This window comes from Nilaparvata lugens, chromosome 5, assembly GCF_014356525.2.
Source record: "Nilaparvata lugens isolate BPH chromosome 5, ASM1435652v1, whole genome shotgun sequence".
NCBI classification, from domain to species: Eukaryota; Metazoa; Arthropoda; class Insecta; order Hemiptera; family Delphacidae; genus Nilaparvata; species Nilaparvata lugens.
In genome coordinates, this window is record NC_052508.1 from 20,511,802 (window position 1) to 20,581,763 (window position 69,962).

The 69,962-nt window shown below is 33.8% G+C and overlaps 3 protein-coding genes across 6 annotated transcripts; 2 read left to right on the plus strand and 1 right to left on the minus strand.

Moving 5' to 3' along the window:
- The first annotated feature begins 4,375 nt into the window (after positions 1-4,375).
- On the plus strand, positions 4,376-44,964 carry LOC111043257 (RNA-binding protein 42). The gene is made up of 6 exons (XM_022328163.2): positions 4,376-4,633; positions 8,858-9,078; positions 10,677-11,016; positions 12,442-12,791; positions 15,433-15,627; positions 44,741-44,964. Exons 1-6 carry the CDS (start codon positions 4,581-4,583, stop codon positions 44,863-44,865), a joined length of 1,284 nt encoding a protein of 427 aa, XP_022183855.1. The 5' UTR covers positions 4,376-4,580; the 3' UTR covers positions 44,866-44,964.
- Positions 20,675-42,722, minus strand: LOC111043258. Of its 3 annotated transcripts, none has more exons than XM_039427894.1 (2): positions 42,662-42,722; positions 20,675-22,627 (listed from the first exon to the last, which is right to left on the minus strand). In XM_039427894.1, the coding sequence occupies exon 2, from the start codon at positions 22,497-22,499 to the stop codon at positions 21,912-21,914; it is 588 nt and encodes a 195-aa protein (XP_039283828.1). In that variant the 5' UTR covers positions 22,500-22,627; positions 42,662-42,722; the 3' UTR covers positions 20,675-21,911. The 3 variants fall into 3 exon arrangements, with proteins under 3 accessions (XP_039283828.1, XP_039283826.1, XP_039283827.1); XM_039427892.1 differs by lacking the exon at positions 42,662-42,722 and adding an exon at positions 29,882-30,061; XM_039427893.1 differs by lacking the exon at positions 42,662-42,722 and adding an exon at positions 26,748-27,054.
- Positions 44,965-45,349: 385 nt separating the features above from the next.
- On the plus strand, positions 45,350-60,688 carry LOC111043268. 2 transcript variants are annotated; one of them, XM_039427896.1, is made up of 10 exons: positions 45,350-45,897; positions 47,992-48,056; positions 48,625-52,961; positions 53,409-53,582; positions 54,279-54,406; positions 55,389-55,562; positions 57,952-58,091; positions 58,609-58,732; positions 59,285-59,367; positions 60,304-60,688. In XM_039427896.1, exons 2-10 carry the CDS (start codon positions 48,006-48,008, stop codon positions 60,361-60,363), a joined length of 5,271 nt encoding a protein of 1,756 aa, XP_039283830.1. In that variant the 5' UTR covers positions 45,350-45,897; positions 47,992-48,005; the 3' UTR covers positions 60,364-60,688. The 2 variants fall into 2 exon arrangements, with proteins under 2 accessions (XP_039283830.1, XP_039283831.1); XM_039427897.1 differs by lacking the exon at positions 48,625-52,961 and having other exon boundaries at positions 45,377-45,897.
- The last annotated feature ends 9,274 nt before the right edge of the window (positions 60,689-69,962 follow it).

Here is a 69,962-nt window from a genome sequence, read left to right on the forward strand (position 1 = left end):
ATCTATAGTCTTTAAAGACATTGTAAATATCTCGTCAGAAATATATGTGCAACGTTATATGATGGAAGCCGAATTTACCAACAGTATATGACAATTAAGTTTGCCTTTTCATCATCCTTGATTCATCTCCTACCTCGGGGACACCTGAATACCTTACCTGGGAGTTGTAAGCTTAATAATATAAATATTACATTAGGTACTCTGCAGATTTTCGGTGAGTTGTTCTTTTATATATTCATTGCATGTACTTGTTTCTGTAGAGATATCACTTGTTTCTTTTCTATTCAATACAGTCCACTTTACATCAAAATTATTGATTACAAATTTAAAATCAATATAAATTTCTTAAAGTTGAACCTAAGAGTTTACAAAACGATTTTTTGGATTGAATGCCAAGAACTAGCCTGCTGTAATGAACTGTGAAAAATGGAAGGATTTGATAAATGTAAAAAGTGAAGTGATTGGTAAAATGGTTCTGACGATGTAATCCAAAGATTGGCAGTAATTGGATACGAATCTCTTATTTGATGCAATAAATGGGCTATAGCTCCTGGTAAACCTTGTAATTTATATTATTTATTATAAAATTGTATTACTGTACTGTTGACTTTTTAAATCCTCATCGGAGTACTTCATTAAAAGCTACTAAAGTAACTTGATAGTTAATAGAGTTTCAAATTGTATATTTCTCTTCTGAGCAAACGACATATTGCTCAAAATAGTTTATCAATGTAAGTCACATGGAAAAAATTATTTTCTTTCCATCGAACAAACGAAGTTATGATATTTGACTCTTTATAATTATAATTTATTGAATAATATTTTCGGTGAAACATTCATATTTGACTCTCTGGATTCAGCATTCAACATAGAAAGCATTTTGTAATGTATAGAATCATGACAAATAAATTAATAGAGAAATTAAATAGAATTTCATTTAATTAATAATTTTTATCGTTTTTTTCTGAATGGATATATGCTACATTTCAACTTTAGATTTGGGGAGATTGTATCGCTTTTACAAATGAAAATTACGTGACATTCTAATCATCAAGTTATTTCAAGTTAGAAACTATTTGTTGATTTTTTCATTGTTCAACTAATTCTAATTTCTACCCTGATTACTTGAAAACTAGAAAATGAAAATTATCATTACTACCATCCAAATATTGATTGTAATGATAATTTGAAGGGAAAATATGCAGCATTGTTTCCAAAGAAAAATATATTAATCTAGGATTGTGAAATAATCCTGTGATGAATGATTCACTGGTGAGCATGATGGGTATACAATGTATTTGTATGAGCACCAAAATTTCACAGTAAAATGTGTTAAATCGTCAGCAACAGCAACTAAAAAGGTGTTTTAATCTTTAATTTATTAGAAAGTAGATGAATCATCATTTCTCAAACTTCTTGACATTGTTGCTGTTACTAAAAGTCAACCAATAGGCCTATACAGCCTTTTGAATAGCTTTTCATCTCAAATGTCTTATACTACGGTACCGTACCTAAAGTTCAGCTCTATACAGTACAGATGTTTCAAATGAATGTTAATATTTTAAAGTTATAGGCTATATTGTCTTAAAACACTTCATTCACATGGGCTTCTTTTTAAATTAATAAAAACAATGTAAAAATCTTGGAGCCCCTTTATTTTACCCTTTATTTTTTTAAGAACATTAAAATAGTTCAACAACTAATAAAGTTGAACAACAATAATAGTTCAACAACTATAGTAGTTGAACAACTATAGTAGAACAACTAACTTCAACTAAGTTGAACAACTATAGTAGTTCAACAACTATTAGTTTTGGTAATCACACCATCGTCAGGTTATAAAATAGAATTTATTTATTTCATAAATAAAATTTATTTATTTTATTTCATAATCTGACGATGGTGTGATCACCAAAAATAGTTGTTGAACTATTTTAATTTTTTTTTTTAAATAAAGGGTACTTTATAAAATCAAAGTTTTGCTATTTACAATTCCAAACGCGATTTTGATTTTGAGGATTGCTAATTCCATCGACGCCGTGGAGGACCATGAACTTATATGTATGATCTGGATGAAAAGAGCAGAGTTTTTATAATTGATTTTTATATCATGTTTTTATAATTATGTTGTTTGATTTTCAAAAAAATCTGGTGTAGCGCACTCATACAACTTTCCTTATCACCTGACGCTAGTGTTCACGCGCATCTCAAGACTACTATTCAAAGATCTGGAGCAGCAGGTGACAGGACAATGACGCTGGAGACACACGAGGTCTGCTATCTCTTCATAGTGAATAATTTAATAGAATCAACAGTTGCCAACAGTTAGCAGCAATTGAATAATCACATTTTCTTGAATTTCGTGCTCATTTTCCTTTTAGGTGGAAATGTTATTGAACAGTAATTGTAGAGATTTTCATGCCCAATTTTTCCAATTGATTTTTTTTTGTTTGAATTGTATCTGAAGCCTGATAATTGGAAATCTAATATCAAACTTTGCATAGACGTGGCGGAGCTTCTAAAATTTTTACAGATATGTGTTTTGTGCCAGTTGATAGAGCTTATCAATGACGACTATTTTTGGTATCAATTTAAAAGAAATCGTTGGAGCCGTTTTTGAGAAAATCGCGAAAACCCCTGTTTTTGGCATCATTTTCGCCATTTCAGCCGCCATCTTGAAATGCATTTGATCGAAAGTGTTTGTGTCGGATCCTTATAGTGTAAGGACCTCAAGTTCCAAAGTTCAAGTCATTACGTTGATTGAGAGATGGGATATCGTGTACACAGACATACATACACTCATGCACACACACACACACACACACATACACTTACAGACCAATACCCAAAAACCATATTTTTGGACTCAGGGGACCTTGAAACGTGTAGAAATTTATAAATTGGGGGACCTTAATTTTTTTTGGATAGCAATACTTTCCTTACCTATGGTAATATGGCAAGGAAAGTAAAAACCACTTTTTTGGACTCAGGGGGCCTTGAAACGTATAGGAAATTAAAAATTGGGCTACCTTAATTTTTTTTTGAAAACAATACTTTCCTTAACCTATGGTAATAGGGCAAGGAAAGTAAAAATATCAAGATGCCACATACACTTACAGACCAATACCCAAAAACCATATTTTTGGACTCAGGGGACCTTGAAACGTATAGAAATTTATAAATTGGGAAACCTTAATTTTTTTTGGATAGCAATACTTTCCTTACCTATGGTAATATGGCAAGGAAAGTAAAAACCACTTTTGCTGCTCATATTCAGAGGGTAATTTGCGCTGAACGCCCTTTTTACTTTACCTTTAGGCAGTCAAAAATTCAGACTACTGTATTTTTTTCTGTAATTACTGTATTGATTTTTCTTCATATTCACTATTACACCTCTGCCAACACATGATGGAGTTCTCCTTCTGAAAATTATGATGTTTACACCAGATGTACGGCAAGAAGTAAATCTTCACATACCGGTATTGAAACTTTAGTCACATTCGTCTTGAATAACATTGGAGGTAAGTATATTCATAATACATTATATTATAGAGGCTCCTGTAGAGTGTGTTGATTCAAGGCTATCGTTAGAGATTTTCAACGGTTATCATTGATTTGATGCGCTCTATATCCCTTTGCGCTCTCCTGTCCAGTGTCACTGGACATGCCCAATTCACTTTGGCTATTATGTAGGCTCAAAGTTTTTCAGTGCCTGTACTTTGCTCAGCTCTCCTGTCCAGGGGCTGATCAGGCTGGCCTTTAAATTTTTCGGGGATCAAGCCTCGCCCCATCTCAGGAAGTACTAGATCCACCAGCCACGGGTTGCTGGTTCTCATGGTAAAGGGAAAAGCCTCCAACCAGCGGGAAGGGAACATAACACATAAGGTGTGACTCCATCCCTGGGATGTAGTCTGGCCTTTGGGTGTATGGTCAGGTGAAAGCTCCAAACTATATTGGAGGTCATCTGGACTCACCGTCTCTTGGAGTAACTGGGCCTGAGCATAGTGAAGCCTCTGGGGCAGTTTCGGGGTTTTACGTCACACTATCTGCTACTCTGTGTTTCACAGTACAATAATACAACCCATAACCAATCATACAGAGTACCAGGTAACGCTCAACTAGGTTCAACTATCGTAGAATGAATAGGAGTTTTCTCAAAGTAAAAGGAGAGGTGGTCAGTTTTTTGCTTTTAAGTATCAATAAGTTAATATTATTCAAAATGTCAGATAAATCACAGTCTTCATCCTCAGTAATATTGTCACCACAAATAAAGCCATTTTCAAAGAACTGATTGGATAAAAATGTTACCTGCACAAGCGCATCACGGTGATGAGTTTTACTGCTCAGTGGCTCAGCGCTATGGCTAGATTGTGAACTACAATACATGTACAAACTAACCTCAAAATTCAAGACAACCAAGAACGAAAAACAAGATCCAACGTTCTATTCATATTGAAAGCAGATTGTCATTTACAGCTTTTTCTATTATATTTTTGAATTTTATTTGTGATTTAAGATTCAGCGTATCTGCTAGTTTGACTTTTGTGAAAACGAGTTGAGATTTTCCTAAACCTTTGAAAATGGCTTCTATCAACGATGAAAAGTTAAGAATAATGGAAGATGAAATGAACAGGTAAATACAATTATATTTACCATTAAATATTTAGTTGGTTATTTAGTAATTCTACTTATTCAAATTTGTATAAATAATATCTAATTGCTGACTAATGAGAAAGATATAAACATTTTCAACCTAACCTCAATCTTTCATTGCTCAATATAATTGAGCTTTTGAATAAGAATAGGACTAATACACATTTAATAAAGTTAGTTAAGTAATTGTTGATAGGAAGAGGTAATTGCTATCTTCAAATTACCCCCACACATTGACTTATAGTCTTGTATGGGGAATTCCTGTTATTTGTGTATTGTAGCTTAAACATTGTAAATAATTAAAAAATATCGGGGTACCGAGCTTTGCTTGCTATTTATTTATTGATAAACGGAACACAATTCTTCAAAATGATTAGGCAATGACTAATATGGAAAACCCAAAACTGTTTCTTCCCCGAATTTTGATTTATACACTATAATTAGTCCAAAAGTAGATTATGTTCCATACACTTGTATTCAGGTCTAATTTCCAGTCCAAACATTTAAAAAAAGAAAATTTCCAATTTAGATTGTTTACAAACCAAATTGAATAACAAAATAACACTCACTAATCACTTGGAACTGTAAAATAATGATTAACTTTGAAAATTCTGATATACTTTAATTTAGAATGATATACCATGTTATTTTCAGTTATTTTACCTTTCAAACCCTTAAGGTTTCTTCATCTTTCAGGTCGTGTTTATATTTTACAGCTGGCTATACGTCAGTTTATAAATTTCGGGAATGAGATATTTTGATTTTCCACAGACGCACTCGCTCACTCACTTCCATTACCCTTAGACGACGAAAGTCGTCTATGGATAGAGCTGTTTTTGTTAAAGCTGTTTTTCCAAGTATGAATTATCCTTTTAATGTCCTTCAGCAAGTTTTCCCTGGGATGAGACCTAGTGCAATCGAATTTTTATATCATAAACTTACTAAGTTCAAGTTCCAAATTTCATGAGATCCGTTGGAAATAAATAACCATATAAAACCATATAAGTAACCAATAAATATATTCAGATACTGTTCGCTTAATATAATAGGATAGTATTTAACCTTCCGGCAGTCGCGCCCTACTCAATCACAGAAGCAGTCGCGTGTTGCAATTTTTTAACGTCCAATTTTCCAAGTGTTATATACTCTCGTTACTGTCAAAACATAATAATTGATTGTATAATTACTATTCCCATCTCATTGGATTATTTTACGCCTATAAACATTCGGATGATTACTATTTCGTAGCCCAATAAGGTACACCAAGAAAAGTCATCAGTTACTGGTTCGTTTACAGTCCCCGTATACAGTTTTTCCTCATAATATTTATGCACTGTCGCGACTAAATGGCACCTAAAGACTGAACCATTGCTCCGTTGATACTGCAACTCAGTGGAGTGATGGGGAGAAAGTTTTGGAATGCATAGGTGACTCATTCACTGACACCACCCCATTCAATAGTTTTTGCAGCAAAAAACTGACACTTGTGTACTTTTTACAACAGCGCGACTGCCGAAAAATGAACATAAGTTTTATGACTCATTATCACTAAGGGTACGTGCATACAAATGCAGTATAAACTGAATCAATGTTAGCTTATATAATTATATTGATATTTTTCCATATCATTCTAAGGCCGCTGGAGTTCCAAACACCTGGCCGCTCTCTGTGTGCTGTGTATTAGCTCCCTAGATGCAGCCACGTAGCCTTCATTACTTGAAGCTGGATTTCAAGTCTTTTATATAACTTACCTATCCGAAAATGGAGAAGAAATGTTCATAAAACCTTGAATCAAATGAGCATCAATAATTTATAAATTAATATACTCACCTTAGGTTACATATCGATGGTTAAAGGCTCACACAGAAAGCTAAGGAAGTTTGTTTCAAATTTTTGGTTAAAATTATATTACTAATGGGAAAACCAAAGAGAATTTAGGATTCCGGTTATTCAAGTCTTATTGTAGATTTTTTCATCAGGGCTACTCTTGAATATAAATAAAAATTGATAATGGCACTTAGACAAAACATGTTGTGACTTAATAGTTTTGAAACTGGAACTTAGATTTTTATTTTTATTTTCTATTCAGGTCTTTATATTTTATTTTAAATACAAGTAGGCTATTTGTATTTTATGACCAGTTTCATCTTGTTTTTCATCATTCAATGGAACCAAATCAGCAAAGAAAAGTCTTGTTCTATTGGCCTGTAATTTAATAGTTGTATTGGCCGTACCGTTTTGCCATTTAATCTGAGTCTTTAGCCCCTTGACAACTGTATTTCAATATAAAACTTGATGATACAATGTTGAACCTTTGAATGTGTATTCAACCAATGCACGAGTAATCCGTCTATTACATTCATACCGCAAATCCTCTCCTACTATCAGCGTAGCTGATAATATTGTATATTGTGTTCAAACAAAGGTGGATTTCATGTGGTGCAGAATATAGTACGGTACTAACCTATTTACCAGCTGCAATTAACTTAGTCTCAAACAAGTATCAAATCTCCACTATAATATTCTACGTTAATAATTATTTCTAAAAATAGGCATAGACCTATTTATTCTTCTCATTGGGCGGTGTGAATAAAAACGAGTACGACTAGTATTTACTTACAAGTAGAGTAGACAACTGAATTTACAAGAAAGGCAAGTAAATACTTGTAGCGCCACACAGACTACTACGCATCATTTCCTGTTGTGACTTGTTCTGTTTTCGCCGCTAAACGCCGATTGCACGTGAGTGCAATCTACAGCACCAATGACAGTCAGAATACGAAATTTTGAAGCCCAATCTGCTTTGACCTGATCCTTATCTTCAATAGTGCGTGGAAATTTAATCCAATCTTCAGACTTCGACACTATTTTATCCAATACACTTGAAAATGTTCTGCTGACGGTACTTCTTTCAACTCCATGTCGTTGGCAACACCATTTTGGAATCCTGGATCACTAAGGTATCTCAGAAAAATTTCCATCTTTTTCCTTGCAGTTAATCCTCCACCCCTTGCATCAGTGTTTTCATCAAGAAAGTGCGAAGTGAGAAAATCTACGTTTTCGCTCTCAAACCATAATAGTCCCTTAGATAGATCGGGACTTATATCACGCCGGTCTCTATAACGTTTCACACCATGCAGGTTCATAAATGCAGCCATCTCTCATGTACAAGTACGACTGCAAGTCTGGGGTCGGGTTGACTTGCGAATGGATGAGTATCTACTTGCTACAGAAGTATTTACTTGCGTTTATTCACACCAAAATTGGCATTTTCGATGGTTTACTAGCCTCTCAAGTATTTACTCGCGAGTAAGAGTAAATACTTGTTTTAATCACTTCAATTTTGGTGTTTACTTGTCATTCAAGTATTTACTTGTCCTACTCGTTTTTATTCAAACCGCCCATTATATGATTGTGGCTTGGTGCATAAAGTACCAATGTCAATTTTTTTCAGAAATGAGTTTAATACTCTAATATATCACCAATTTCGATTATTTTCAGTTCCAGAAGTGCCATTGTCCTATCTCAAAGCAATAAAAAGTTATACAATTTATACTACCAATGTCATGATAGTCTACCAATTGCCAATGTCAATTTGTCTACCAATCTCAGAGTGCGAAAACTACCAATAAAGACATATGTTTTTAGATTGTCATACTCCGTGCCAGAACTACCAATGTCGACTTCTGCACTTCTAGCACTCGCATTTTCGTATCGAAATGCTGTAGTTCGAAGATACAAGGTGATATTTCAAGCTGATTTCTGAGAATGTTGATATTTTGACATAGGTAGTTCTTGCACCAAGTTATTGCATCAATACAATGATTTAACATATCAGCAGTATTCAGTTGTTAGCTATTCAATATATTGTAATATTTTAAGGATTTTCAATTCTCCGGAGCACATTTAACTGACTGTGTATCAGTATGCAGATATTGGTTAAATGGATAAATATCAGCTGATTGTTTAAAACCCATCTACCATAAATGATAAATGCAACCATATCTACTAGTAAACTTTGTTTAGCGTTAAACGTAGTGTTAGCATATTATATGGCTCTTAATCTTATGTAACTGTTTTGCTCATTGTATATTCATCGTTCTCACCGGCTTCTATAATAATTCATTCAAAATTCTAGCATTACGGTTAAAGGTTAAAGTAAATTATTTAGTATTGTTTGTAATAAAATATGATTGATTTTTAGGTTCGAGGAGGAGATCGGTCTTCCAAATGCTCCGCTAGGCTCTGAGCCATGCCAGGTGATCGGCACGGGAACATATGACCAAGTTCAGAGGCAACTGGACATGGATGGCCCCCTGCCTCCACCTCACATCATACCTCCCCCTCCTCCGCCACCTCCCATGTTCATTCCTCAGCAGGTGCGCATGGGTCCCCCCGGCCCTCCTATGCCTGGAATGGGACCTCGTAAGTTGCCATTCATCATTATTATCTATATAATACTTAGATTTCCACTTTTTTGCTGAATGGAACTTGAATGAAGATGATACTGTACAACTGACGACGTTAGATCAGACACATGTTGGAACTGATCTGGAATTTTGGTGTTTGGTCTTTTATGTTTTGTCATTCACAACTAATCATTCCATTTACAGACAAACTACCATTAGATTAACGAATATGAAACCTTAGATGGTGGAGGTGACGCCATTTATCTACTTGGCTATTGTGCATAATTATATTTCATACTACCGTCTGCTTCCACAGACCATGGCTCCACTACTCACCAAGGGACTGACCAGTTTAACTCATTCGGTATTTTAACAATCAGAGACTCACTTGTAAAACTTTAAATAACATGATAAATGTAGATAATGGGGTGATCCTCAGCCCACACCTTATCTATCATTAAGTGGATGACACTTCTTCAATTAGACAATTTCATCGCAAACTTGACAAGACATTTATTACTTATTCAAATCACAACATGCTTTATATGTGAATAACTTAAGTGACCTTCTCGGAAATAACTTGAGTAATTGTAAATTTCAACATGAACAGTCCAAACCAACTAACGGTTAAAGTCCAAGCAATGGTTAAGTTGAAAAGTTTAATACAAATTCAATATTCAGTTAATATTCATAAAATAATAGTGAAATGGGGAGGAAGAAGTTTTTATAGACAATTCATTGGAGATAATTTTTCACTCCTTACATACACTACTTGTACTATTCATGTGTTCTAAGGTAATTAGACATGTATTTTTCAAACTAAGTGTAAAATAATTCTTTACCTTATTGTGTGCTCAAAAGTTATCTTCTTTGTTACACCTGTTTTACTCAACTCCTGGTTCTTGTGATTGACAAACTGGAAACTCCATTTTTCAACAGATTGAAATACCTACCAAGGAAGCAGAAAAAGATTAAACGCAGAGTATAATCATGTTGAATATTTTTTTCAAGAATGCTCTCATCTTTTTTAATTGTAAAAGTTCATAATATTATCACTAAGTCATTTTTTATGAAAATTGTAATGATGCCAAGAAATTGTGACTAATCAGGGACATATACTGGAAAATACTAGGGATACATAGGCCTACAGGAATAGAAACAGGGAATGGTAGCCGTGGCAGATACACCACGTATGAAAGACCCCAATTATATACTTTCACCGGTTATTCATTCGAACCTACTAGAGGAATGATGTGATTGAAGGGCTTGAAGGTATTGAATTGAAAAAAGTTACGTGAATTCAAATGGACCCAATTGACGCATGATTAACTTGTTGTCACTTCAAGAACGCACAAGAATTGAGATTCGGAGTTAGTTTTGTTCAATTACTGGAGTTAGTTCTGTTCAATTACTCATTTATAAAAATCTTTTCAAAGTCACTGTCACAAATCATTTGTATAGGAGTGGAATTACTTGTATAATTATGGAATTACTTAATAATATTGACGTATCACGATTCGTGCACTGGTCAGAAACAAGGCTCTTGCAACTAACAAACTCTACCATCTTATTAGTTTATTTATTCTTAATTAATTATTGACGTGTATGTTACAGCAATGCCGGACCAGCGACCAGGCCACCCCGGGATGAACTTTGTGCCCGGTCCGGGCCCGGGTCCGATGGGGCCGTTCGGTGGCCCGATGGGCCCGGGACCAATGGGCTTCCGGCACCCAGGGCCGCCTCACATGGGCCCCCCTGGCATGATGCCCCCTGGCCCCATGTGTCCGCCCGGCCCGCCCAGACATCCTGGGCACATGCCGCCGCCACATGGCTTTCCCATGGGGCCCATGTCTGCTGCGCCACCCATCATGGCCCCGCCCATGATCAGTCCTGCCGAGTACAAGTCGCCAAGTGTCATAAAAAGCAAACCCGTCCCTGCTAAAGTCGTTGTCAGGTAAAACACAGTTATATCTATTCAATCTATTTAAGGTCGCTTTCTCCAAAATAGTTGAATTCCTAGTTTAAACCATCAGCTGACTCAATTGAAACACATCATAGTAAATGCAATCATTCAATGATTGAACGAGTTTAATAGTTGAACCAACTCTGGAGAAAGCGACCTTCAAGTAGTATATTCTCTTCATTGATTAATTTGTGTTTTTTTTTTGTTTTTAATTTGTTGCATTCAACTGTCTTGAGGTACTTTAGTTTTCTATGTCTTTCTAAGATAATTTATATTTATTTATAATTGAAACTTGTCTTGTGTCCTTAAAGTGGATTGCCACATATCAGTATCAGTAACATGTATGGTGCGGTGAAAATATTATTTCTATGAGTTCTTATGGGACTATTCATACTCGCCTGGCAGGGATCAGTGGCAATAGTCCCATTGCAACTCATAGAAATAATATTTTCACCGCACCATACAACATGTTCACTGATACTGATATGTGGCAATCGCCTTTAGTCCACTTGCCACCCTGGCCTACAGCTACAAATTTTTGGGGTATTACAACCAACATTTCTAAGTTTGAAATTTTTCATGCAGGTTAGAATTATTCTTAAAAACTTTAAAATTATGAAAATAGCTTTCTTCAGTTGTGTTCATCTGTTATATTCAATTCAATTGATATTGAAATAGTCAATTATACCTCTTTTTCATTGTAATAAACAATTCAATTTGGTATGCAACTATCAAAACCAGTAGATTAATTACACAGTTCAAAATAGTAGTAACTTGATAAATAATCTTAAATTACATTGAGAAAGTTTATTGTTCAGTCTGTAAACAGATGATTTATTGCTGATTGATTCTAAATGATTATTATTATTTTGATGGCCAAGTAAGCTCGTTTAAATTACTGTAAATACTGAAGTATATGAATCTTGAATAATAATTCAAGTGCAGTCGAAATACTGCTGTTTATTCTTTTCAGTCCTGTTGTATTTATTGAGTTTATAGTTCAGCCTGTCTGCAGAAGTCAATTCATTGCATATTAATGTTTAATAATAATAAATTCCAACTCTCTCGTACAATAATTGCCGGTTGCACAACAGCCGGATAAATTTTAACCGTGATTAATTCCACGAGAACTAATCAGAGAAGCCGTCTTTTCAAAAACGCCTTCTCTGATTGGTTCTCGTGGAATTAATCATGATTTAAATTTAACCGGCTGTTGTGCAACCGGGCCTAAGTCTTACGCCCAAGTGTTTTCATTTTCATGGATTGAACATTTATTTTCTCAATTATCAATTTATTGATTCACATTCAAGTCACAAGTATTTGACAAGTTGTCAAAACTTTAAATTTTATTTCAATATTTTCAAATATTTACAGAACCAACATTTTGACTTTGAATGTATTCTTCTCGTTTTGCAGTGCCACACCAAAATTGTACATATCTAAGAAGCCAACAACAGACAGCAATGGGTCGGCACCAGTGATTGGAGTCTCCGAAATGCCACGTATTGAGCCATCTTCCGACGACGTGATGAAAAAGGCGGCAAAAAAGCACACGCCGCAGAAGCCTGGAGGAGTTGTGGCGAAAGAAATGGCAGAAAAAGTGAAAGCCAGCGCCATTGTCTCCATCTCAACAGATGCGAGTGCTGCAACTGCAAATGCCAGCAACACACAAACCAGCAAAAAGAAAGACAAAAAGAGTAAAAAGTTCATTAGGACTGCTGGAGGCAACTCGTGGGAGGATTCTTCGCTCTGCGAATGGGAAGAAGGTAGTTTTTATCAATTCATTTTTATATTATTTATTATGATTTTTGAATCTCACGTTATTAGCTTATTACCTTTAAATAAATATAGGGTGCTTCGAAAAGAATGACCCAATTTTAAACAGTTATATTTATTTTGAAAAATGGTGCACACAAACCAATTTTACATCAAATTACTCACAGAAGTATCGAGTTTATGATGATGTATTATAAGTGTTCTATGTGCCGTCCTTTTGAGGCTCGGACGACATCTAGACGGTAGCCGAATTCATCGAAGACTGTTCGCAAGATGTCTTCTCGGACTGTAGCTTCTGCATAAGCTATCATGGTTTTTAGCCCCTCAATATCAATTGCTAAGGGAGGAACACAAATACGACCTTTAACGTTGTTCACAAAATACAAATACGCACACAAATACGATCTTTAACGTTGTTCCTCCCTTAGCACTTGATATTGAGGAACTAAAAACCAGTTTAACTGTTGCAGTAGCTACAGTCCGAGAAGACAGAAGATATCTTGCGAACAGTCTGGGATGAATTTGGCCACCGTCTAGATGTCGTCCGAGCCTCAAAAAGAGGGCACATAGAACACTTATAATACATCATCATAAATTCAATACTTTGAGTAATTTAATGTAGGATTGGTTTGTGCACCATTTTAAAAAATAAATATAACTGTTTAAAATTGGGTCATTCTTAACACCCGGTATTTTGAAAAATCGTGGATTGGAGCAGGCATCTTCTAAAACTAATAATAAAATTAACACTGAAAAGTTATAAATAATCATCCCCGAATATCCTAAATCTTTGGCAGTTTCCATTATTGGCGTTTGGCGTAATGGAATTTGAAAACATTAAACTGCAGAAGTCTTGATATGATACTTTATCATTTGAAGTTCCTATTCAATATATGTAATAATGGCTCTATTGACTTCCAATTCATCTTCACATCTTAGCTTTCCTCCTAAACTGTATTACAATTATAAGTCATAATCTAAATTCCATTATTAATCGGAGTTCTAGAAAGCTACATCAACCTATTTTGTTGGAAAGAATAAAGTTTCCACTAACTGCCTAGTTTAGTCTAACAATGTATTACATTTTAACAAGTCATCTCATTTCACCTTTATCACTCACCTCCTCTCTGATTTAAATGCTTGTAGACCGATTAGAAGATTTAGTGGTAGTATAACTTTTTGTCTACATAACGGACCTAATTCAGTTTACGCAAATTTTGTTTCATTTTTTGAACAATTGTAAATTGTTCCAATGAGCCCATATCTTTTGTACTTCAAAAAAATAGTACACATATTTTTAGTGCATGTATATAGTTAGTAGTTATACATTTTCTAGACGCAAGTATGAAGCAGTTATGAGCAGTTTTCATGATACATTAGTTCCCGGTTCTACCAAGCTCGGTCAAGGCATTTGAACATGGTCAAATCAGGTACGGTTTACAACGAGTATACTGGAACATATTATTTCTATGGAGATAGTTACTATCGATAATTCTAGTGCACACTTGTAAAACGTACCCGGCTTTGCCATGCTTGGTGAAATCGGCAATAAGAATTTCGTCTCTTGAAGTTAGTTGCTATCTAATCACTCATCATTATCAGTTAAAATTTTATTGATTATTTCAATTCTGTGATACAGATGTTCATTTTGGAAATAATTCAATGGCTAATCTTATCCTCAGTTTTATTTGTAACGGAATTTTACACGATGAGCGTTTGATGTGGAATTGATCCCATCTTTTCCACTAACAGAGAAAGCACTGAGAGCAATCATAAGTGATAATTATGTTATAAAACTAGACCAAAAAAGTAATTCTAGTGAGCAGTTGATAAATTAAATGATTACATAATTATTTTTCGAATTATGTGATTAAATACCAATGAGTATCATTGTCATTCATCTATGCTGTAGTGATTGTCTATCTTGTGAATTTGATCACTGTGAGATTGGTAGTTAGATCTCTGTGTCTGAAGCAATAAATTCATTTGTGTGGAGAATATTGCAAAGTTCATGGTTAATTAGAGGCCAGGGTTCTGAGCACGTAATTGATATCGATCATTAATTCTTAATTGTTTTCATATAGAACATGATTTTTATTAATATATTCAATAAGACCTACTCCAATCAGGCCTGAACCTTGTGTAACAACATCTCTTTCATTGAGTTTTATTTGGTTAGTTCTACTGGCCATAGAATTTAAATTCAGAATGCAACTCGAGTAAAGAAGAAGAATGATATACAATGAATATTTTAAAGGCATATTCTACAAATTGAATATTGTACAGAAGTTCTTTTGTAACCTAATCTTTGTCTGAAGCTCTACTTGTTGATTCCGATCGAGCCAATCTGTGATTGGCCGTTTTTCGTCTTCACACACATCGATTTGTCGCCGGCACGATACCTAGAATGTCCGTCGATTGACCGATTGTCGATACGCCAACCCATTCAGCCAATTGGAGGACATTTGGGTATAGTGTCGGTGTCGTGTCGGCGAAAACTCGGTGTGTATGAAAATGGCCATTGAACTGAGATCTGAAAATACAAATAATCAACTGACTGAATCTGATTTTCTGTAGCCTACCGAAGTGATACTGTTGATTTTCTAATTTTGATTTATTTCTTTATTTCAGACGACTTCCGGCTATTTTGTGGTGATTTAGGGAACGATGTGACTGATGAAGTGTTGAATAGGGCTTTCAGTAAATATCCTTCTTTTTTGAAAGCGAAAGTGGTGCGTGATAAAAGGACAAACAAAACAAAGGGATTCGGATTTGTTAGTTTTAAAGATCCTCAAGACTTCATTCGAGCGACCAAGGAAATGAATGGTAAGTGCATCTTTTTCATAAATAATATTTGCTAAGGGCTGAATACTTGATAAATTTGTGTTTCCATATTGGTCTTAGCTCTCTTATTGTCTTAATAAGCCATAATCCATCCATCTCATAATAATCACATCTCAACTTTTTGGTGAGTATTACTCTTATTCATCTGCAAATTAGAAATCCAAAAGTTTAAAAAAGGGGACTTTTATTTCAGATCGCATTTTTTATAATTTCCTTCTTTTCCTTTACTATCAATTTTAACAAGAAGATGAGATTAATGTGATCTAACCGTCATAGTCTTGCATCGTTGTTCAATATATTCACCCTTATTTTTCCAAGTAAATTTTCTCCTCACTCCTCCAAATTCCCTAATTTTCCCTTTATCTGCTAAATCCTACTTCTTTGAAATAAATTACTCTCCATTAGGCTCAAATTGAAACCATTCTTAGTGTCATCTATTCAAACATGTTGATTCACATCTGCTGATATAGTCAGTGATAGTGACTGATTTAGGTAAGTTAGTCGCTAATAATCAGTTTGAGTGGTAAAAAGTCGGTAAGCCTTTTCATGAACAAATTAGAATGTGAGCATTGGAGGAGCACACTCTGATTGTTGAGCGCATGAAACGTATTGTGATATCGATAATTCAAGTCTTGAGTATTTGCATCAGCTCCATCCTTTCCACTTATATTTTATAAGCTCTAACGGCTCAATCAAATGAAAGCTTTCAATTATTACGTTTATTCTACCTTTTATTTGAAGTTCACTCAACATATTTATTGAGTAACTAAAGTTATTAGATCGATTTAAATTGAAATAATTGAGATAATTGAAATTGTCAAACACTTATCGATTTTGTTAACCACTTAATTTCAATTTGTATTTTTCAACATGGAAAAGTACTACAACACAACTGTAATGTTGTATTAGTTTTATGTGATGTAATACTGAGTTAGTTTTAGTGTAATGCTGAGGAGTTTTTCAACTGATCCTTGAGGCAGTCCAAAATCGGATGTGAATTTAATGTCAGTTCGGCTATTTAAAGTTAGATATTGTTTTCCATTTGATAAGTAGCTTGCAAATAAATTGTTTACGGACCCTCTAATTCCAGATTTATTCAGCTTATCTAGTAGTAATTTGTGTGGGATAGTGTCAAAAGCCTTAGATAAGTCCATAAAGACAGCTAGAGTTTTTTTATTTTTATTGAAGTTGTTGCACACAATTTTATTAAGGTGAATTACTGCATCTTTAGTAGACTTTTTGGCTTGGAAACCATATTGGTTATCACTATTATATTCTCCTTATCAAGAAAACTCATTAACCTCAATTTTATTTGTAACGGAATTTTACACGATGAGCGTTTGATGTGGAATTGATCCCATCTTTTCCACTAACAGAGAAAGCACTGAGAGCAATCATAAGTGATAATTATGTTATAAAACTAGACCAAAAAAGTAATTCTAGTGAGCAGTTGATAAATTAAATGATACATTTAATACATAATTATTTTCGAATTATGTGATTAAATACCAATGAGTATCATTGTCATTCATCTATGCTGTAGTGATTGTCTATCTTGTGAATTTGATCACTGTGAGATTGGTAGTTAGATCTCTGTGTCTGAAGCAATAAATTCATTTGTGTGGAGAATATTGCAAAGTTCATGGTTAATTAGAGGCCAGGGTTCTGAGCACGTAATTGATATCGATCATTAATTCTTAATTGTTTTCATATAGAACATGATTTTTATTAATATATTCAATAAGACCTACTCCAATCAGGCCTGAACCTTGTGTAACAACATCTCTTTCATTGAGTTTTATTTGGTTAGTTCTACTGGCCATAGAATTTAAATTCAGAATGCAACTCGAGTAAAGAAGAAGAATGATATACAATGAATATTTTAAAGGAATATTCTACAAATTGAATATTGTACAGAAGTTCTTTTGTAACCTAATCTTTGTCTGAAGCTCTACTTGTTGATTCCGATCGAGCCAATCTGTGATTGGCCGTTTTTCGTCTTCACACACATCGATTTGTCGCCGGCACGATACCTAGAATGTCCGTCGATTGACCGATTGTCGATACGCCAACCCATTCAGCCAATTGGAGGACATTTGGGTATAGTGTCGGTGTCGTGTCGGCGAAAACTCGGTGTGTATGAAAATGGCCATTGAACTGAGATCTGAAAATACAAATAATCAACTGACTGAATCTGATTTTCTGTAGCCTACCGAAGTGATACTGTTGATTTTCTAATTTTGATTTATTTCTTTATTTCAGACGACTTCCGGCTATTTTGTGGTGATTTAGGGAACGATGTGACTGATGAAGTGTTGAATAGGGCTTTCAGTAAATATCCTTCTTTTTTGAAAGCGAAAGTGGTGCGTGATAAAAGGACAAACAAAACAAAGGGATTCGGATTTGTTAGTTTTAAAGATCCTCAAGACTTCATTCGAGCGACCAAGGAAATGAATGGTAAGTGCATCTTTTTCATAAATAATATTTGCTAAGGGCTGAATACTTGATAAATTTGTGTTTCCATATTGGTCTTAGCTCTCTTATTGTCTTAATAAGCCATAATCCATCCATCTCATAATAATCACATCTCAACTTTTTGGTGAGTATTACTCTTATTCATCTGCAAATTAGAAATCCAAAAGTTTAAAAAAGGGGACTTTTATTTCAGATCGCATTTTTTATAATTTCCTTCTTTTCCTTTACTATCAATTTTAACAAGAAGATGAGATTAATGTGATCTAACCGTCATAGTCTTGCATCGTTGTTCAATATATTCACCCTTATTTTTCCAAGTAAATTTTCTCCTCACTCCTCCAAATTCCCTAATTTTCCCTTTATCTGCTAAATCCTACTTCTTTGAAATAAATTACTCTCCATTAGGCTCAAATTGAAACCATTCTTAGTGTCATCTATTCAAACATGTTGATTCACATCTGCTGATATAGTCAGTGATAGTGACTGATTTAGGTAAGTTAGTCGCTAATAATCAGTTTGAGTGGTAAAAAGTCGGTAAGCCTTTTCATGAACAAATTAGAATGTGAGCATTGGAGGAGCACACTCTGATTGTTGAGCGCATGAAACGTATTGTGATATCGATAATTCAAGTCTTGAGTATTTGCATCAGCTCCATCCTTTCCACTTATATTTTATAAGCTCTAACGGCTCAATCAAATGAAAGCTTTCAATTATTACGTTTATTCTACCTTTTATTTGAAGTTCACTCAACATATTTATTGAGTAACTAAAGTTATTAGATCGATTTAAATTGAAATAATTGAGATAATTGAAATTGTCAAACACTTATCGATTTTGTTAACCACTTAATTTCAATTTGTATTTTTCAACATGGAAAAGTACTACAACACAACTGTAATGTTGTATTAGTTTTATGTGATGTAATACTGAGTTAGTTTTAGTGTAATGCTGAGGAGTTTTTCACGCTGCTCAAGCTTCACTCAACTTAGTGACTGTAGCACCTTATGGGATCGCTAGAATCAGCTATGTTATTTGAATTTTAAAAAGAAAATACTATAGCAGTCTTGACAGATTTTTGACGCCAGCAAGAATGTCCGTCAATCTTCAATTCACTAGTAATATCTGGATTAACATCGACTGACATTCTATTTTTTAGTATTTCAATTTGGAAGACACTCACGTTCACAACGTGATCTTTCGTATGAGTAGCCATCTTCTGGTTGAGTAACTTGAAAGTTTTCCTTTATCCCTCGAAGTTTTCAATAATAGACTGTCGTTCCTGATTTATTTAGTGTATTACTAGTGAGCCCTATTGAGATTGAACTTGAAATTCAATATTGCTGAATTTGGAGCTATCGTTTGTTGTCTCTGTATCATTCTATGGTACCTAAATTTGTATTTTGGATTTTTTATGCACTAATGTGCAATGATGGCTTGAGCCACGTGACCAAGTGAGACTGTACTGCAGTGTACCAACTGGCAATGTGATAATTAATCTGTTTCTATCTGACCTTCAGAAAGCAGTTATTTTAGAGCAGTTGGTAGGTTAGTTCCTGTTTGTTTTCTCTTTATTCTCTTATCAATCTGGTTCCACATGTGAGAAATATTTGGAGAGGTTGTCCTCGAGGCCAGAAATTCGAATACGAAATTTAGTATTGATTTCTGGATTGGTCTCACGTGTGGAGCTGGCTTTAATCGTTATAAATAATTACACCAGGCAATTACTTACCGTATCACAATAATAGGACTAGGCGCACACCAGTTGGTAAATTCTAGATAAATTGATTGGTTGATGTCTAGACATAAGAAATGCAATCAGAAACTTCTGATTGATTGTTGAAGGCACAGCACACATGACTCGTCTCTGTATACTCTGTGTAAAAATGTGTACTGCATCACAACCATGCATCAATCAGAAGTACCTTGACTCTAAGTATTTAAATTTTCTCTTCTTGTCTTGTCTAGAGGCATAAAATGTTAAATCGGCGTGTTCTGCACCAATTGGGCTACTATAGAAAACTACAACTGAAAATGTCTAACCTTGTCTTGTTTTCTCTTGACTTGCTGGTTTGCTTCCAGGCACTCTCCTTAACTGTATTTCACTATATAACATTTCAGAGATTATATTTTCCTATGCATAAAATCAACATAATTCTATTGTCAATAGAGTGTTCAAGTATGACTGTAATGTATTGAGATTGATGGCATCCTTATGCCAGATATTCAGTAATAAACACATTAGCATTGAATACGGTATCACTGTCCTAAACACTTCTCCAATCGTATAATGCAAGTTTGTCATGGCATTTGATTGTGTTTCATAAAATCCCACAAACGGAACATAGTCTAATTTTTTTCTTCGACTGAAAGTTTAGAGATGTTTTATGTCTTGTCAGGTTATATTAACCAAGCTAACTAACTGTATGTTTCAATGCACTTGGATACTGGCATTGTTGAAAACTCCTCCTGAGTTTGTTGACGTATTTTGAAGGAAAGTTAAAGTCTTTAAGAAATTTATAAATTTAATCTATAAACTTTTACGAAATTGCAATGATTCAACAGAGTACTTGATGTTTTATTGTAATCCAATAATTTTTACAAGACTTCAATAATTTTACAAATTACTTAATGCTTTATTTTGTTTTGAGAAAAAATAACTTACAGGAATGTAGTTTACAATGGAGAACAACGAGTACAATCTAATAAGACTAGAATTCTTTTATACCTTGCAATAGAATAAGTTCCACCACATTTAGCGAAAAGCACAGCATTTAGATTAATTCTATTTGAAGGGATTTTATCAATTATCATTATCATCTATAGAAACAAAATTGTTACTCGAACTTCTTGATGAGATCAATTGTTAACTTATGATAAACTAGGTTGACTAACCTTTATCTTGTGGTATAAAATTTAAATATCATGAATCTGAAACCCAATATATACTAAAAATGTCATCAACTTTTCTGTTCTGGGCTCTAATGTTGTATTTGTTGGCTTATAATTAATTTAAAAATGAATAAATTTTAATATAAAAAAAGAAAAATGATTCAATTTGTTAATTAGATATTATTATGGCAGTTATGAGTCGAAACATAATAGCTCCAATAATTTAAAATCTTTTGTAGGTTTGTATATTCCACTGCGAATCGAGTATGATCAAGTATTCAGTGAATAATGTTCTTCTATCATTTGTCGAGCCTAAGTCTTGGATTTGTGTGTGGGTAATGGGAGGATTGTCAATGAAAGATCAATTTATTTGCCGTTATAATTAGGTTCCTTAGCAACACTAAGTTAATTTGAAACTCATAACTGACAGTTATTGGAGCAGTCCTCAAGCGGCCCTCGTTACTAATCGAATATGAGCGATGAGCGCTATCATTTCAGCCAATCATGTAATATGCTTGATATTTTTACGCTCTTGATAGAAGAAATATATTACAATTTTTAAAAGTAGCTGAATACGGTAACAAAGATGAAAGTTCAACAACAAATTAACAATATCCATGTTGTGTCTCACTTCCAAATGCCTGAATAGAAAGGGAAAAAAATATTCATGAGTGACGAGCCAATTTCAAACACAAATATTTGAGCTTGTCATTGAGAGATCAAATGTAGCTCACTTATTTCAATAGTAATCATATAAACTTATAAGTGAGTGCAATATATGTACTAATTGCAGTACAAGACAATCTCATAGAATCTATTTAATTGGAATCAGTGTAAACTGTTTGGAAACAGATAAGGTTAGACCGGCATAGAATTGATAGTTATAATTGTTTATGAATGGATCACTTTCCAATGGGTCCCCATCCGTAGGAGACGAACAGCTGAGGAATGATAGAGTAGTGCTTCCTGAATGAGGCCGATCCCGATGACGACTGGCTCTTGTTCTTGGTTCTGCCCGTGTAGCGCGGAGAGTTGCCGGCAGCGCCACCCGGGTAGGATGTCTCCACAGGGTACTCGTCGTTGATGTCAGCTGAGGACGGAGATCGTAGCGGCTCGGCCAAGATGGCGGCTGTCCTGGGCTGTGAGCTGCCACTGGAGCCCAGCTTGGAGGACTTGGAATTCATGTAGAGCACATTGAAGGGCATGCCCCCTGCGCCCCATCCACGCGACACGAACATCTCGCGTTTCGGGGGCGCCGCTACATTGCCCGTTGCACCGCCGCATACTCCTCCCCTGCACTCCACCATTTTCACTTCTCTCCCGTCGTCTTCTCCATTCCCGCCCATCCAGTTGTCGTGTTTCGCACTGTCCTCCAGTCCCTCGGGATCATCTGAGTAGATTCCCGGATTGTCCATTCTCACCGGACTACAGATCACACTGTTTATTGACAAGTAACCGAAAAACAGAAGCTTCACAAGGTTGGGATTCATTTGTGGATCGTTGACTAACACTGGTGGATTTCTCTGACGAATGTAGAATTGCTCTGACAGAAAGCTAGCTGCTGTGACTACAAAGACGCTGCTACTCTATACTCCCACGTCTCACGTCTCTTTCACTCCTGCAAACAAACATTCCTTTATTATTATTATTCTCACCGTTATAAATTCATCACCTCTATTATTTCTATTATTTATTATCACCTCTATAAATTCAAATCTTGAAAAAATATCTCTGAGTAGCCTATATACAATGCCCCAATATAAGCTAAAATTACCTTCATGGGGCAGCCGCAAAATTATAATAGGAGAATCTTGATGGATTCTTACTTCATGTATGATAGATATAAGATGATATATGTATAATGATTACTTCAATTTATAAAACCTATAATATATATGTAATGTGAGAAAAAATTGAAAAAAATATTATTAATATTATTATTAAACGAAAATCCAAATTAAATGCTGTAAATCACCCCGAAGACATCTGCTACTGCAAATATGGACAACAGGGATAACAGCTAGATGGAAATTCGATGAGAGCTACTACCCAAAAATAATTTGCCAGCCCGGGAATCGAACCAGGTACCTCCTAATTGCTAGTCACGAATGCTTAACTCTTAGACTAAACTGACAATCACTGGATAGCAGCGCTCATTGTATATGAAGCCATAGTGGCCAGCCAGTCTACAGATGCACATTAAATGAGAAATTGCATTTATTTATTCAATTTCCATAATTTCTTTATAAGTTCCACAATCAATACTAATAAACAATCCTGGTATTATATTTGTGACGTAAATGACGGTTGTTTTGGCAGTAAGCTATAAACCTCGTCGAATTATAATAATTACATGTAATGTATTTCATATTTTCAAAGGTTGTTGAGCTATTACACCTGGAGACACAGAATTAATATAAATGATAACATTATTCAAAGCGGATTAAGGCTTTTATACCATCAGGTCTCGACTGAATGAACAACAATGAATCGATGACACATGAAAATATTTATAGAACAATAAATCAAATTGATTATCACGATTTAAAAAACAAATAGGTACAATGCAACAACAATACAAATATACTGATAGTTGATCAATATACATGATTTTCTTGAGTATAATACGAGAATGAAAATCAAGTATGAAAGTAGAGTTTGCAAAACGTCAAAATACTGTACATTATACTCGTATATTGAGGTTTGACAATTAAACATGTTCAAATTTTGCGCTAGTTTTGATTTCCTGTAACTATCGGTTCAAAAAGATATTAAAAAAGTTCATGTGAAATCCTATTATATTAAGCGAGCAATTTCTGTATATATCTGGCTATTTTCATATCTGATTATTTATGTTTTACGGATCTCGAAAACTGCTCTAACGATTTTCACGAAATTTGGAACTTAGTAGGTTTATGATATAAAGATTCGATTGCACTAGATCTCAGTCTTTGGAAAACTCGTTGAACGACATTAAAAGGATAATTCATCCTTGGAAAACAGATGATAATTTCGTCGTCTCTCGATAACAAAAGATGTGTGTGCCTGTGTGGGAGAGAGACACAATTATTTCCAGCTGTGTAATCATAATCAATCAGCGAGAAATTTTATCTAGCTAGGCAATTTTTAATCAATTTGATCAACATAATCTGATTTGTTGACATGACATGATAATCCTCCTAAACTAGAGTAGGTATTATAGCATAACTTTCAAAGTTGATCATTATTTGACAATTTTAAGTGATTAGTGAGTGTTATTTTGTTATTCAATTTGGTTTGTATATAATCTAAATAATTTTTTTTTGTTTTCAAATGTTTGAACAGAAAATTGAACCTGAATTCAAGTGTATAGAACATAACCTACTTTCTGTACTATTTATAGTGTATAAATCAAAATTCGGGAAAAACAGTTTTGGGCTGTGCCTGTTAATACTTCCCCAATCATTTAAAGAATTGTTTTCGGTTTATTAAAAGTCAATAAATAAATAACGAGCGAAGCTCGGTGCCCCAATATTTGATATAAAATAGCTGAATAACCTATACATTCTTACATTAATATCTACGTCAATCTTTTAACTTCTTGGATTGCCAAACTCACTACGAGTATGATACCCCCCTGGATATTGCACATTTCTTGGTAAATGTAATCTTCATGTAGAACATATGAAGCTCCAAAACTTGAATCTCCAATCATCAGTTTTGAGGAAACTTCCATCAATAAACACTTTGAATTTTGGACCAATAGTAGTTTAATGTTTAAAGTTAGATGCTTTGAATTAACATTCTATAATATTAATAACACTAAATTAACATTATAATATTTTCGTGTTATATATTTTGAATCTCTTGGTCCCATTGCTTTTGCCCTCCAATCATATCTCCTTTTCCCCATCTTATCATACCTACATTCCCTTCACAGTTCTGGATTCCTTTTATACTCTCTCAAGGGTTGTGGGACTTCCTAGTGCATGATTAACCATAGTTAGAAATCCTAACAATCCTCCCCTATTCTAGCACACTCCGCCATGTAGCCTGATACTTTGTATTTGTGTTTGATTTTGGTACTTTGTCTGTATTTTGATCTTATTTTGTGTTTTGTTTTTGAATACATTTGATATTCGATTATGAATAAATTTTCTTTAATGCGAAAAAGAAAAGTATAAATTATTCAAAAAATTAGTAGTGACAATTTTTTGTTGTTTAATTTCAAAAAAGTAAATTTAAAAATTGAACAATGCTTAACAGACTTAATTCGATTGTTCTGTGAATCATATCAATTTCAGAAGTAAATATCAGTGATTGGAACTTTTCATGAGTAAAAGAGAGTAGGCCTAGATAATAATAATTAGATTAGCAAAAATGACTAATGATTAAATTTCCAATCGTAAGAACTTGAAAATAAAGAGGCATAGGCTCAGAAACTAAAGACGGAGCAAAGGGAGAAAATCTACATTATCTCAAAAAATATGTGAAGCTGACTGCCATACATGAAAAACATTTCCAATGAATAAATTGTTTCCCCCCATCTTCCACTTCTGGAACTCTACGGCTAATAATAGAAGTTATAAATGTGAGATAATTATTTTGTAAGTTACATACAAGTATGGTATTCTGGAGTTGCTCATTTTATAGAACAAAAATGAAATCACGTGTCTGTTCCAAATAGGAATGAAAAATGTCTGTCGGCAGTTGGTAATGACACTCATGTTCAAATATAAATGAGTAAGCGTCATGTCATATTTCAGCCCACAAAAAACTGTTTTGCTTTGAAAAATATTTTTGTTTGATTTTGGAATTAGAGAATTTTCCGGCCTAATTCTGCTTGTGGGCAGTAGGAAGTATTCTGAAACACCCACGTTTCAGAATCTCTTCAAATATGCTTGTTTGCAAGATAATTTTAAGTCTATATTAGAAATCCTAACATCAAGGTAATTTTAACATTTCAAATTCCAACTCAGATAGGAACGTATTGAAATAAGAGTATCCTATACTATTAAATGAGCAATTTCTGTTTATATTTATGTCTGTATGTCATCAGATCTTGAAAACGGCTCTAACGATTTTCACGAAATTTGGAACATAGTAGGTTTATAATATAAAAATTGGATTGCACTAGGTCTCATCCCTAGGAAAACTCGGTGAAGGAATTATACCAAGGAATTGGAAATCTCACTTTCCCATCTCCCTGATTAGCTCTATTCTAACATGAATTTCATCTTTTCGAATATCTAATCAATGCATACATTCCAGCAATCTTGAATAGGAGAGATTATTTTAGATAACTTCAGCTTAATTCTTGCCTTCAAAATAATATTCGATGTAATTATCATAGAGGTTTGGTTCAGAATTTCATAAGTAGAAAATCCTGATTTTTTTCTCTAACGATTCTTCTTGTTTGATATCGTAAAATAACCAATCAGATATCGATACTCTCTGTTTGATACTATTGAATCTACACTAGTAGGCAAGAGTTCATAAATCCTAAATCATAAATTATCTCAATAACGAATTTCTAAGTTTGACATTCAAAGTCACGGTTTCAAGCATTAAAATCCGAAAATATGACATTGCCGTTTCGGTTCTACTCCAAATTTTTATTTTTGGAAGCTTTTCAGTTGAAAATAATCCTAGCAAAATACAAAAAATCAATTATTTGTGTTAAGTGTTAACTGAATAAAAATGTCAAATATTATTTCAATTAAAAATGAATTTTGTATTGAAATTTAATATAATTTTACCTTAAAATGACTGCTAGAGCCATGCCATCTTGAATGCCAATGCTCAGATCGACCGGCAGTGCAGAAGTCTGACAGAAGAGGAGGATGTTGTGACAACACATCCGACTAGTCGACGAATTTTTATATTTAGTAATGTTGTTTCCAAAAATAGAAAAATTCTGATACGAGCTTTCCCGATTATCAAATCGGTTTGATTTATTACTTTTCATACGATAACAATCCCTGTATTACTCGAGCATCTACTGCAGTCGTGTGACTCGTTCAACATGACTACTTTACTTGATATAAAATATTGGTTATTGATCTTGTTGTTACATAATGCTTGTTGGGTTCCTAGTCTTCAATATTTATTTTTTAAGAATTTATTGGTTTATGAAGATTTCTCCTTATTAATATGGATCGCTTTCAAATTCATTCATCCTTACAAGGAAGTGCCTCAATCAATCCTTCTAAGCTTTGTTAGTTATTCTTTCCAATCCTTTCTCATTTCGAATCCCTCTTTATAAATAGTTATGTATTAACTTGTTTCTGAAGAACCGTGTTTTATTCCATTTGGGGTTTGACAGTTTATAATAGGTTAGTCAAACTATAGACAATTCTGTTATAGCCACTTCTTTTGTCTTCAGAAGCATTGTCTTCTCATAATAGGTTATACAAGTAAAGCAATGTTTGAAAATTATAATAACAATAGTCTTGTCGTCTTATAAATTAGACATATTTTGTGTATGGAATATGAGTTGAGTATAAATAGTACAAGGTATTCTTAGTTTTTCTCTCCCGATCTGTGCTTCATTGTAATAAAGAATAAAGTATACTTAACAAATAAATTCTGATTTCTCCAACAAATTTGACTAATAATACATGATTTTTAACCGCCTTGATGAGCCGAGAAGAATGATCAGTACTACGAGGAGATCCGATCATTGTGTCAAAAGTTATGAGTGTTTGAAATTTTTATCCTTGAGGTGTCCTTATGCGCGCCTCTCCACTGGGAAATACTAAAATTAAGCATCTAACGGACGATTCTCATAGAACATGATCTTATGAACTCATATCATTATGTGAAATGTCAATGTGAGGATAAAGAAGTTATTGATGATGGTTGGAGCTAAATGTGAGGTGTTATTCATAATACAAGTAGCATTGTTATCGGGTGTACCTGAAAATGTATATGAGGTAGAGCGATGTACCTGGTCTCAGGTTGTAGAGCTTAAAATTACGTCCTGAGGGATTTTGAATTATACATTCAAATTGTGACAATCGATGTTGTTGATTAAAAACTGAAACTCCTTAAAATAGATTTTTTCTTGAGATTTATCTCATTTTGAAAAATTGAAATTCAGTAGGTACGGTACTCAATGAAGACAGAGAGCTCCGAATGATTTCATTTCATTCGAAATTTTATAATTTAAAAAAGGCAGGAGCGAATTTTCCTGTCTGCTGACTGGATATGGCGGAAATAACTGAAAACTGGAATAAGAACCGAAAATACGAGGTTTTTGGGCATTCTGTATGACAAGGAAGTTCTGCAGGAGAAAATTGTTTCGGGACTTCTCTCATTTATCCAAACAATATATTTAAAAAATCAGGACTTATATTTATTTACAATGCAAATGACACTAATGTAATAACATTAGAAGATAAAATAATAAGATAGTCCTTGTGCAATTTTTCTTCTAAATTTATTGGTGACAAAGTCCAAGATAAGGTTAGAATTTCAAGTGTACAATTTTTATAAAATTTTAATCCTAAATAGATATGAAAACTATAAATTTTGAATTTACATGGCTTGAATTAATAAATTGATTAGAAATACTCCTCTCAATAACCACTTGTAACGAAAATATTGAGTTATTTAAGAAAATTTGGAACCATTCAAGAAACACAAACTTGTAAACACTAAAACTCAATATATATTGCAAGTAAACACACTTTTTCATGTCTATCTTGACTCGACTATATACTGGTAGCGTGTGAGGCTCCTCTTCGGCTGAGGGATGAAAAAATGTCAGAAAACGAAAAATAATTGATGAAAATAATGAGGAAAAATCGTAAAGTCAGTGGCATACAGGGATCCATGGATTTACAAAATATTTCAGCTTGTGACAGAAAGTCTTATATAGGAATATGGAAAGAGCCTTGCTTAGGCTTACTGTGGAAAGATTATCAATGTTTTTCTAAAGTCACAGCCTTCCTTAATCGGAGAAACAGACTTTCCATTCCGTTTGAATTATAATATTTCAGAGCTCATACTTTCGACTAGCATCATTGTAATTGATACAAAAAAAATTGAGAGCTCTTTAGAATGCTGGTGTGAAAGTGAGGTAACTAAATTACCGTAGAAGTAATTGTGATAAAAATGTATTAAACTAACCCCCTAACAGTTGGTAGAACAGTGGAAGAACCATACAAAACTCAATAGACGGTATCTAATAAATAAAACCTTATCGATAGCTGTCCGCATCATTATGCAAAGAAAATGATCAATGCCTCTCAATCCAACTAAATTTAACTTAATTCAAAATTTGTTTGCAACTTTTGTGGTCTTTAGAAAGTTTGGTACTTGAATATTTCTTCTTGACTTGTTTGATTTCTCATACCATCTGATGAAATGTACCCATCAAAGCTATAAAAAGGAAATTAGAGATCTCAAAATTGATAATTTTCTACTTATGATAGCTCATGAACTAATACATTGACATATTTGAATGTATATAGATATCGGCATGTTATGCAACGTTTTTCATCTATATACTTCAAAGAACGCATCAGAAACGAAGCATCAAATTTATCGTGAAGTGACTTCAACAAAATATTAAAATTGATATCTGACATTGTACCTTGAATAAAGCTTAATTGACAGCTCGTCCCCGCTGGTCCCGTCAGTTTTAATTACACAGGTAGCGAGAGGTTTCAATTTTTTTCATACTTTTACAAAGTTTACTTCTAATTTAAATTTATATAGAAAGTCTGCTCATTTAAAGATTTAGAACCTTTTCTATCAGACTTCCACACGTCTAAACTCATTATCAAGTTTATGGCAGAACGTTTTAATGTATTAAAATATACGAGTACCGTATTTTATATTTACTATTTCGATTTCGACGTGTAAGTCTCATTATTCCAATACATACCATATTCCTAGTGATTAATGTGGCAGGTGTTGATCAGAATGGACATCCCGATTGCTTTTCACTGAATTTGTATTTTGTCACTAGCGAAATGGCACCAAGAGATTCGCGAAAAGCTCTTAGCGCCACGGGGAAAACTGTTTTCTCTCCGCTCCACCCCTTCCTATCGAATTAATCCCTCCTCCTCTACTCTTCTTTCTGCTCCTTCTCATATTTTCGCACATTTTTTTTCTCCTTTTACTCACACTAATCATGTGACTCGCGTACATTATTAATTATCGAATTAAAAGCTGTTAATTGATTTATCCGTCATGATTTATGGGTTCCAAGTCATAACTTAATTATTTCTCTACGACACTCTGATAATGCATCTATTTTAGGAGAGTATCACGTAAAAAATCGTCTGATTGTGATTAATCGAAATAATTGTATATCAATCCAAATGCTCCTTGTATTGAAACATTGGCCTGTCCGCAATTTTTTGATTATTCGTTTCAACCACATTATTCTATTTTTAGCCATCAATACTATTCTACTTGTCATTTATATAACTTGTCCACGCTCTATCAATAGTATAATAAATCAGTCTTCATTAGTCTTGAGCAATTTTTAGAACTAAATCTGCTTTTCGTTGCGTGATACTTATTTTTCTACAATCTCAATGACTTTTAATTTTTCACCATTCCAAGATTGTGACTGTTCATGAAATCGTGGGATCTAGAAAAATAATTATTTTGTGATGAAATGGTTCTGAAAGTGTGAGTTAAAAATGAATTAATCAGTACTCAATATTTACTGTATTATTTTCATAGATCTCAGTGTTATTGAATACATACTATATTTAGGTAAACTCTCAATTAAATGTTTATAAATTCGATTTTTTCCCTTGACTTGAATGTGTAGAAGTATAATGCTCGGTTGCATTGACCGTAAGCAATAGGTGATCTTGAATCACACTAAGTATAGAGCAGATGAGTATATAAATCTTGCTAGTTTCAACGAGTATAAGTTTTATAAGTTCTATGGGTCATTAATTAATATTGAGGACATTATGTGAAGAGTTTCCGATGAAAGTGAACTCTTGTGAACAAGACCTGGTGTATCTTTTTTCATATTTTAACTGTTTTTAACTGCAAGTGTTGAGTGATTGGTTGAGCACTAAAAGTTGTTGATTGAGGTTCGATTTGAGGATTCAAGGTGTCGATTGAGGAACATATGAATTGATAAATACTTATACAATCAATGAAACATCAGTACATTATTGTCATGTCACAAAATACAAAACTCCTGTAGGCTATCTGACTGGCAAGTGTTGAATGATTAATTGAGGACTTGAGGAACATTTAAATGTCAATACAATATGCGATTCAGTGGCCTATTCCAGCGTATTTCAGTGCTGTATACGTCGCGTAAATCATTCAAGGCTCCAAACAGATTAGGTATTCTCGTTCAGCTAGCAGCTCCTGGTTCAGAATTCAGTGACAGAAAGAGGAAGCTTCTATTCCCCTGTAATGACATGATCCTATTGGGATGCTCTCACCGATGCAAATAGAATAACAGATTCAGGCGACGGTTAGACACCGAAGTCCAATACTTGCAACAAATCGAGAGGATAGTCACTCGAATCGACTCAAGCAAGATCTTGACTAAATTTGCTCATTAACCTTGCCAAGTCTCAGACTTTTGCGTTGGTATTGAGAGCTTTGGTGATCAACAGTTTTGCTGGGTTTCAAATCCCCATTGATTTCTATTGCACTCAATGGCCAACAAGCACTTTTATTCAATCTGAGTGATTGGATAACGCAGAAACCTCTTTCCCAAAAGATAGTCTACCAACTCCAGTAGTAATGTAGCAGTCCAATTTATATTAATTATATGTCTTTAAAAACTCGTTTAAATTTTTTTCAGTAGGAATTAAACTAAAATATAGTTGTTGAACGATGATGTTGATGTATTGCATATATCTAGTCGGTAGTGTGATAATGATTCAAATTTCGGTATTTCCGAAATTCTCATGAATTTTTCTATTTTCGAATTTTTTTGTTGACTGTAGAAGTTTCCTAGCTATGAACTCATGAGTTGAACTTTATCGTGTTATCTTGGATCCTATCATAAATTAGACAGTATCATGAATAACAATGTGAACCAATAGAATTGGCTCTTTCACTTGGACCATTTTGTAAAGTTATTGTTTATCTGTGAGATGACAAATATAGATCATCCTAAATAATGTGGTTATTTATAGCAGCATTCAATTGTTTTGGGAAAAGCAAACGTGTGCCAACCTCGAGGGTCAATTTGCGGGCAAAGTACTTGGGCTGTTTTGATAACAATATCTGAACGCGTTTTGAAGCTGCTTGGCCACTGGCTACAGAAGTGACCGACCGGCTCAACTCAGTGTTAAATAATGTTGATGAGTTTCGTGAGATTTCAAACAACTGTACTAACAAATCTTCATTCGCTTCACTCTTCATTTATTTTTCATATTAATTTTACCTACAGCCTACCTAAATAGACAAACATTTGCTTCAGTCAGGTTTGTAAAACCTTGAAAACTATTCAGTATTTGTAAATGTTTTAATAGCAAGTAACTGAATAAAGAAGTAATTGAACCAAGCATCTCAAATTTGCTCGAATGTTACCTCCATTGAAATCATTTTTGTCTTGTATTAAAAATAATGAAATGAGCTAGTTAAAAATGAATAGGCTAGTTAAACAGCCCAATATTTCTGACAATATTGCGAGTAGTACTGTATTATTATTTCAGGCAATCCTGGTAATTTTATATCAATCAATGATTTTTTAACAACTTATTGATTCAATTATTTCACTTTTACACTGATCTTCAGTCACCTATTTAAATGTGAGAAACCATTGGTTCACTCACAGACTGTAGGCTAGCGCTTTAAAGTCTCATGAGATTATTTTCAACAGTGGATAAATAGTGTGTTCATACATCCACATTCGGAATGGATCATCACCTATTGATTTCCACCGATTGTCTGAGAACGAATTTTACTGTTATAACAGTCCCATTCCATGATCATATCTTTGAACGAAATTGAGAGGATGAAATCTTCATCCTGGAATATTTGTTTTTCGAATGCTATCAAGTTTCACTCAAATACCGAAATTCACCAGAGTATCTTGCAAATTCTAACGTATTTTTGGCACATTGTACCAGCTCTGCTAACAGATAGTTAGAAGCTTCAAAATCACTTCCCGGTAGTTCAAAACCCACCAAAACCGATTGATCTATTCATCTATTCACCTTTAAAACTATATGCGTAAGAGCAAACAATTTCAAAACCTAAAAGCTGAATGAAATCGGCAATAACAGTTAATATCTCACCTTCATCTATCTAAATTCTCTCCGAAAATTAAATATGTAATAAGATGAAATTCTGTTCTCGTAAAGCACAGAATTTTCAGAAGACTTATTTACATAAATGAAATGGCAATTAGCGTGAAGCAGTGAAGTGCACATTCCACCTGCTATTTCCCAAGTCCCAGTGCCTTTTTAGTGAGTTTCAGTAGTGACATTGGAGTGTGCCACATTATTTAGATTGCTCCTTTGAGTAAATTTATTATTATGGAAGCGTTTTCAGACTCTTCTTATCGTTGGAAACATGCGGAGTTCAATGAGTAGGCGCGTGGGAAATTAATAAAAACACGTTCATGTTGAGGCCACGCGAAATTACCCCCGTACTTTGATTCTCATTTGACGTCCCCGCTTATAAACATCAAATGAAATAAATTAATGCTAAATTCGTGATTTTTATCAACTCTCCTTTTCTTATTAGTTAAAATTCGACAAAATTAAAAAAAAATTATTAACTAGGCCTAGTGTAGTTTATTAGTGAAATTTGTTTGTAAACATCCATTTTATTGACCGATTATTTATTTACCATATCTCAATTTATTCAATAAAATCATTCTCTAAAACAATCCTTGTCCCACAATATAACGTAATTAAGAACATTATCAATTTTGAAAAGGATTCATAATAATCATTAGGTCGATACCTAAGCTTATAGCCTGTGCTTCTTCAATCAGTAGCTTTCATTCAAAATGTGGATGACTTGGAAACGGCATTTAAGCTTTCCACTTTGAATAGGTTACCCCACGATTGAATAGGTGGGATATTTTGGTACAGTACTATGTGTTTTGTAGTTTTTGGAAGAAGTTTACCTATAATTTCATTTTAAATCCTTTTTTTCGTTCCTTCTATCTATTGTAATAATTCAAATTCAATAAATGTGCTGATTTATACAAAATTCCATTTTACTTTTAACTTTTTCTAAAAGTCAATATGGAACTGATCTCTTGTTAATATTTTAGAAAAATAAAAGTAAACTTGGTGGAAAGCTTATTTCATCTCTAAAATTTTAATCTTAAAATAATTATCGATAAAACCTTATCAAAGAACACATTCAAATCACTGAAAATTTATTTATAAATATCAAGTTCAAACTAGGCTAAAATGTCTTTAGTTTAGATCCCACACTACGTAAAAAAACAGTAGGTTAGAAAGTTCTCATTTTTCCGATAGGTCTGTCTGCCTCAAAACGGCTCTAGTTTGGAGGATTTGGATGTATGATCAATATGAATATCAAGTTGACGCCTCCTCTTTCTGTGTATCTCATTTTTGTGACTGAATTCTTTTATTGGAATACAATTGAAGAATCAAAAACGCTCGCTCCATTAGGCAATAATGTCAAACGAGTCAATAACACTGTTACGACTGTAACGACATTTACTGTCGTTCTGATCTTGCATATAATGCTAAACCACCACAAGTAGAATAGAATTATACGTATCCACGTTTAGAATAATATTATCTACAACGATATGAATAAATTTACTCAATATTTAATATACATCAAATTAGTTGCAGATTTTTTCATCTATAAGTAATGGAAGTAATGAGAGGAAACCCCTTTGAATCACCCTTTCGTGGAGTAATGGATAAATCATGTTACTGTGTATATTTCTTCACACATCTCACGCTAGTAGTAGCACATGTATGATGAATGTTACTGAATTATTCTTAATGATGATCCGTTTTCAAATATCTAAGCTAATATTGGTATTTATTACAAAATACTCGTTGAAACCCTCAAATCAAAGTAAAGTAGATATTCTATTTTTTCTATTAATTTTAAATGTTCCGAAGAAAAAACTTGTCCTACACAATAGGAAGCGGATGGTTCTGTGGTCGCACGTATGAGCTATCAATAAGATAAATTTTAATTCATTCGTCAGCTAGTCCTGTGGTAAGGGTGACCACTTGGAGAGCCGACTCCTCTGAACATCATCTATGAGTTTAAAAATCTCTTCCCGGTGAATCGGAACCCACCTTAAACTGTAATCCACTCATCTCTCATGGTCATACGTCTCATTACCCACGCATAAGCCTGGAGCTTAATGGGTAATAAGACCCACAAAAAATTATGTAGGCCGATTAAAGTCCCAGTGCGATGTAATTGATGCAATTATTAATAGAAAGTGGTACAACATACTTATAAAAACAAGTTAGGGTTTTTGTATGAAAAGATTAACAGGGTGTGATAGCAAAATGGCATTTCATCGTTGTAAAATTGGTAGAAAGCATATCATGGAGAAATGACTTCCGAGGGGTTGGGAAAGATTGAAATAAATTGTGATGAATTCTGACAAGGAAGGATGAGTGGGTGGAACCTTACTAAATCGAATTAGAACACTGCTTCACCTCGTCATCCAAAAACTTCCAGCCTCTATTCTCTTTAAAACAGCTCAATAGGTACCTTTCTATTGAAAGCAGTTTCTCATATCCATTAACTTCTGGTAATATATATATACATTTTTTTCGAAATTATGCTTTAAACACTTACAAATTTTTAGTAAAAATGCCAACTTATAATTTATTTTTATTATTCAATCCTATCAAATACTGATCATGACCCGTGCTAGACTTTTAAAACTTTTTAATAGTGTAGCCTCATTATTTAACGGGTTTGAAAAAGCATTTAAAAAAGGCTGCTGTTTTGGCATCAGTTGTGGAACTAATATACTATACGTTATAACATAGTCGTAAATGAAGAATATAATTTCACTAGTTCTTTCAAAAAAAATGTCCCTGTTGATTATTAAATTGCTACTTTTATACAAGGGTGATTTCAATCTTTATTTCTGAAGGTGATGCCCACATGTGTGGGTAATAAGACTGCTGATAATAATAGTTGAGATGACGTAAAGCTTTAGGTGGGTTACGAACCACCAGGGAACGATTTTTTAACTCATTATTGATATTAAGAGGAATCGGCTCTCGAATCACAACGGGAGTAGCAGATGCATGAATCTCAACCTATCTAAGCGATAGCTTATCATCGCGACCACTGAGTTTTCGTTGAATCGCTCTACAAAATACAGTACAATGAATAGAAAAAACACAAACATAATGGTTAAAGACTTCATAGTCAGTTTTTTATGTGAAGAAAATTCAAACATTTTAGTAAATTATTTCTGTCTATTTTAGTGCAACATGTTTAGTATATAGATGTGGATGTGGATTTTATGGATGATTGCTTCATTTCCAGTTCCCCTTTCTGTGAATTACTGCGTATAATTCGGAACCTTGTCAATGTCACAAATCGACTACTCATTTGTCTGCTTTTTTAGTGTTCTCATCGGTGTAGATAATTGAAAAAATTCATCAGCGAAATGGCCAGTTTTGCCAAAAATGTCCCCCACGAACCTATTTGGATATGTAAATTGATTCGGCTCACTCGGGAATTGCTTTTGTGCTCCCGTTGACATCAAACAATGATTCAGGTCTATGAATATATTTTGTTGAGCGGTGTTCCCGGTTGACACAGTGTGCCACTTGTAGGCCACACCTTTACTTGAGCAACCAACAAGCTCATTTCACATAATCCGTGCTTACGGGGCACTGTGCAAACTGACCGTTTCGTTTGTTTACAAGAATAACTGTCAAAATCTGAAACTTGAAGATCCAATGTACTATATCAATAATAGAATATATCATAAGACCATTCAATCAATTTACCAATCCAAATCTGGATTCAACCTAGATTGGACATATACACTCAATTATAATGGAAAAATAGCCTCATTTGGACTATGGAATTATTGAAATACGGAAGAGAAACAGGGGCACTTCTATTGTTTATTCTCTACCCATCTTTGATTGATTTGAGTATTTATAAATAGATGAATACCGGTAAAAACTATAAAGCAGTTACCATAACTAGTACTGAACAAATTAAGTAAATCAATAAATAAGAGTCGATATGAGCCTGGATCAATGGAAATTACAATGAGAATTTCCTTCACCGTTCACCTCCCATGTGGCTGTATCTTTTTTCTTTTTTGCAATAAAAAACAATGTCATGTCAATTTTTGTCATTAGTCAATTGTCTTGGTGTCAATGTTTTATAAATAGGGAAAATATAGTTATTCTACTTATTAATTATTGATTGTCAGGTAATAGAAAACTTCTGCCGAGGGAATAGTGAATCTAAGGCCCAATTCACACTGAAGTGACGTGGCGGTGGCGAGGCGCTGACTTTTCCAACTTCCATATAAACATATGGTTCAATGCAACCAGAAGTGGCGTGGCGAAACACCGCTTCTCCTGTTTGCATTTGAACAAACCGTTTATATGAGAGTGGCGTGGAAGTGGCAAAAAGTCAGTGCCACGCCTTCGCCTCGTCACTTCAGTGTGAATTGGGCCCTAGATTCACAATTCCCTCGGCAGAAGTGCTCTATTATCTGACAATCAATAAGTGGAATAATTCTATTTACCCTATTCATAAAAAATTTGCACCAAGACAATATTGTTGACAAATGACAAAAAATGACATGTTATTTTGTTATTACAAAAAACCAAAAATTTTTGGTCCACACGGGAGGTGAATGGTAAAGGAAATTTTCTTTGTCACTTCCAGTTTCGTGTCGACTCGTAATTATTGATTTACTAATAGGCCTACATTTGATTGGTTTAGTACTAGTTTCTGAAGAGGAGTTTTAAAGTCTACTACTCATACGGTACCTAACTTATTCATATGGTACTGTATGGTTCCGGTATTCATTTATTTACAAATACTCAAATCAAATCAATGATGGGAAGAGAATCAACAGTAGAATAGCCCCACACTGTTTCTCTACCGTATTTCAATAGTTTTCATAGTCCGAATGAGGTTATGTTCCCATTACAATTGTGCATATGTCCAATCTAGGTTGAATCCAGTTTTGGATTGGCAAATTGATTAAATGGAGTCATGATATAGGCTAGTATAAAATTCTTTACCTTTTTTACAGTACTTTTCATTCTATCAATCATAATTTTATGGAATCCTGGATAATTCATGTTTTAGTAGTTGTTCTTAGTATCCTTCAATAATTTTCTTTAATATTCTCAAGAAGTCATGAGTTGTAAAATCGCTTCCCGGTGGTTCGGAACCCACCTAAAACTGTAGGTCCATTTATCTCTCTTTATCATCCGCCTCATTACCTCAATCGAATTTGAAAATTAAGCGTTCTGATTGCGAATAATAATTGATAGTGGTCCTGATTGCAGAGCTTATTGAGAATTAGACGATTCTACTAGAAATGGTCCACGAAATGCGGTAGTAATTGGGTATGTTTTGTGCTGGCGTTTCAGGCCAAGTTATAACTGTAAGATTGAACTGTAATAGCTGCTTGGTCCACATTCCATTCAATGCTATTGCACTTCTCATACTCAGATAGCTAGACTCACTGTTAGCTAATTAATGTCATCTTTGAGTTGGAAATACAACAGCTGCAAATTATATTACCTCTCTTGAATGGTGTATTCCAATCAGCCAGTAATGAGTGTGTGTTTGGATTGATCTCCTTTGTTATTGTTAATGTGTAGGTAGAAATTTACTCTATTTCGATGTGGTACGAGAAGTTAGTGCCTATTAGACGAGGCAATCAATGTAACATAATTTATAGCACTGGTAGGTGGTGTTTCATTTATTATACTTCTTCGATTTGTTCAGGGACAGGATTTTGTTCGATCCCAGAATGATGATGGCGATGTTTTGTTAGATATCATAATAAAAATTAGGACTACATCATTATTGTATTTTTCGTCTAGTTAAAACTCAGGTCTACGTGATTGTTTAGTCACAATAACTATAATGAACAAAGAAATGTATCAAATGATGCTTGTCTACTATAGCTTAACTTGAAGAATGAAGCAGTTACAAACTCAGTTTAATATAAAAAGTCTTGTTGATGACGAAACTCCTTTGAATTGGTTCACAAAAGTTTTTCAACTGCCAAAGCCAAAGTTCAGTTTGTACAATGTTTTTAAAAACCAGAAAATTGTTGAAATTTATATTTTACAATTTCACAAAATCAATCAAGTATGGAGTTTTTCTTCAAAATCCTAATACATGTCAGATTCGAGATACTCTTGGTCCCCATACTACTTCACGTCTCCACATTCTACTTAGGAAGTTACTTAGCAGTTGTTTCTGTGTTTCTTCACTTTGATTTAAACGTTCTTCAATTTGATTACCAATGTAGAACTTCTCAAAGCCTTTCTGCGAAGTTTCAAACATGGATCACCTTTGTATCTACACTCCACACAAGTTAGCCTTCTCATGCGTTGTGATTTTCGCATGGTTAGTTCCACTCGTTTTCTTAAAACACGGTGATGTAATGAGAATCAAATGCGAATCAAGTCATTCAAAGCTACTTGACTTCCAAGCACTCGTGCATATTCTAAAGTTGGAAAGTCGAGCAGAACTGAGGAAATATACTCTTCACTAGGTTGAGTTTCTCAAAATAATAAATTATTGTTACTCACCGATGAGTACTAATAACTTTGAGGAGTTCGTGATCTTCAATGAGAAATAATTATATTTTACTGCAAATTCATTGTTATAGAATGTGTAGTTTCAATCACAATTTAGTAAACTCACTTCCTACTTATTAATTCAAGTAACCTTCAACTTTTCAATCTTTACGATTAAAATGTTAGCAAATACAGAAAATCTTGAGCCAAGACCCAAGAATATATATATTCTGTCGCCAACATTGTTGATTATTATACATTTATTAAGATAGATTAATTTGGAATATACTTGATACTTGATAAACGAGTCTCTGAAAGACTACTGAGACTTGGTAGGTAATGATTAGTTTTTAGACAGGGTCTAAACAGACCTCTGGTAGGTAATGATTAGTTTTTAGACAGGGTCTAAACATACCTCTAGTAGATAAGATCTATTCGAAGAAAAGTTCAACATATTCATTTGAGCTGCATAGCTTTGAAAACGTTTTGAAAATTGGGAAAGGCTACATTATTGATCCCTTCATTCATCCCAGAGTTTTTCTATTATTTAGTGTTGATATTTAACAGTTTTTCCAAGGGAAAAATAGTCGCATCTCCTTCCTCATGGATTGTTTGAACTGTTCCCAAAGAACTAACCGAAATTCACACCAAAATGAACTTTTACTTGGTGAAGTTTTGTGAGCTAAGATATCGTCAGTAATTCAATCACATTCGGCCTATTCACCCATTTCAAATATCTCAAATAATATTTAAATTCCAATTGGATCAATTTCGAATATAATCATTAAGTAGTGTATTAAGTTGAAGGAAATGTAAGAGTGGTGCATAAAGCAGTGATGTAGGAATATTTGAATTGTCCACCTTTGAGGATAGATATCCATTCCATCAACATTTCGTCATTTAAGTGTTGGGAGGAGTAGTGAGGAAAAGTGTGTCATATTTTCCGGAATTCGGAACTCGTTATTCTGACACCTCAGTTACTAGAAATAGAGACTTAATTGCAATAATCGATTTTTAGGTGTTCCACAGGCAAGTCTGACTCATGTGGGATTATCATTTCGTTGTTGTCAGTGCTCTTTGATAATCTGTACTCGTATTGTGTTGGATATTTTTGTATGAAGTCTTTGAGCCGCAACTATACTTCATTTGATGTAATATAACTTTCGACACTTGTAAGATAGGCAATGCAATGTATTTGCAGGTCGGGAATCACATCACAATATAATTTATTGTTGTATTTGATTTGTAATGTGTAGCATTGATTGGTTGGTAAGTTGAAATTTGTTCATGAAAAAATGCAATAAAAATCACTTGTGGTACTGTAGAATAATATACATCATAAGTCTATGCTAACATTCTACAGTAACTTATATCCATGAGTATTTACATAGCATTAATACATTGTCATATATATTATTTATATAATATATTGTCATATGGCTGTGATAATTATTAAAGAGTTATTGAATTTAATATTCCCGCTTTCACTCTTCAAGTACAATTCTTAGACATGGTTTAATCAATATTACAGGAGCTTCTTCTTAATCCTGTGTAGGTTCCTGGATTGAGAAGATGGTATTCAGAAAGAATTATTCAGAAACATTTATAAAGATTAAAAGCATTGATGAAAATCAATAACTCTTATTGTTCAATTGAAAGCTAATTAAATATTCTACAATTCAACAGTAACACTGCCAATGAAAATCAATTCGACAGGCAGGAATATATTTATTCTAAAAAAAACACAAATTACAAAATAAAAATCTTATGTACTCAAACACAGTTTCAATACGAGCAACAAAAAGAAATAAGAACACGTAATTTATTTTTCTATAATTTTTCGGTTATCATAGTTATTTTTAAAACTGAGGGTTCTAAGCTTGAGTGGAAAATAGTATATATTCAAAATTTGTAATCACAGTAATCGTGATTTCTTGTTAAACATCGTCATTAAATTTGACGACTATTGCTAAAAATAATATCACTAAAGATCTATATAGCGTGAATAAATATTTTGCATAGGTTGTAAATACTGAATTGCGAGATAAAGACACAAAGTAGGATATCGACTGTTTCTGAAACATTTTTACAATTCAACAATCTGCTAGTTTCCTCAGGAATAACTGAGGAAGTAGTATACAACCAGTCTTCAAAACCACCAACTTTATATGAATAAAATTCAATTTTTTTATTGACAAAATATCATTTTATTTCCACAAAAATGAAACTTTGTCAATCCAAACAACATACCTATAGTAGAAAATTAGACCACTCAAATTAGTTATTCGAAGCACATAAAATTTTTTCTTGTTTGTAGTATGTTTAAATAATTATTACCAAATGAATTTCCAATTCAGTTGTTATATGCAAATTTTCAACGCAATGTTAAATTTGGTGAAATTCGCTTATTTATCTCGAATATTTTTGGCTGTAGATAAAAAAAAGTTTTCAAGTAATTTCATTTGCTGTAATTTTTCTCAAGTTCTACTTCATTTTATGTACACAAAGTGTTATTTCCCCTCTCTTTATTTCAAAATTATTTTAATCAAATCAATAATTCCCCGTTAAAAAATTATTGATTTGCTCCATAATCCCGATAATTATTTTGAAGATTTATCCTCACATAGGTATATTGAATTTTCAAGTTTTGTGATACTTTTAAACTACAATAATGTACATAGTATCTTTAAAACATGAGTCATGCTAGAATAAAATATTAAAAACATTTTTAAATCAAGAATTACACATTTTTTTGAAATTTCATTAAAGGATGTTCAATGCGTTTGATAATTACGAAACTCGCTAAATTTGTTAAGCTCCTAGAATAATATACTTGATATGGTTATCGAGAAAACTTTATTACCCACTATGAGACACCAGTAAAGTGAATCAAGATATTTTAGGAGTACCTATGTACCGATCACTTGTATTGTAATTGTTTTGAGTTGACTTACCAAACTGTCGCTTGCCGTGCGTTGCGTTGGAATGTGGCTTTGACTGGACTCTTACTCCTGCTCCATAGGGTGACTGATGCACCTTTTATAAGGTAGAGCATCACATCACAGGCATGCGCTTCCCTCGCCAAGGTGCGTGGGATCTCAACACTCAATGTTAAAATCTGCCTTTTATGAATTCACGTAGCCTACGGTATTCATTCATTTGGTGAACCGTATTGCGTTTTTCGAAATGTTCAACAAGTCATTAATGAGGTATACGAAAGTTTGTACTAAAACTCCATTTCCCCAATATGTGTATTATCGTGTGTGGATTTATAAAATAGAAAAATTGAGAACAATAAAACAAAATTGGATTCAAATTGATGATTGGCATCCTTGTTTAAAAATATTTTATCTATATTAGAAATCGGGAGAGTGCAAGTTTTAAGTACGAGTAAGCTGCTCTTTCTGAAAATTGGATGATTTTTGTATGTATGAATTCAAGTTGCAAAACATAGTTCAATGCGCTTCAATAATTACGAGAATCTCTTACGTGAACGTTGTGAAATCCGGTTATCGTGTGAAAAAAGACGAAAAATTTAGCGTGAGGTAAAAGAACATGACTTTTTTATATCCTTACCATTAGAGAACAGAGAATTTTAATTCCAACTCAATTGTGATGCCATATATTTCTAATTTTGTTGAAAATTGTTCATATTAGGGGGCGCCTCTTATAAATGTTGCGTTCGTATTGATCCTGGAGTTGTATGTCAGATGGCCTGGGTGGCATTCTTCCCCTTTTTCAAATGGTAATGCTTGTCCATTAGGGTGCTCTGACTTCTGAAAAGTATTTTCAATTGATATTTGATTCATTTAAACATGTTTTTTATTAATGTGACAATCGTAATGTATACAATATTAAGTATACAATCATGTTTTGGCAAACTGTTAACTTGAAATGGTCACGGTATGGTCCAAATGTATTGCTAGTGAAAAACACTTGAAAGATACGTTTATGAATTCAAACTCCTTCGTATTCTTTGGTATAAATTATATGAACGAGAAGAAAATATTTCAAACATCCATTGCTACGAGATGATCAGTATCAATCATAGCCTTCCATTTCTTTGAAGATGAATTCACTTACAATTCTATTGCGAAAGTGATGAAACTCATCGCTACTGTGATACTCTCGTATTGTGAAATATATTACCCGGTACATACAACTAAACTATATTGAATTTAATATCATATCTACCTCTCACTCTGGTGTTCCGAGTGCTCACTCACTCTCAGTGTTCAACTATGCAACCCAAGTTTCATATGTTTAAAATGAATCAATTCTCAGGAAAGAAGAATTTCTCATTCATCTATTGTAATTATAATAAATTTCTACATCTCAAATTACGAGCAGAAAAATCTGAATGAAGAATCGGTACTCTATTATTACTCTTCATATTTTAAGCCCGAAATAAAGAACATCCTCTAATGAAAATACCAAAGCTTCAGACTGCCAGCACAATGTAATAATTTCAGAGATGCTGTGAAAAGAATGAAAGGAGTCTGAAATCAATAGAAGTTAAGCTTCTTTCTCTGTTCAGAGAGGTGAATTGAGGGAGACCCAAAGGCAAAAAGTAATATATTTAGTGTTTGTGTCGATGAATTGTCTCCATCAAGTCTCTCAGAAGACTTGAATTTTCTGAGAACTTAAAGAATTTTCATTAGTTCAATTGCTAATAAATTATTATTCCCCCTCTCTGTCCATTCCACGATTTTTTAGATCTCCTGTACGGAATAATTTTTTTTAAAGAATAAGCTCGTCATTCCAATTTAATTTCAATTGTGAAAATATTCTTGCAATTACTCAAATGAAATCACCAAACAATTCAGTGGAAAAGGAATGATGAAACCCTTGTAAAATATGGAAAAATAATGAAACTGAGAATGACTAATCCTTGATATTAATAAGTTTCATATACTCTAGCCAACAAAGAGTCAAGATCGTCTCTCTGTTCACAAGTTTCTTATCTCTTCCATTTATTTATCTTCTTCCTTATTTTCTGGTTCATTCTTCAATATTGGTTACTTTTGTTGCAGGTCGTTACGTGGGAAGTCGACCAATAAAGCTGCGGAAAAGTACTTGGAAACAACGCAGTCTTGAGGTGGTCAGGAAAAAAGATAAAGAAAAACAAGCTCTCATTGGACTATTAACCGGAAGATAGCTAGAGTAGAAACGAGGTTTGATAAGTGATTAACATTTTGTCCAACCAAATATTTCGAGTGTAAAAATATGTTGTACAATTTAGATGTTTTGACAAACCGTTCATTGATTTATCTAGCGGTTTCAAGGCGCTATTTTACTGCCCCATCCTAATTATATCCTAATTTACTATTACTTTCCATCTTGAAATTAATGTTATAAATTAATAGCTATGTTTGATTAGCCTACTAACTATGTGTACAATTTTGTATTGTTATAAGAAAAAATTGACCATCCGACGTAGTTGGTTAGTTATTAGAGTTACAACTCTAATAAGCGATCGCTGTAATCATGGCTTTAGCTCTCATTCCGTCTGGGGACTATAGAATCCTACTTCTCATTACTAATGAACAAGTCATACCAGTATGTGTGCATCATCAGCAATACGCCGTGCAAACACACTAGTGTGGAACGCAATACGGCAACGGCTACCTCTACCATTTAACTACTGCTTGAAAATTCTTCCGCTCCCGTCGACGTCCCGCGTTTCGCTACAGTGTGCGCGAGGCTGATATGCCGCAATACGCAATAATTGTAAATGAATAAGTTGGTTCTTATATATTTAAGTGCCATCAAATCAAAAATAACAGTTGTAAAATCGGTTTGAAATTATTGCTGTAAGTTGTGTTCGTCAAAGTAATAATTATTGTTTTGCACTCTCCCTCCATGGTTGATTATAACAACACAGTCTAGTGGTTGAAGAGTTGACACCTGCCGTCCATCATAGACCTCAGGAAGCACGTTCGCACTTCCTAGCAACTGTTTCTATGTCATGTCAAAACATAATGAATAAATCAATATTCACTGTCCATTAGGTAGGACAGTGTCGAACTAGCCATCCAGTGGAGCGGTGAAACAGGGCAGTGCAATGCAGTGCAGATTGGTGCACTCAATCACACTTCAAATGTTGCTCTGCATCCAGTTATAAATTCGTCAAGCTAGTTGTCATTTATCATTAAAAATATTCTCGCAAACGCAACACATTTTATTCAAGGTATTTGAACGTATTCTTAATTGTTAAAAATCGACTTTATAACTATCATTTCGAATATTACTGAACATTTCCCGCGTTTAGAACTTGTGACGTACTTTTTTTAATATTTTCTGTTGTCTTTTCCCTCCTTATTCAATCACAATTTGTTGAGAAGTATATTTTAACAGCACTAAAAGTTATTCAGAAACATTGCTCCTTGTTCAAGATTGATCTCATTCTTGTTCTGTTTTCTTTTGCTCAGAAACTCAATTCGGAAATTCATAATCTAAATCTATTTAGTTTGTATTAAGAAAGTATAAATAATTAAAATCATCATATTTCTGTTCGTGTTCCTTACAATCAAATTTCCAATTCAAATTCCACAATCTAAAAGTATCTGTATTTCTAAAATCATGACAAACTTCGTCATTTGACTCATGATTTTTTTCTTTATTTCATGTTTAATTTTATTTGCTCTGTTTGTTTATTTACTCCAACTATATATTTTTCTTTCAATGTTTGTTCTGATTGTTTATTCACTCCAAATAATATTTTCCTTTCTTTAGATAGAATTAAATCAATATCAGAGAAATTGGGCAAAAATACCTAATTCCTTAAAATTCAGTTTTCAGACAAGTTTCATAACAATTTGTCTTTTTAAATAACAATTATTCAGTATACAAATTGAAGAACATTTTGAAGTAAACGGAACTTCTTATCTAGCTCTTATTCACTAGAGGTTTCATTAGACAATAAATAACTTCACATTCATGCTAAGAATAATGAATAATATTTCTGTCAATAGTTAATTAGGGTTAAAAATCCTCAAGCAGGACAGTTGTAAGTCAAATTTAAGAACTAAAACGATTGGACTAAATTTACTGATAGGACGATCTACTGAAAGATTTTTTGACGTTGTGAAGTTGTCAGTAATTTATTTTAAGCATAAATTTAAAAATTCAACTTTACTTTGAAATTTGAAAAAAATAATGACTGAAAATAAATTCCACCATTAACTCGAATATTATCCCCTTTCACAGCTGTATTATTCCAATACGCCGTATTTCCAAAGAAATTGATTGATAGTCACATTTTCCTACTTATAAGAGCCTGTTCACATGACAGCGATTTACGTTCGGTTGTCGCGCGGTTGACAAACCGAGCGATTGTCAGGTATAGGGAAACACATGGTGCCGTACACATGCATCGCTCGGTTTTAGTAGTCGCCGGCGAATCGCGGTGGTTGTAGTCTCAGACTACAACCGCTCGGTTGCTGGGCGGCTCGATATACTAGAGCAGGCATGAGAGCGTACACATGTCTTCAGTCAAACCGAGCGGTTTCGATCAGAGCAGTAATATATGTTTAAGAGTAATTATAGTGATTAAGTACATAGAATAAGATATTAAGATTGAGTACATAGATGTTGTACCTAGTAACTATTTTTCATAACCGAGCGCAAACCGCTCATGAATCGCTGTCATGTGTACGAGGCTGGCAAACCGAGCGATTTGCCAATCGAGCGACAACCGAGCGTAAATCGCTGTCATGTGATCAAGCTCTAAAAATCATCAAATAAAAAACAAGTTAATAATAGGATAAAGACTCCATGTATTATAGGTTTCTACGAAGATTTAGAAAACTATTTTATTCAAAACAAAATTCATTCCAAAGATTTCCGACTCAAAACTCATATTTCCATTGATCTCAGGAATCGCTCAATTTCACTTGAAATAAATGTTCATCTCATAAATTTCCTTGAATCCTTCTGCAAAGTTCACAGTGTAAGATGCGTAGTCAAAGATTGTGACTTCTCTGTTCCTTTGCTAAGTCTGAATGATCTGTATCTTGCTCCTTGTTTACTCATCTCTAGCTTTTGGAGCTGCCTGTACTCCTCATTACTCTTCAGCTCTTGATTGCTGGATATCTGTTCTGATGGAAGTGTGTAAGCCTTATAAATCTTTGCATGTTGAAGTTGAGAACGATTTATCCTACAGAAAGAAAATAGTAGTGATATTTGTAGATAGTAATATTACTATCAATAGGAGTTTCAAGGAACAATAAAATATCCAATTTGTATTCAAAATGAGATTATTGTCGCCTTTTACCATTTTCAGACATTTTCCACTGAATGACGTCAACAATGAAACACGTTTTTATTATTTTCACTGGGTTTTCACAGGTGAGATACTGTATTGTCTTATTTGAATTTTTGAAAATGGCACACGATTCTGATTTTTATATTTTACCGTAATATATTCAGTAAGAAAAATTGGTTTGATAAAAAAATTATGTAAGGTGTAGCCTAATATGAAATAAATGAATGGAATTTCTTCGTATTGCAAATAAATTGAATAACTAATTATAGTGAGGTCCACGTTATAATGACAGTATTTGATCAACTTTGGTGTTGCTATCCTTGTCTATTATTCGACAAAGTAGGTAGTACTAACCTTTTCTTGCTCCACAACGATGCCAAATCTGTTTTTGACAATGTAGAAAGATAATTAATCAAGGCAGAGAATCGGAAACGCTGTTCTCCCATCTCATTCCACTGTCATTATAACGTGGATCTCACTATAGCAAACTTTCTATCAATAATTTCTGGAGTATAATGTTCGTAAAAGATAAATCTGTTATATAATAAAATTTCATAATTACAATTCAAATATGTAAAACAAATTCAAATGATCATGATGATAATCTTAATGCACATTCCACTCTATTCATCGCTGTGATGTTTTTCCTAGATACTCGCAACGGGAACAAGAGGAAACAGTTTATCAATTAATAAAAACCTCACATTTACTGGAGAGTTATCAATTGAAACCCTCACAGATATGGATAGACGGAAGTTATCGATTGAAAAATCGTCGTTGGTGAATGAAGAACTCTTGGATACAAATTTAACTTTCTTTCCGAAAGAAGAATTGAGAAACAATTGGGAAATACGAACCTCTCACTCACACACCTCAACTATTCTTCATGGTTATCCTATGAACCCAAGATCAGAAGAGCAGCCCAGCACTGAAGCAGCATTTAACGAATTCGAAAATAATTGTAACTTCAAAACCGGAATGTATTACGATATATGTGGCAAGTGTGTAAATAAGACAGCGTATGCTAATGAGTGTAAAATCTGTGGTGGAAGTATCAATTGTCAATCTTGTTCGAATACACCTGATACAAAGCCGGATCAATGCGGTCAATGCTTGAAACTGGAAGACAACAGTTGGAACAATTGTACAAAAACTTTTTCCATGTTTCCGACTGTTATCGATATAACTGCTGTGGATAAACATGGTATAGTTTACTTGAAAGGTGTAGGTCTAAGTGGAGGCAGTCTTCCAAACTTGGAATGCTCTATCCACAACTCTTTTGACAATAAGTTTCTCAATGTCATCAATATCCTTCTCGTGAAGAATAAAATACAAATTACATTTGAAATGAACGGCGTGGAACATGAATATCAAGTCCACTGCAATACTTCCAATGAGGATGCTGTTATTGGATTTTATAATCTAACAATTATCAATTCAAACTCCCTATCAATACTCATGTTGGCTCCAAGTAGTGTAGTTTTGGGGAGAGAGGTTGAGTTTCTTGTAATAGCGCGTGGCATGTCCACTCTGAGTGACATCATATGTTTTATCAAGGCCAAGAATAACGCGCTTCTTACAACTTTACCGACCGACAATATTCAAGGGAATTCTCTTGTGACAAACATCACTTGTCCCCTGTACACTCCAAAATGTGCGGACAACTTTGTTTTTGGCATTGCATACACATATGAGGCAATAGCAAAACTTGGAAATTCCAACACAAAGAAACTAGAAGTTAAAGTCAGTGCTCCTTATTTGAAATCGAAATATTTCTCATCGGATCTGAGACAAGTTGTATTTGAATTTAATGACATTATTGAAGGTCCATCAAATTGTGCACATCTATTTATTCCAATGACTCTCCACCTACTTGGAAATCAGCCAGTTTGTCATTATAGTGCTAATATTCTGCGTATAGTACTAGGGCAACAAGCTTCTTTGAAATCTATGAAAGATATCAAATTCATTCCTGGACAAATTCGTAGTGTTTGCGGGAGTCTTACTAACGCCCCTGCATTTTCAGGAAGTACTCTTGTTGAATCTACAACTGATACTGGTGTACTTTTGAATAAGCCAGTTTACAAACTTATTGGTCCCAGTGAAATTTGTGTAGTCGATGGAAGTTTCAATACCCACTACTTATTAGCGTTAATGGATCGTAAAATGTCACATTATGAATATTTAACATCATCCAGTACAACCCAATTCGTTGTCCATTCTCTGGGCAGTGAAGAAATTCAATACAAATGGACACTGAGATATTACTTTGAAACAGATGTAGAAGGTGGTGGAAGACAGCGACGGAATCTGCTTGTGTGGCTTAGTGTAAGAGAATTGGAGAAAATTTTAAAAACAGTGACAAAAAGTGAGGTTATTATTGATAATTCTCTACTTGTACCAAAAGTTAAATACGTTCTCTCAGTAATTGGACAAAATCGTATAGGTGAGTCGGGAGAAAGTTTAAATATTACTTTTCAATTATCAACATCTCCTAATAGATCTTTATCAAAGGATCATTTGGAATTGACTATAATTGGATCCCCTGTTCTTAATCCAGGCACTGATAACTGGTTTGAAGCTATAATAGCATCTTCATGTTATGATGATGAGTTGAACAATACTTACAAATTTTCTTGGATGATTGATAAGATTGGTGACTTCCCAACCCAAAGAGGACCAAAGCTTTTTCTTCCTGTGGGAATATTGAAAAGTAACTCTTCCTACACTATAACCTGTGAAGTACAATTAAATAATCAGGCAATATCGAAAAATAGCTACAACTTTCGCACTACAGTTCCAAAATTCAAAATCACTATCGGTATTTCAGATATTGTTTTTGGAACAGGGCAAACTTTGCAGCTATGGTCAGCTATAACTGACTCTACTCATGACACTCGGAATCGATTTGAATATATTTGGAGCTGTAGTTACAATCGAGTCAATGAATGCTTTCTCCCTCTCTCAAACTCAACCAGATTAGAGGATATTTTCAAATCAGAGTTCAGAAAGAAAATATTAACTTTGAAATCTGGGTCTCTGATGGTTGGTGTTTATACATTCAGAGTTTCAGCAACTCTAAAGGAAACCAATGACACCATTGTGAGTCCACCAACAAGAGTCAGAATTGTTGAAGGAGAGCCTCCTCTTGTATCTATTGAGAAATATCCTATTTTTACAGTAAATCCAAGAGAGGATTTTAATATTGTAGCCAAGGTAAGCCGCTTATATCCAGGGTGCAGATTGAGCTGGGACTTTTTGAGAGCTATCGGATCATCTTATATTGAGCTCAACTCTCTCATCAATGGAACTAATTTTTTTGTACCACTTGATTCAAATATCAGGGTGAAAGAGTTTCCTTTGATAATACCAGGCAAATTACCAGGATGTATGGAAGAAAATAACTGTAATTTACTCCAAGAAAACACATTCTACACACTGGAATTAATTGTATCCTGTTCAGCAAAAGTTCACAGTTATGTTACTACTAAATTTCAAACAGGAAGTCTTCCCAGAATATATAATCTTGAAGTGAAACCACATGCAGGTGTAGGCTCAGTAACGGAATTCCAATTCACCACAGATACAGCTTACTCGTCTCAAGAATACCAGCCTTTAGAGTACAGTTTCGGTTTCAAGATATCTGGAGAGAAAACATTATACTTCTATACATCTTCAAACTGGTTGAATCATAAGACTGTGCTTCCTTCATTGTCTGACAAACTTGAGTCTCCCACCACTATTGAGACGATCTTGAAAGTCTGCAATAACCAAGGGATATGTGTCTCTAGACTAGGTCCTCCTGTACTTACTACTAATCCAAAAAATGTGTCTCTTCAAATGCTAAATTCTCTCAGGTATAGTTACTCTTCATATTTGAGAAATGAAAATTATAACGAAGCGTTTTCTTTGGCATATGGATTTTTTAAAACTTTCAAATCAGCAGGCAATCAGTTATCTTATCAAAATCTGTCACAAATAATTGAGTCAGAAATCATGCGACAAATTGCGACGGTAACAGGATATCTGGAGAAAGATTCTAATTATAACATGAAATCTGCTGTAGCTCTTATTGAATCTGTAACCGCAACTGTACAGTATTTAATTCATTCTGAAATCTTATTAGGAAATCTAGTATCGTTCAAGAAAAAAGTACTGCAAATTCTTAAAGAATCTAACAGGTCCACTGTAGAAGTTAGAAGCTTGTTCAGTGAAAGTAATTATCGTAAAAAGTTTCTTTCTAAGAAGCATATGAAATCGGAATCGCTATTTTGGAAAGCGAGGATACAAAGAGAAATCAGTGTGTTGCCTCAGTCCCGTGAAGAGGTACTAACGTTGGATACTGTGAAAACCATGCTTGAAGCATCTGAAGTAGCTATATTAAATTTTACTGAGCAGGAGAGTGCAGTTTCTGAGGTGCGTGAACTCCTTCAGAATGTTGACTACTATGTTTCCTCACTTTGTGATCAAACTTTCAATGATGGTAAGCTCATTTACATTGGCACCAAAGTAGCCGAACTGAGTGTAAAACGGATCCACCTTGATGTGAGTTGCACTGAGGAAATGCCCCTACCTGATTGCAAGACACAATGCTTCAGCAGTAAGGCGTACATCAAATTGGGAGAGAAGCTAGCAAACACATTCCCTGACAATGACAACATTTGCTATGCTAGTCTTATTTACCCATCCGATTACTTATCAACAGTTTACAGTGGAAATATCTTAAACAATGATTTGAGATTGAGCAATGTGTATAGTGTTAAACTGATGACTCAATATTATTCTGAGCCCAAGACTGAAGAAGAAGTCTACTATGTTGAAATGAAAATCCCCATAAAAAATTTCGTTTTCGGAAATGGATTCACTCTGAAATGTTTTGTTTGGATTATGGAAAGAAGGGAATGGATCCCAGATTTGTGCCAGAGTCATTTTGTTGAAGATAGCAGTCGTTACATTCGCTGTGAATGTCCTGTAAATCACTATATTAGGTGAGTACATTATTCGAATACATAGCCTACAATACTTATTTCCACCTCGAGTTTATTTTGTAATGATATAATGAGTAAAAATCGTATTATGTGATTATTTATTTTCTATATAATGACTATTATAATCTATCATAAAAGTATAACTAACTGTTGAGTTAGTTATTACACTCATTAATCAGGTTGCAGTTTTGTAGGTTTAAGCTTCTCACTTATTCATAGTAGGCTATAAATTAATAATCTACTGATTTGTTCTAACCTGGATAACAGTTCGTAAATTGGTAAGAGGGACTTTGCTTCAGCTAAAACTACTTGAAATTTGGGACTTCCGAATGAAGACTCGGCAGAAGGGGATTTGGTTGGACTACACTATTGCATGATAAGTGAAGATCCTATAATATTAAGCATATAATACTATAAAAATTTCTTGAAAGTTGACTTCATTTTCAGTGTTTTTGCTGTGAATGATACCAATGAATTTGGAGAATCTACTGAGTTTGATAGTTTACTGGAAGAGGAGCAAAATTTGAACCATGTAACTGCCATCTCAGAATCAATGCATCAGTCGTCCACCAAGCCAGACTGGGAGCTTGTTTCTCTAGCTTATCATAGGATTACATTCAGGTAATTCTATCAATCTAGTAAAATTCTTCTCAGCTAATCTGTAATAATGCTGGTATAATATTTTCTTTCCTGAAAAATTGTATTTAACCCAGAAACTTGTTCTCAACTGTTTTATTCTGATACTGTCGTATCATCTAGGTACCAGCATTTGTTAACTTTCTATTTGATAAAATTCCTCATGTAGTTATCAAAATTGTAGAAATAATGGGTTTCAAGAGTAGTGGGGAAAAATTATTTTTGAGCTAATTTATCAATTTTTATATTCGTATTCTGATGCATTCTAGTAGTATATGTTTGATAAAACATTTATTATTTTGACTCATCCTATTAAGAAAAACTTTTCAACAATTAGCCTAGAGTGAAACTTTCATAATTTTCTGGTAAGTCAAGTACAATAATTGTGAGAAAAATAAATTGTTGTTCTTATGTTTGGAAATGTCTGTCGTACAATTCATTCAAAACGCTTATTTCTCAGTTTTGAGATCTGACCATTCTCATGAATAAATCTGCTCCATCATGGAAAAATAATCGTAGAATGCAATAATAAAGACAAATTTAAATAAATATATTTCCAGAATCCATCCCCGGTACCAGTAAATATATCGGTATATTAGTATACATTTTAAAATTTGCAAATAATATGATTGTTTAAGTGGCAAGTGTATTCTTCACAGATGTGTGGAAATATGTTTCCAGGATTGATGAAGATTATGAAACAGTTGTTGGGTCGAAACGGGAAGAATTCATAGGAAGTGTGAAGAATCAACTGGTAGAAAAATTTCTAATTCCTTCAGACATGTTCAAAAATGTGACGGTTTATCCAGGTAACGAATATATTGAGTTTTGGGTAAGGTATACGAGTTTGATCAATTTCCAGGCTACTGATAAGCCCAAACAATAAATTCATATCTTATTTCTTATGATTGCGGGAACAAAAATGTCATATTATTTTATATAATGTAAGACAGATACAGAAACAGTTTTAAGAGTATATGGAATACTTCAATAGGTACTTCAATTTGAATACGGTAAAATAATAATTTGTGAGTATTGATGTAAGTTTTAATATATAGGTGCTCAATAAGTTTGAAGAATAATATATGTGAAATGTTTTAATTTGAATATAATAAGTACAGCTTCAACATTTGCAAAATCCTTTTCGTTCATGTAAGGCAGAAGTACAATATTATTAGAGTTGTTATTCTCTTTCTTATTCCTGTTTCTAACGTTGCAAATATTTATTTTGTTTCGATTGATAAATAACGACAGAATATAAAGAGAACAAATCTTTGTATTGAAGAGTTGATTATTCATTAAATTCTATATCAAGAACATGAAGCAGCAATTATTTTATTTTGAAAACTCATAGAAAACACACAGATAGTAGCTGTTTCTGAGAATAATAATATTGATGTATCAGATTGTATCATGAAATCTCTCACAAGATTTTATAACTTTATACAGATGACATGGAGTTGAATATTTAAATGTAAGGAACAAGTTGTTTTCTCATAGAAACTGAAGCTCTGCTCATTCAAGTTCCATGAACTCATTGCCAACAGTCTCTGCCTTTGAATCACTTTGAAATTAATTAAATCTCTGCTTTGAAATTTGATACTGAATGAATCATTCTCTGGAAACATAACTTTTCAAAGAATAATTATTATTAGGACGAAAACACATTTTCCGATGAAAATTAGAGAGTATAAAATAAGTTATATTTAGGCTACATGAGAAAGAACGTTAATTCTCAATTCGTTTTATCCTATTGATGTTTTATGAATGAAACGTTTTGAATGGTCACAGGTACTGTGATGGTGTCAATGCAGCTGGTGAACTCGACTTCAGTGTCAGTGAGCGACATTCTCCCCACGCTCGTCAGAGCGTTAAACTTCGGTGACCTCACACTTAGTGGCATCAATGGACAGCCGCTCAATATTCCACCCCAACTTCTGCAAATTTCTGAAAAGCTCATAGGAGGCAAGTGGATTTTGAATTAATCATTTCAATTATCCACTTCAAAATCTTACATGGTCATTTTTCAATTATCCAGTCATTCACTTCAGTTAAGATGAATTCCTCGTTGTATAAATAGAATCCTGAACATCACAGGCGAAATTATTGAGTCCTTTTTAAAAGTTGTTACCCACCAGAAAAGATTTCAACTCAAATGCAATCATCAAGTTACTCACTGGAACAGATTTCTCATCATATGATTCTTCTAAAGATGATATTTTTCTATTCATTCTACTGCTGATATCAAGCTATTTTTCCTTCAATAAACATCAATGCATTCGCCACATTCTATTTAGAGATTATAAAGTTTTAAGCGTTCGGCAACTATATATGCATACAATTCTTATCTTCATTAAATGAAACCCTTATTCAACACGTAATGTAGAACATGCGCACAACACTGGATCTAGAGATAGGGAATTGTATATTGCTAGAAGAAAAATACAACCTTTGGCTCAGAAATGTGTACTATAGATTGCATAGATTTCTACATAGATTGCAGGTTTGATGCCTAGTGAGATCGGACACCCTATATACAGGCTGTAAAATTTTCAATATTCATTATCTGTTGAAGTAATGGGAATGAACATTTCAAAATTCAAAAAAGTATCAAACTTGTTAATAATCATTGGAAATGAAAGTGGCGAGCAATTATTGTATAAAAACTAATATTGCATGATATTTGAACATTATTCTAACTTATTTTTACACTATCTGTATCTTTACACTACGACAATTACTTCTAAGTTCTTTTTTTTGGCGCTATTTATTAAATTAGTAGAAATAGCCCAGATTATGGAATGTATTGTATAGAAAATTTATTTAGATTTAAAATATTATATTTTTAGGGCTGGTTTCCGAGCTTGGGATTTAGGTAAGTTCTAGTGCCGGTTGCACAACAGCCGGTTAAATTTTAACCGTGATTAAATTCCACGAGAACCAATAGAGAAGCCGTCTTTTCGAAAACGCCTTCTCTGATTGGTTCTCGTGGAATTAATCACTGTTGAAATTTTACCAGCTGTTATGCAACCGGGCCCTAGACTTTAAACAGGTGAAGTCAGAAAATTGGCTTTCCAAAACGGGGCGTAGCCGCAGTAAATAGTTCCAGCAGAATAAATAGTTATTTTCTCATTTCTATAATTGGAAACGTTTTTCCTTGACGAAATAAAACATCCCTAAATAACTCAAAATAGCTGAAACTTAACATTTTATTTTGTGTTCAATTTTCTAGTTTTTCGAAATTTAATTTAAACGTGACTTTGACTATGACTACGATTACGCCCCGTTTCGGAAAGCCAATTTTCTGACTCCAGCTGTTTAAATCTATAGGGCCCGGTTACACAACTGCCGGTTAAATTTAAACCGTGATTAATTCCACAAGAACCATTAAGAGAAAGCGTTTTTTGAAATGACGGCTTCTCTGATTGGTTCTCGGAGCTAAATCCCGAGCTCGGAAACCGGCCTTAAATGCATCCCGACACATGGTGCGATGCTACACATTAGTTTATGAAAATTAATCCCATATTGTGAATGTTTTTTCATGTTTAATAAAAAAATACCTTTGACATGTGTTACATGACAGAGAAAAGATCAAAAAATATCCAATACATACATACATACATATCCGGGTCCCGTTCCAGCTAGTGCCGGGTCTGGGTGTTTACAATGCCTCTCCATCTTGTTCGGTCCTCCCACCATCGCTCGTCCTCCACCTGCCGCCATCGGTGTCCTCTCTTCTCCACTTTGTTGGCCACTGAGTCTGTCCATCGTCGTCGCAGTCGTCCTCTTGGTCTCCTCCCTTCAATCCTCATCTCCTCCATTCTCCTTGGCAGCCGATCCTCTCTCATTCTCTTCATGTGCCCAAACCAGCGTAGTCTCATACTTTCAACCTTTTCCCCTATACTCCCCATGTTCAATTCTCTTCTTATATCCTCATTTCTAACTCTTTCTCTTCGTGTCTTCCCCTTTATTGCCCTGAGGAACCTCATTTCTCCTGCCTGTATTCGACTCCACTCTCTTTCCGTCATCGTCCATGTCTCGGCTCCGTATATGATGGGTACGTAATACATCTTGTACATCATAATCTTTGCCTTTTCTGGTACTTTTCCATCCCAAATCAAATGAAAAATATCCAATATCCAAGTATAATAAGAAAAAAGTATGATTTCATGATTGAAACAAAGTCGTCCTCAATTCCTCATTGCTTATCAATGAACTTCATTGCTCATATAATCAAATATTTCAATTTCCTGATTTCATCTGTACTGTACAATGATTTATCACAATCGTTCATTGCAATAAATCTCATTGAGATTTTATTTACTTAGGTCTCAATGATATGTCTTTTTTCCAGTTGATAACGATTCTTCTGAAGCTCTGCTGGTCGTATTGATTGGATTTCTGATTTGCATTGCTGTATTCACCTCTTTCACAATTGCAGCTATAATACTAAAGAGGAAGAATGATAAATTGACTGACGATGAAACTGAAGAGGTAAAATATCTACGCAGCCATTATTTATACCAGAGACACACTATTGTAATTTCTATACCTTTATCAATATCTATCTTTAACACCATTTGATTTTGAATTGTCTTAGGTTATAGAAGAAACACATTAAACAACAAAATGCCAATCATCTTCTACATGATTTGTTTCCGCTCGTTAATGTGTATGAATCTTTTGTTTATCAAATTACGTTCAGTTTATGCAATCAAAGAACTATTTCATAATTTGACAGACAGACAGAAAGATTTTCATTTCCCAGAAAATGCAAATCACAAAATAAAACTCGTATGTACTCAAACACAGTTTCAATACAAATAAAAACAATATAACTAATACACTAAGCTAAATAACTTTTGAGAAAATGGTTTTAATTCTTATTATTATTATTATGTAGTATAATATGATTGAGGACTATTTTCATAGCCCATAACCCCTAGATTATTTAATTCTCCCTCGTTTCCCTCGTATATAAGAAATGTATTGTATGAATTCTTTATTACAGACTGCCAATGATTTGAACTTCCCAAAATACAGAGAACTCTACTTCGAGCAATCAATAGATGGATCTGAAGCAACTTTGAATCAATACAGAAGACCTGTTCAAGTTCAATTCCAACCTGATTCCAGTAAGTAGATGGCAAATAGATAGATAACATTCATAATATTAATCTACCTCTCATCTTCAATTGATGCAACACACATATAGGAAGCTGATAGTGTTCATAGTTTTGTTGTTAAAGCAAAATTGAAACCACTACTATTAATTGCAAAATGTTTTGATTCACTAATTTGCAATATTAGGCTGTATGGAATTACACTCCAATCAATTTTATTTTTTAACGTATTTTTCTTGATTTTTAACATTGATTTAACCCAAATATTCATAAATAGTAAGCTTTTTAATAAAAATACATTTCTCCAAATGAATGTTTAAAGTTATCAATTTAAGAGCATTTGTCTGCAACAGTTGTTTCTCTGGGTCTTTCATCAAGCATCAATTAGCATTTTACCTTTGATCAAGGTAACGTTTGAAATTAGAACAAAAATTCGATCGATTCACTATTTTTCAGATCTCTGGTCATGGACATTATTTGAAAATAATTTTATAATTCCTATTAGTTGTTTTAATTATTAGTAGCCTACCGAAGAAATGAATTGTACCGTACTACTTTTCGCAGATGGTGAGGACTCTGGAATTAGTATCATACCAGAACTAGCAAGACATTGTGCTACTGAAAATGGTGCCATAGCATCCAGTAATGTAAGTGTGCTCTGAAATTCGACTGAGTTTTGTGTCTGAAACAGAAAATAATTCTGTGCTTAAAACTAATTGGAAGAAATAGATTATTAAGAAACGTGCTGCTAGCATGGTGTGAGTGTTATATGATGTAGATTGAGAATAGCAGAATATTTAGAGTTAGAGAATAGAAACTACAATAAATTTATTTCATTCAAATCAAATTCAACATTGAACAAAAATACAAGGATGAGTATTGAACAAATTTTTATTCGATTTCTTAAAGTTAGATTGAAACTCAAACTCTCTGCTACTGTGGAGTGTCTTTAGGCCTATTCTCATTAGATGTTAGATACGTTAAAATATCAATATATTCAAAGATATTCACATCTGAAGATACCATAAATGACGCAAAAATAGAACTAATGAAAGTATACATTACAAATCGTTGCTATCAAATTTTATTGATCAAAGTATTGAAAATGGGAAAAATAGTTCAGCTTTAGATACCCAATAAACCATTGTTATATTATTTTAGCCTTATTTATTGCTGATTTCCAATGCGAATATCTCAGGAACGGTTTGATTGATGTCAATACATAGATAACGATGGTTTGATTTGACTTATCGATATCGTCATTCTATTTATCTTAAAATTTTGTATTGAAATCATACTTCTATTGCATGATCAGCTTCCCATTGAAAAAATTAACTTACATCCATCCATGATGGCAAAGCTAGAATTTCGATATCACAGAAAAAAGTAACGTATTTTGATTTGAGCTAGATGACCAATAACACAACAAATTTCATTTGAAATATTAAGTCACTATCGAACTTTTCACTATATCTGTACAGAGTTTCTCAATACTGTGCTTTTATGCTAAAATGAATTTGAAAATAGTTGAGCTACCTTCATGAATGAACACATTAATTTTCACTTTCCTCTGATTTTTCCAGGTCCATTGCAATGTTATTGAGAGAAGTTTTTTACCTGGCTCCTCTGCTGAGAACATGTAATCTAGGTACCGGTACTCAACTTTCTCATTCAACTCATGATGGAGTAAAGAAAATTCTCTTCTGTGCAATGGAATTTTTAATAATATTCTATTATTTTTTGTTTTTTATATGTCATAAGCTGCTTATAGACAGGAGAAGTATAGACTAAACGTTCTTGTGGTCACTTGTTATTCATTTCCATTTGGCTTATCAATAGGCTATTACTATAATAACAGTAATTGTTTTTATAGAATACTTATATTGGACCAAAACTGTTAAAAATATATTCATGAATAGAATGAGTAGATCTAGAAAACTAAATAAAAATTATTATTGTTATTCAAAATAATTATTTTTTGTCTACAAAAAATTCACCAAAAATTGCCCAAGTTTATTAGTAACATACCTCACATTCTCATCATGTACACGATATCTCATCTCCCAATTAACGGAATGACTTGAAATTTGGAACTTAAGGTCCTTACACTATAAGGATCCAACACAAACAATTTCGATCAAATGCAATTCAAGATGGCGGCTAAAATGGCAAAAATGTTGTCAAAAACAGGGTTTTTCGCGATTTTCTCGAAAACGGCTCCAACGATTTTGATCAAATTTATACCTGAAATAGTCATTGATAAGCTCTATTAACTGCCACAAGTCCTATATATGTTAACATTTCAGGAGCTCCGCCCCATCCATGCAAATTTTGATTTTAGATCCCCAATTATCAGGCTTCAGATACAATATAAACAAAAAAAAATCAAGTGGAAAAGATTGAGCATGAAAATCTCTACAATTAATGTTCAGTAGCATTTTCACTTATAATTGATTATAATAAGCTCAAAATTCGAAAAAATGTGATTATTCGATAATTGTAAACTGTTGGCAACTGTTAATTCTATTAAATCATTCACTATGAAGAGATAGCAGACCTCGTGTGCCTACAGCGTTATTGTCCTGTCAACAGCTGGCTCAGATCTTTGAATAGTAGACTTGAGATACGCGGGTACACTAGCGTCAGGTGATCAATTTCCATAACGGCAAGGAAAGTTGTGTGAGTGCGCTACACCAGATTTTTTTAATATATTATTTGGATACATGAGAGAAGTCCAGAACCAATTTCTTCATGCAAAATTTCCTTGTGCTAGATACAGAATGGCTAAAAATACCTCGTATTTTCGGTTCATTTTCTAGTTTTCAGCTATTTCTGCCAAATCCAGTAATCGCACAGAAACATTTGCTCTGGCCTTTTTTAAGATCATAAAATTCTGAATAAAATCAGATCATTCAGAACTCTCTATCACCAATGAGTACTGAGTTATAGTTTTTCAAAAATGAGAAAAATAAAAAAAAGCAATTCTGATGAATTTTAGTTTTTGATCAACAATATCTTCCGATTGTTACCATTTAGGCCAAACTCACAATTACGCGACTCAGGTCGAGAAGAGACTCGACTCTTGTCTAGAGCATGTGTTTCCAAATGGTGACATTCAGACCAGTCGATTCTAGTTCTCCTCGACGTCACCATTTGAAAACACATGCTCTCGACTAGAGTCGAGTCTCTTCTCGACCTGAGTCGTGTGAGTTGAGCCTAAGATGTATAATTCGAAATCCCTCTTGGTATATTTTTGTGCTCTACAATCCGAGATCAGATAGAGCACTCTATCTCATATGAATTTCCAGGTACACCTGATAACAATGCTCCTTGTATTGTGAAAAACACCTAATTTTCAGCTTCAATCATTATCAACAACTACATTGCCCTCACATTGATATTTCGCACAATGATATAAGTTCATGATGAGATTATGTTCTATGAGAATCACCCGTTAGATGCACTTCATTTCTGTATTTCCTAGATAAGAGGGGAGGCACAAATAAGGACACCTCAAGGAACAAAATTTAAAACATTCATAACTTTTGACACAATGCTCGGTTCTAATCGTCATTCGGATCTACACTTCATTCTTCTCAGCTCGTCAAGGTGGTTCAAAATCATGCATCATAGTCAAACTCGGTCGGAAAATGGAAAATTTATTGTTGAGTGCACTCAATCCCATATACTGCAATATAAAAAAATGGTCAGTTTCTATATTATACTATAGAATATTCTCTTTCATTTGCTGTAAACGTTTTATTGGAAAATATGTTTGTAAAGTAAGATTCGATTGTTGAAAAAATCCGGAAATTTTAGTTATTTTTCTCATATTAACTGTTTTGGCAGTTCTATGATGGGAAAAGGTGATTCAAGATAGACTTTAGGCAACTGAGCTCGTGGAGGATGAATTTATCTACAATTTGGAATCAATTGTGAGTTTCTATGACGAGTTTTAAAAACTCTTAATTAACAGTAGAATCACGAGAAAAATGAAAAAATGAAATCGCCATTTTAAACATCTTCTGTAACTTTCGAATAGGTAGTATTGGAATCGAAAGTATTATTTATTGGAGTGAGAAGAGGAGAGAATTTTTCACATCCTCACTAGATTAAGAAATTTTGTGAGAAGTATTTCACAAGATATGTAGCTTTGAATATAGAAATTGGCTATTTTTTGTGTATTGGAATATGGGCTTAGGTACACATGTAATTAACGATGGGCGTACCCAATACCGTCTTTTTGCACGGTTTTTTGGAGAACTTATTAGAAGTCCAGTCAAGGAAAGGTTATAGAGGGAAAAGTTGGGAAGACAATTTTTGACCCCGCAGTTCTGTTTAAGGTAGTAAGGAGGTAAACGTATCAAAAGTCCTCACCCCCACCCCCTGTGCTGAGGGGGCGGAGGTGGTGTAAAGGTACCAGTTCTTAGTTTCTAGCATAAAATTAAAAAACTATGTATCCTAAGGACTGTCATAAAACAAATTAAAGCTTACATAATTTCCTACAATATTCATTCTACAACTATTTTAATATCTCCTCTAGTTTTCGAGATATCCGCTCTTGAAGGTGTGACATTTTTGAAAAAAGCACGACAGCTACCATTTTTTTTCTAGTTTTGCTTTTATAACTTCATCAAATTCGACGGGGAGAGTCCATGCAGATTATCAGCTTATAGAGCAATAAATTCTCTCCCATTTGATGTATAGTTTTAGTTTTGAGTGTGAAATCTCTATTTTTGCAACAATAGACCAATTGACAAAGGAATTTGGAGGGAATGTTTTAAACAAATGTCTTGGCTATGCAGCTTTGTTGAGACTAGCTAGGAGGAGAACATATCAAAAGTCCCCATTCCTAACTCATGTGTTAAGGGGATGAGGGTGGTTTAAAAGTTGCATTTTTAGAGTTTTGCTTCCCGGCTCATATCTTGAGAATAATGAGCTCAACTAACATAACTAACTATTCAAAAATGAAGCTTGATAAATTATCTATACTTTTTGTTCAGTAGAATTTTGTGATATTCCCAACATTTCCTAAGATATTCGCTCTTGAAAAAGTGTAATTGTTAAAATAAGAGGTTTTTATTCAATGTTTTGCTCTTTCAGGGCTTATAACTCTCCAACTATGCATCGTAAAAACTAATGCTTATCGTAGGTTTGAAGAGCATTAAATTTTTTTTGAAATTATGTTTTATTTCACCATTCCAAGTTTTCCTCTTTCATTGTTGTAGCAGTTTCAATGTAGAGGGTTAAATTTCCATTGCTGCAACAAGTGTCAACTCAGCGGTTCCACACCTTCAACAGAGGGAATAAAGATGCCCACTTTTGCTATGTTCACCTACTAGCTAGTCCAAATCATGCTGCAAAGTGAAAAATTGTGCCACAGACACTCCCTTCAAATGTCATTGTCAAACGTTCAATTGTTGCAGCAATGAAAATTTCACTTCAATTTTACATTGAAGCTGTAGTTTCATGAAATAGATTTTCATGAAATTTGACACGTGTTCTTTTTTGAATTTCGCGTCGACGTATACATACGGTTTTTTGAAATTTTGCATTTTAAGGAAAATACAAAAGGAAATAAAAATCTCCTTTGAACGCCAATATTACCGTAAAAATCAGACTTTTGAATTAATACTCATCATAAAATCAGCTGTCTAGTGGACTATAATACTACCCGTTCAAAAAATCGAACATCTTAAAAATGTATCTTTCCATCAATGTTGTAGACAGTTGCAGCCAGACCTGATAACAGCGCTCACACTCACATTCCGGGACGACACGTCACGGTACGATAGGACAGAAAGCTATATGTTTTTTTAGGACTTTTTCCAGACATTTTAAATTGATAAACTAGTAGTTCTGTGAACAGTAGACCCCACGCAGGATTCTCATCCACAAGTACCTGATTGAAACTATAGACCTTATGGAAATACAGTAATAGACTGGCTTCTCCACACATCTGTGTAATCACTTGTCAGCTGATTTATGATGGATAATTCTATAGTCTGATTTAACAATGCAATTAGCTGCTATAACAATGAAAAGAAAACTTGGAATAGTAAAATAATATTCCATTTCAAAGAGAATTCAATGCTTTACAAACTCACGATAAACATAAGTTTTTATGATGTGTTGTAGAGTTATACGGTAAGTCCTGAAAGAGCAAAACATTGGATAAAAACCTGTTAATTTAACAATTACAAACCTTCAGAGCGAATATCTCGGGAACTGTTGGGAATATCACAAAATTCTACTGAACAAAAAGTATAGATAATTTATCAAGCTTCATTTTTGAATAGTTAGTTATGTCGGATGAGCTCATTATTCTCAAGATATGAGCTGGGAAGCAAAACGCTAAAAATGCAACTATTAAACCACCCTCATCTCTTTAACACATGAGTTGGGAATGGGGACTTTTGACATGTTCTCCTCCTAACTAGTCTCAACAAAGCTGCAAAGTCAAGAAATTTGTTCAAAACATTCCCTCCAAGTTCCTTTGTCAATTGGTTAATTGTTGCAAAAATGGAGATTCCACACTCAACACTAGAGCTGCTGCAAAAGGTGTAGGGAAATTCGTAAAAGCATGAAATTATACATCAAATTGAAGAGAATTTAATGCTCTATAAGCTGATAATCTGCATGGATTCTTCCCGTCGATTTCTAAAATGTTATAAAAACAAAAATAGTAAAACAAATTGGTGGCAAACATGTTTTTTTCAAAAGTGTCACATATTCAAGAGCGGATATCTCAAAAACTAGAGGAGATATAAAAACGTTGTAAAATGAATATTGTAGGAAATTATGTAAGCTTAAATTTGCCGTAGGATGCATACCGTAGTTTTTGAGTTTCATGCGGGAAACCAAAGAATGGTACCTTTACACCACCCTTACCCCCTTAGCACAGGGGGTAGGAGTGGGGACTTTTGATATGTTTACCTCCTTACTACCCTAAACAGAACTGCGGGGTCAAAAATCTGGTGTGGCGCACTCACACAACTTTCCTTACCGTTATGAAAATTGATCAACTGACGCTACGGTAGTGTTCCCGCGTATCTCAAGTCTACTATTCAAAGATTAGAGCCAGCTGGTGACAGGGTAATAACGCTGGAGACACACGAGGACTGCTATCTCTTCATAGTGAATCATTTAACACTCTAACGACCAGCTATAAATTTGTGAACTTTACCGGTGGCCCAGGGTAATTTTTTTGTGTTTTCCTCTATAAAATAGCTTTGTAAGAGATGCCCTATGTACAAAAAGTTAGTGTGAGTATGAATTACATAAAAAAAAACGTGTGTACCAAATGGGTACACATGGTATGTGTAGAAGAAAAACGATGTTTTTTCACCAGGGACCATGTGCACCAAGTTGGTACACAACTGAAAATGCATACTCACATCACTATAGTTACTACAAATACTGTCAAAAAATTTGAAATAACTTTTCAAACCCTTATTTTTCAAGAATGGATTAGAAAAAAAAATATTTTGTTCACATTATAGAACAACATATTTATTTACAACTTTACATTACACAAGTGGTGTTGGAAGAGAACAACACATTTATTTATTTTACTTCACTTTGCATGAGTGCAGTTGAAAAAACATTTTGTACACATGAATAATAAATCATCTGGGCAATTTGGACAAATGTGTGAACCCTCAATGCTTTTTTCATGGCTGCGGCACGTCCTTCCTCTTCTTTGTATTTCTTATAACAAGTTGAACATCTTCCTCGTTTCTCCTTCTCTTCCAAAAAATGTTCATTGTTAGGATTTTGTGCTTGTCGAGCATCAGTATTTAGTAAAGCACACACCACACTTTCGCGAAATTCAGTTATGCTCATATTTTTCCCGTTACAGATTGGAACACAACCAAGGCGTTAACCATAGTTGTGCTTGTCAATAGTTCCATGGCAATTTTCCGGTACCATTTTATGGAACGGCGTACTGGAGAACTATATGATGCCTTCTGATCGGAAATATCTATAACCCCTTAGCTTTGTTGTAATCAACGATTGTAGTAGGTTTATAAATAATTCCTCTTTTTGTTTGTACTTCAGTCATTCTTGGGATCTCTGTAGTGGTGAGAAATAAGACATCTCGCTTGTCCTTCCACTTTCCAATGACAACATTAGTGCTACTTCTTTGTATTTTCATCTCACCACGCTTCAATTTGTGAATAATTATCGACTTTGGATTGAGTTTTCTATTCTGCCTGAGTGTTCCAACTAAATGGGTCTGCCGCCCATTCAGTTCATGCGCCAGCCCCACACTTGTATAAAAATTGTCTGTATAAACCGTTCGACCTGAATCTAGAAGTGGTTCCATTAGATCCATTACCACAGATGTGGCTAGAGGTTTGTCAGGATCGCGTTCACTACGACCACCATATACTTTTATTTTATATGTAAATCCATTCTCAACACAAAGTTTGAATAGCTTCACACCGTATTTGTGTCTCTTGCCAGGTATGTATTGGCGGAAGCTCAACTTACCACGAAAAGGAACCATTGTCTCATCGATGCACACTCTTTTGCTTGGAGTACAAATGTCTTATAAAAAGCAAATTATTCAATATTATTGATCATCGTTTGTTGGATACTATAGTTATTTCGACTTTTCAATGTTCTAAACACAAACTACATTTCATGACAAAACTTTACTATCAATCATTAAACAATAAATCATTCAAAACATCAATAATATTTTGCTTCAAAGGCAATCAATATTCACCATCTGCATCTATGGCAATCAACATTATTAATCATTATTTTGCATCTATGGCAATCAACATAAGTAATCAACACAAAAAAATATTATCTCATTATTGCCTCTTTAAGTCATAACCTCTGTTATTCCTTCTTTAGGCAATAATGGGTTTCCATCTCAAAAAACAATCACATACCAGCAAAATTCTAATCAGCAAACCCCATTAAAATTCTACATACACTCCAGCATCCATTTCAAACGATAATCAATCATATCAAAATTTATAGAACAAACAGTTTTAAAATTTAGAAAAAGACATCAATTACAAAAACTTTAGAGAAATTTCAACCTTTAACTCATTTCAATTAATAATATAACAAGACGCTTCCACCCAATGAAAACACTATTATTCAAGTTAACCTTCACCAATACATCTCACATATATGGCTACACAATTCATTAATACTTTCAAATTTTGAAGTTTTATTATTATAACAAAAGAATTTATACATAAGAATAGATTTCAGCATGTTCTAAATTGAACCATTCATTCCCCAAACAATTTCACAATTTGAAGACTGTATAATAAATACAAACATTTCAAGACTACAACACAAAGATGATCAAGATGGATAATGGGCAAACAAGTTCCCTAAAAAATACAAACAAGAGAAAAAGAAAATTGGGTAAACAAATTTCCTAAATAATACAAAGAAGAGAAAGACTAACCAGAGCCCATCCCACATGTCAGCACCGAACCTTCACAAGGAAGTATATTTAATAAAATATACTACTATGGAATTTTGTAAATTCCAAGTATGACTCTAATTTGTTATAATTGTGAGCTATCACTCCCACAAAAACAACTGGTGAAGGAAAAAATATGTTGACTATTGTGACTGGGTGGAGAGTTCCTAGATGTCTGTAAGGCAATGTGATAGCAGACTCTAGTATCGGACCACAAAAACAAAGTATGCAAAAGTTTTTACAAACATTTGATGTTGCAGTCTTAAGGTTTTTATATCGCAAACAAGTAGGTCAGATAATCGAGTCCAGCCATATGTGGTTCACGCCCACACCTCTAAAAGAATCACACCTACTTGTCTACCAAAAATTTAAAGTATTGGACAGCAAAAAAAAAAAAAAAAAATGCAAAATGGGTTAAAAGCCCAGAAGAAAACTATAACCTAATTACATATGGCTTATGGCACGATATGCAATGAAAGATGAGAACATGGGATATAATTTGCTCTGAAAAACCTAATTACCTAATATGATACCTGAAAAAAAAATAGACATACGGTAATTAAAATATGTAATACATGATGAAAAAATCTGGTGTGGTACACTCACACAACTTTCCTTGCTCATATTCGAGACTACGATCAGACTTTTGTATATGTGTATATATAATTGTTTTCAGAGTACTTTTTCCTTTGTGTAAATTGTGAAATTCAATGTTTTTTTAGTCGTCATTTTTTAAAGTCGTCAAAACAGCTGTTCTACAGATGAAATATCTCGACTATTGTTCTTTTATGAACTGCTCTACCTACCTACCTCATGCACGAGAAGAAGGTTACAAAGTCCATTTCTCAAGATGGGGTGGACCCCCCATTAGTTTCCCAGAAAGGAGACTCATGCCAGTTAATAGAGCTGATAAATAACTATACAGAGTATGAATTTGAAAAAAATCGGTCAAGTTATTTTGGAAAAATCGTGAAAAACATGTTTTTTAGTAATTATCCGCCATTTTTCTCAAGAATATTACGGAGCTCCTGCAATTTTCCAAGGAAAAAACTCATGTCATTCGATAGGACTTATGAATAGCTACCCATGGCTTGAATTTGAAGAAAATCGTTAGAGCCGTTTTCGAGAAAACCGTGAAAAACCTGGTTTTTGGTCATTATCCGCCATTTTTCTCAAGAATATTACGGAGCTCATGGAATTTTCCCAGAAATGAGACTCATGCCAGTTGATAGTGCTTATAAATATCTATTCATGGTATGAATTTGAAGTAAATCGTTGAAGCAGTTTTCGAGAAAACGGTGAAAAACATGGATTTTTAGTCATTATCCGCCATTTTTCTCAAGAATATTACGGAGCTCCTGAAATTTTCCCAGAAATGAAACTCATGCCAGTTTATAGGGCTTAAAAATAGCTATCTATGGTATAAATTTGAAGGAAATCGTTGAAGGCGTTTTCGAGAAAACCGTGAAAAACATGGTTTTTCAGTCATTTTCCGCCATTTTTCTCAAGAATATTACGGAGCTCCTGAAATTTTCCCAGAGATGAGACTTATGCTAGTTGATAGGGCTTAAAAATAGCTATCCATGATATAAATTTGAAGGAAATCGTTAGAGCCATTTTCGAGAAAAACGTGAAAAACATGGTTTTTTAGTAATTATCCGCCATTTTTTCCGTCAGCTTGGATTGAATTTTATTGAATTTCTTATTGTCGGGTCCTCATGCTATAGGGACCTTAAGTTTAAAATTTCAAGTCGATCGGTTAATTAGGAATGGAGTTATCGTGTT

What these genes read in the sequence shown, in the direction of transcription:
- LOC111043257 (XM_022328163.2), top strand. Translation starts at nt 4,581, where the DNA reads ATGGCTTCTATCAACGATGAAAAGTTAAGAATAATGGAAGATGAAATG. An exon ending in GCTCTGCGAATGGGAAGAAG is followed by an intron (nt 12,792 to 15,432) that starts GTAGTTTTTATC and finishes TCTTTATTTCAG; the next exon opens with ACGACTTCCGGCTATTTTGT. An exon ending in AGCGACCAAGGAAATGAATG is followed by an intron (nt 15,628 to 44,740) that starts GTAAGTGCATCT and finishes CTTTTGTTGCAG; the next exon opens with GTCGTTACGTGGGAAGTCGA.
- LOC111043268 (XM_039427896.1), top strand. Translation starts at nt 48,006, where the DNA reads ATGACGTCAACAATGAAACACGTTTTTATTATTTTCACTGGGTTTTCA. An exon ending in TTTTCACTGGGTTTTCACAG is followed by an intron (nt 48,057 to 48,624) that starts GTGAGATACTGT and finishes TGTTTTTCCTAG; the next exon opens with ATACTCGCAACGGGAACAAG. An exon ending in AAATGTGACGGTTTATCCAG is followed by an intron (nt 54,407 to 55,388) that starts GTAACGAATATA and finishes GAATGGTCACAG; the next exon opens with GTACTGTGATGGTGTCAATG.
- LOC111043258 (XM_039427894.1), bottom strand. Translation starts at nt 22,499, where the DNA reads ATGAATCCCAACCTTGTGAAGCTTCTGTTTTTCGGTTACTTGTCAATA.